Raw genomic sequence first — 72,089 nt, forward strand, 5'->3', positions numbered from 1 at the left:
TTAGTCGCCATTTCAGTCCATGTGTAATGTCCACAAATAGTTAATAAAGTATTAAAGATAAACGAGAGAAGATGATCTCATCCATATCGGTTATATATTTCTTTTTTCAACAATAACAGTTGTGATATCAGTTAAGATTTAAGGTTGAAGGGATGTTGTATTTTCCTTCTGAGACTATCCAATGCACGTTTTTATCTCATTTTTCTTATTCTCTTCGATTCGAACTTGACTTCTTTAAAGCACTTGCTGATCTTTTTTATTCAATACTTTTTTCTAAAATAAAAAAGTAGTTACTAATAAAAGGTTTATTTAGTTTTATACATGAGTTGTAGACATTGTTTTACAAATGTGGTTATAGAGGAATCATTAGTAATCATTTATTTCAATTTTAAAGAATTCCATGCATTAACCCTAATTGCAGTCGCTAGTGAGGGGACTATGGTAAAATTAAAATTATTGGTTAAATGTTTTGTCACCTCGTTCCATCTCTGCTTCGACACCCGCTGGTGGTAGCGTCTAAAACCACGCGCTGTCACCTGACCTGTTCCGGCTTACCGCAAAAGCTTTTCAGAGCGAGGGGATGGTGTTACACGCTTTTTATTGACAAAACCCAAAAAGTCTAGCTTTGCTTCTGTAATCTTTCACAATAAATTGTTCAATATTTCTACAAAATTTATTAAATCTGTATATTTATATTCAGTAATACAAAGTCACCTTTAACAAGGTATTTTTCTTGTACAGTTGGCCTTGGAAGAAAGAGTTGTTCTGAGGAGCGGGCTCTCTCCCTCAACCAACGGTCGGCGGATCCTGACGGGGGGATCTATATACCGCAGTGTTCTCCTGACGGCAAATATAACATCGTGCAATGTCACAAATATTGCTGGTGCGCTGATCGAGAAACAGGGATGCCGCTTAAAGGCATAAAAGCTAAACTGGCCTCTAAAGGCCCTCCGCAGTGCAATATTACAACAGAGCGTGAAATGCCTGGTAAGCATCAAAGTGTACTTATAGTGTTAATACTTTTCTTCAGGTAAAAACATTAGTCATTTTCACGTGTAATTTTGTGTCATTATTCTGTGAGATTTGATTTTTTGGCTGGATTACCGAAATTTCAGAAGCAGCATTTTTGTACGTCATCTGAAAATTAACTTACTTTTTACCATACAAAAAGTAGTTTAACTTAATCTTTTTTCCGATATAATTTTATATATTGCATAATTATTTTAAAAAATCAAGGTGAGTGTACACATTTTCTATATTTACAAGGCTCTTTTCTTTGATTTTTCAAGGTTGTCCATTTGTCAAGAAAGCTAGGTTTTTAACTGGTTTACTGAATATGTTTGTGTCAGAGATGAAGAACGATTCCACGGGAAGGTAAAATTTCATTTCAATTTTTATCATCCTATTAAAACCTACGCACATGATTATGCAAAGGAGTCCATCTTTGATTTGATTATGTAATATTAGGACAGCGACATTTTAGGATGTAGGGATTAGCATAATGAAATAAATTTCCGATATCTCATCAGCAGATAAATATATATATAATCCCCTGACGTATGTCTGTAATATTTTAGTTTTCAGTTCAATATGAGAAGAGGAAAGGTGCAAGAAAAGACGTTGCACATAAAATTCTGTTTTCCCTTTAGATGTGTCATACTACGGCTATAAATTCATGACAGTATTCAATGTTCTTATTTTATGTTTCAAATGTAGCATTAAATTTCCAAACATTTGTGTAATTGTTTCACCTGCCTTTGAATTATCAATAAAACTTGGAGAGCCTACAGGTGTAGTAAGAAAACTTGGCGCAGGTGTGTTGCTCATAAACTCCACGTGTTCCAAAATAATGGGACGGGTATCAGCTATTTAAGGCTGGCATCACGGGGGCTGAGCACAGTTTATGTCGACACGTTAATTAAGACAGTCTTACCGTCAGAATAAAATAAGAGATAAGAGGAGAGAGGACATTACTTGATTTAAGCCAATCATTAAGTCCTGACCTAATAATAACCGTATTGATCCCGGGGGACCCACGGTAGGTAATGGACGACTTCCAGGGCCGTCAATCTTCCAGCGGTGACACCGTCTGTTTGTCAAAACGATACGACTGATATGTGTGACCTGCTTATCTACCGTTCTTCAGTTTGACCCTATTTGACCCCAGCATGTCCCTATTTGGGTAGCCACAGCTGGGCACAGTTTATAGAATGTCAAACATTTTCTCTTTACCAGAAATAAGCAGATCGTTTGATCAACTTTGCCTGAATTGTGCATGTGATAGGTCTTGCTACTAGGTCTGGCATTCATCATGTATTACTATTAATATTACGAGGGTTGTCCCGTAAAATCGTGGACAAGTTGTCTAGTTTGAAAAATAATCATCACTGCGTTCTGAAATTTTCACCACTTTTTAGTAGATAAATTATGAATATACATAGCAAATTTCAAATAGATATATGCATAGGTAAACAAATTGTGATATTTTATGTTATGTACTGTATCGCCCTACGGAGCACGGATGATAACGTCAAAGTGTCTAAAACAGCGTCACGTTTCATCTTGCTAAACTTAAAGTTGGATAAGCTCCACTTAAATTTAGAAATTTTATTGATTTACATATGTGAGTATCTATAACCAGTTAAGAAACCAATGTGGCACACTCATGCGATCTTCTTAATATTTATTAGCAAGTTACAGACAGTATTCTCACCATCATTCAACTAAAAGAGAATCTCACATCGACGGTCGACAGTGACAGCGTCCTTTCCTATTACAAATGGCAGTCTGTCCATATGTTTTGTACTATCTGGGGACTGGACCACGAAGACTTCACTAAGAAAACATTCATTTCATTTATATACTAAAGATCTGGTGATATTTTTCATATTTTCTTTCTTCCGTATTCATTTAAAGTCTCTTAAGGCGTCATTACAACATCCTAATCTATCTGAACTGCTCTCCGGTGCGCCGTAACGTCATAAAAAGTCGCCATTTTTCGTGTATTGTGTTTATTACTTTCCCATTTCAATTGCTCGGGAAAATGCCAAAAATTAACCAAATGCCTTCAAATTTTTAAAAATATGACAGAATTGATTAAGGAATGGAACTAGGATAATTTTCATCCTAATCTTAGGTATTGAAAACTTTTATTACGAATTAATTCTTATGTCTTTTCTAATATAACTATGCTATTTTTACCGTGCGCCGTAGGACCATACCTTGTGCACATTCAAGCAGAATAAAATCTTTATTTTTGAATAAATATTATCAAAAACATTATGATTCACTTAAATATGATGAATAAACATTTACTGAAAATTTCAGCTTAGTGCGCCCATTACTTTTCGAGAAAAACGCTTTGTCCACGATTTTATGGGACAACCCTCGTATATTGAAAATGAATTTATTAAAAGCTCACCTTTTACGCTGCTTTCACTCTATTTTCATTTTCTTCAGTTCGAGTGACACGAACACTAATGAATCTGACTACCAGAAGGCTGCCAGATGGAAGTTCAAAAGTCTGGATATGAATAAAAACATGGTAACAATCTAAAAAAGGATTCAAAAAATAATCAAATAAGATGGCTTTCCACTGAAGTACGTGGCCATTGTTGAAACGTAACTGATATATTTTGAAAGGGTAAACAACGATTTAAAAAAAATATTTGAAAAAATAAAATACATCAAAGAAAAAAGAGAATTATGATAAAAAAAAAAAAATAAATGTTTGGAAAATGAATCTTGAAATGCATATGGCCCTAACTTTCCATGAAAAGAAATGATCTGTAATTATTACTGGTGTCTTCCCTCCTCTTTTTCAGAACTTGGACAGGAGAGAAGTGAAAAAATTCCGCAAACTTATACCAAAACAGAAAGAAACTAGAAAGTGTAGCAGGAATTTTCTCAGATATTGTGACGAAAATACAAATAAGAAAATAACTTTAGAAGAATGGTTAAGCTGTACAAACTTAAGCGGTAAGATTCTTTTCTCTTTTTGAATTTGCAAAAAAATGAGGCAAAATAAATGGTTGAAACAATCCATCCAACATTAACCTTGAAAGCATGAAAAAACCAAGTAAAATAAAGCAAAGATTAATCATCATTTGAACATTTGCAACACAGCATTTTATAAAACGATATAAAATTGTGTGGTTTTATACAAAGGGAAAAATGATAAGCTCTCGGAAAGGTGTAGAAAAATGAGGCCAACATAAATCCCTGGTATCAATCAAACACTCACATAACTTTTTAATAGAAAAGAAAACAAGATGAAATGGTTGTTTCCTAGACTGTTAGGCATAATTCACTTTCATAAAAAAAAATGAGTAATAAATTTTACCATCTTAAAAAATTGTACCTGTATAATGCAGAGTCATTTGCTTTGTTGAATAACGGTTTTCATACTGATGCTAGGCCGTTATAGAATTTATGACAGTTTTTACCGTTATATTCCGATTATGACAAGGAGCACACTGCGGGTGTGACTGGTTGGCAGGGGATGCTCACTCCTCCATGGCACCTGATCCCGCATCTGTTGTTTTGTAGGTCCGTGTTTGCTCTGCTCCTATTTTGATTTGTTTAATGGACTTTTGAGCTTGAATACTGCCTTATTACGAGGGTTGATCCAAAAGTAATGTCACAGCTTACATATCTTTTATATTTGGCGTCATATTATCAAACACAACATATCAAAAGATGCACAAATACAAATCTAATTAACTTTGAAAATTTTATTTAATAATGTTTATTTGATTTTATTTTAAAGATGTTTAAAACATAGAGCATAGGGGGTGTCGCCGCGTCCCAATTGAACGTCACGTTTAAAGTGTATTTTTTTCTGAGAATGAAAAAGACAAACACATTAAAAGATTCTAAAAAAGCACCTATTCTCTCATTTTTTTTCAAAAGACACAATTCAAGTCAATTTCTTGTCCTTAATTGAAAATTAAATGACGGTATTGGTATTTGTGATCATAAACATTGTTGTTTTACTCTGTTGAATTGAACAAAGGGATTGTCGAAATGGGCAAAACGGCTTGACGAGTTGTAATGAATTTTTGCTTCAAAATATGGGAATCATCACTAGCGATGGTTACGGTAATTAATCATACTCCCAGAATAAAGAATGTAAATAAGAGACTTCTTTATAGATGGTTTCAGCAATTTTGTGTAGGTGATGGGTCATTGAATGATAAGCAGAGGACAGAAAGACCGAAAGATAGGGGATCGGACAAAAACGTTCAATGTTGTCTGACGTTGTCAAAAAGAAAGACGGATAGAGTGACATGTGAATTTCTAAGTTTGCTACTGTTCAAAACATTTGGACAGAGGGCTTAATTATGACAAGAGTGAGTGTATAATGGTACCAAGAATTCTTAGAGAAAGTAGAATTGGTGAAAGTGTTAGCGAATCACAAAAATGTTTTAATGAAGCAAAGGGGAAATGCTTAAAAGTATGACGGTGCGTATCCGTCGTACGACGTTATATTTAGGTGCGGCGACTACCATAAACGCACATTGTTTAAAATCCGATATTTTGGAAAGTATACATCATATTGTTTCGAGTTTTTCAGGTCTGATTTGAAATAAATAAAGCTTTCATCATGTATAATTTTGTTGTTTTACGTCTATTAATAGGAATTTTATCAGAGTTGTGGCATTACTTTTGGATCAACCCTCGTATCTGCATATATTTCATTTGTTAAAGATATCTATCAAAAATGTTTCAATGTCTAATGGTACCTGATTCAAACCTTTGATTCCTTTCGTATGTTTTGCAGACTATGGCTTAATCGTTTCAGAGAGTCCACGAAGAAAAGGTAAAAATCCTCTCAGAGAATACTTAAAGCCAAGTTAACATTGAATTTCGCCCAATAAAATAACAAAAACATTCTGAAGAGTGAAGTACTTCAGTGACGTCGCTGCTTCAGCGGAAGCGTGAATGCCCGGATGCAGCCAACATATTCCTCGCAAAGCTGCGTTATTGTTGACCTATATAAATCATGTGATCTCAGAAAGCCAACAATATTTGTGACAACCTGTGACGTCACCCTAAAAGTTGATGTTTGCAGCAATGTCCAACTTAGTCCCAAGCAGAAGTATTAGATAGTTAAATATCAACTCCAATCACTGTTTATGATTTGTTGGTAATTTAATATTTGTGTTCTTTGTTATTTCCATGTCAGCCTAAATGGTTTATAATGTGTATTTATTACGTTCTAATAGTGGCATTGTTTTAATTGTGGGTCTGTTATAGATTTGGAACACTTAGTATAATGGACTTTGTCTGAGAGAAACAGAGCTGTCAGTTAAATGCCTTCTGTTCGTACTGTACACAAATTTAGCGATGAACATTTACTTTAATATATATTAAAGTTTCAAAATAAACTATCCCAATAATTCACAAGCATGTTTTAATTGTATATTAACGTTGAAAGGCAATGCAATTGAGATATGGTATATAATATTTAGTTCACGGAAATGGTTGTCTGAAAGTTTCCGTAAAATTAAAACTTTATGATTTTGCCAATCACACAAGGATCTATTTATGAAGATTTTCAGTAGACTTCAATTCATCATTCTTTTTACATCCGCTGATCACAAGACGATTTTTTATGTTTAAAAGAAAAATGTTTACTGTTTACTTATTATGTATTTTGACAGGCAAGATTCCATTATCATTTATCAATAAAAACCGTGCATTTTTTCTATAGTTTTTAGTTACACGAATATTGAATTTGGTCAGAAAACTAAAAATGTAGAGTATAGGAAGCATTTTGTTAATTGTATGTCCATGAACATCTATTGTTACATTATTTGTAAATTTTATTCATTTTGTCGTATGTACATGCATGTTTCTGAACGGGATTCAGAGTTGTTGTGTCATAAAATGTTCTTTAATTTAATTAAAAACGATTGACCAAGGTTTTTTTGTTGTTATTTTTGGAGAAGGAAGAAATAGCATTTATTCTGGAGATCGTCAAACAAAAACGTGACGACATATTCTAAAAGCGCCTACAGCCTTCAAATAGAACATGTTTTATATCTATAGAAAAATGTTTCCAAAATAACGATATATTTACTTTTTATTAAGGGGAATCTATGCGGTTCTTAGTTTATTTTTGTATGCTTTTATAAATGACAAAAGTTTTGCATAATTTCACGAAAAAATGCATTTTCCCCAAAATGAGTACATTGTATAAAGAATTTCTTTCTCTCTTTTTAAATTTAATTTTCGCATAAATCAAGGTATTTTTCAAATTTATTTCCGTAATAAATAAATATGCTAGACTTTGTGGCATATATTGCATACCAAACGACGTTTTCCCCTTTTATACTTCAAATATAATAAATACATAGCAAACATTTACCTTAAATCTAGAAGAAAATGTTTTCATAACAAAAAAATTTTAAATGAACGAATTTGATTTTAAGCCACAGTATATAATTCTTGATTATGAATGATATTGCTTATATTTTTGATTGTATTAATACAATGTCCCTTTTTATAAAAGTAAAAAAAAATATATGAATACCATTTCTTGTATAAAAGGATTTACAAGAAATTATAAAAATCTCCAAGAGAAGAAAAGAAAAAACTCAACGTGTACACAAATGTGTTTAAATGCTGTCTAACAATTTGTATGAAAAAACATCAGTCAACAAACAACTTCACAATATATTTTATTTGCTAACAAAGTCATTTTCACAGAATTTTCGAAATGTGGAAATTAAATAGTACTGTTGAAGTCGTTTCATTAAATAATTGGTCAAAAACTTTATTTGTTTAAAAATGGTTTCTACGTGAAGCATTCTTTTGCATATCGAATCAACGATACAAAATCCTATATGTAGGTGATAAAGGTATATTGCAACATAAATAAGTGAAGCGGACGATTGAAATGTTGAAGTCATCACGTTTATCATAATGCGTTGTTGTATAAATAAAATTACAATTTTTAAACTTAAATATCTTTTATTTGAAGTTTTTGTATTCATATGAAGCAGAATTTATTATTTTATTTATAAACTTACAAGAGAAGAAGAAAAACTTGCTGTGATCTTCAACTCTATTTTTACATGTATCCTCGATATTTTATCAATTAGCAAAAGTTCTGTTCATGTGTCGACTCGATATATTCAAACGAACTTAAAATAAAGAATACCAGAAAGTCTGACAGTCTGTTTTAGATGTTCCTTGGATTTTTCAAAACTTACCTCTGATTTAACCCGCGCTTTTCGAATATATTGTATTACAGTACTTCTTAATTTTCTCCTTCCCTAGTGTTGATATATATAAGTGAGGAGTAAAGTGATGAGGCCAGACATTACCGGTTCTGGAATATTGGTATAGGGTAGAGAAGATGAAAGAGAGACAATATCGGCTAACTAAAACTGTATTACAAACAAGATGACTTTAGATTTTCCAACGACAGCTCCCCATTTTAATGCAGTATTATTCTAACAACAGCTGCATGCTTATACTGCTAATTTTTACACAAGGGGTAATTTGTTCTGAGTGCAATCAATTTTTAGACCGAGACAAGCTACACTGACAAATAAGCACAAGGGATTTCGAGAACCCCGTTGACAGTCAGCTTTTCAGAAATCCTTCGTTGATTAGCAACACCTTATTTGTCAATACAACTCAATGCTGAGTCGTATTTTGTGTATCACGTCCAGACAATTCGTTACGTCATTGTCTTTGTACGGCGGTTCACGGAAGAGACCACCACATACCTGACTCTCAGCAGATGTGACTTAACAACATGGAATGCTTACTCCTCTTAGGCACGTGATCCCATCTCTGGAATTTCAGGGGTCAATGCTTTTCCTCTTTACCATGTCTTTTTATTTCACTGGACCAGTTGTGTTGAAATCTGCATCTTTGATGTTACTGAACTTCAACAACCCCGTTTAAAGTCAACATTTTGATATTTTCATCGTCGTCAATGTATGATATTTTTACATTATGAGTATAATTGAAAAACATATTATAAGACATGATATTGTTTTATATTATAATTATTTTCTGAGTTCAGTTTAGTTGTTGTTATGGACATTGTGCTAGAAACAATTCAAACTTAAAAAGAAATATTGATCGTATCTCCGGAACCTTAAAGGAAAGCCAATCAGTGGTTAAGCACTTTTCAAGTCTTGTTTTCTTACGTCAATAGTTATTAATTATTTATGATTTTCATATAGATCCAGGGAATGTCGATTTCACCGTCTCAATTGATCTAGATTTTGCAAACGTTTCTAAAGTACACAGTTAACCTGAATTAAGCATACAAGTTCCACATACATGTATATATGTAAAAACCTTTGTAAAAACATACAAGCCCATACAAATTTGTTTTTGTTTGTCGGGTATCTGCTAATTCATAAAATATATTCGGAGACAGGTAAAAGTATTCAAGCTTAAAAGTCCATAAAATAAGATATAAAATAGGAGTAGAGAAAACAGACCTCCAAAACATCAGAAATGGGATCAGGAACCATTGAGGAGTGAGCATCACCTGTCGACTGTTCACACACACCATCCGTCGTAGAAAACAGTGTGTAAATAATGGCCTAACAATTAGTCTGAAAACGTCAGTCTGCATTTTACAAGTGGTAATCCAACTTACAGTTCCCTTTCTAAGGAAGAAATTCTTCAAATTCATATGTCAGTTTTGAAAATTTTTAATATCCCGAAGAACCAAAATGAACAACGATATATATATGGAACTAAATTTACTTACCTTGTCATTGGTCATTTGCAAAATTATTTTGATTAAAAAAAAACACTCTGATTGTACACACAACAACTCTGAAGTTTTTATCAAAAAGATGCATGCTTGAGTTTCTGATTGACAATATCTATGTGGATTTTGGAGACCAGGTCTACAGTCTAACAAGACCAACAATTGGAATTTCCATGGGTACCAATCGCGCCCAATTATTGGCAGACTTTATTTTGTTTTCATATGAAGCAGAATTTGTCCAAAATCTTATGAGTGAAAAGAAAAAAAAACACTTGCAGTGGCCTTCAATTCGACATTTAGATATCGACGACGTATTGTCAATGAACAATGGCAATTCCATTATTATGTCGATACAATATATCCCGGTGAGCTTGAGACAAAAAATTACCACAGAGTCTTACACATCTGTTTCATATTTTGATATTTTATTTGAAAAAGACGCTAATGGTGATGTTACAACCAAAATTTATGATAAACTTGATGACTTTAACTTTACAATCGTTAACTTCCTTTACTCATGCAGCAATATACCTGTATACGGAGTTTATATATCTCAGTTGATTCGATATGCAAAAGCAAGCTCTTTGTGTGAATAACTTCTAAAACGAGGTAAATTATTGAAAAACAAGCTGAAGAAACAAGAATATCACCAGTCTCGTGTAAAGTCATCATTTCGTAAGCCCTATGGTCGATACAATGACCTTGTCAGTAAATACAATTCATCATTGAGTCAAATGCTGATTAACGTTTTTCATACCAATTGGTAGTCCATTATTTATACACTGAATTGACGACGGACTTTTCCGCTATTTTCCGATCATGACAAGGAGCACACGGCGGGTGTGAGCAGTCTACAGGGGACGCTCACTCCTCAATGGCACCTGATCCCACTGCTGATGCTTTGGAGGTCCGTGTTTGCTCTGATCTTATTTTGTATTGTTTTATGGACTTTTGATCTTGAATACTGTTCATTATCTCTATATGTTTTATTATAAAGCAGAGTCTATTAACTTCTATAAGGAAGGAAGTCTCTCGCTCTTGTCTTTAAATCAACATTTAGATATATCGACGATGTTTTACAAAGTATAGATGTTCAGATTCGTTGTCACGCTAATTATACACACCCCTTTGAACTCAAAATTAATGAATCCACAGAGATTGACACATCTGTTACATATTTGGATATTTTACCAGAAAAAGGCGTTAATCTAAACACAAAACTTTATAACAAACGGAATAACGTCAACTTTTCCATCGTCAACTTCCATTTTAAAGAATCAGTATTAGTATACCCTTATCACCTACATACGAAGTCTTCTTGGCAGCAAATGCAATCCATCATCATATCAAATGTTGACTGGCGTTTTATCATACAAACTATTCGATCATTATTTACATACTGAATTGTGCACGGTTTCCTCCTTTTTCTGATCATTACAAGGAGCTTACTTCTCTATGGCACCTGTCCTCATCTCTGATGTTTCAAGAGGTCCAAGTTTTCTTTTTTTTTTATCTGTATTGTTTAAATAGATATGACTTTTATAACTTTGTCTCTATCTTACAAGATATAACGTGTCCTACTTGATTTTATTTTTTCATGAAGTTTAGTATCCATGTGTATTGAACGAAGAAAAGATGATTTTAAAATCCAAGCCTTAAGGAAATTAGACAATTTTCTAGTCGTAGTAATGTGAAGATTTGACAAGTATAAGCAGCATTTAGACGAATTCGATGTAAATGACTTCGTAGCTTGTTAATGAAAGTCAAAATGATGAAAAGTGTGATGGATCTGTTTAAAAGCATTTAGAATGGCAGCACTTCAAAGGTACACACGCCAAGTACACATGTACGTTAATGCGTTTATTGTTTACTTAAAAAGTTCTTCTGGTAGTAACTTTTAAATCAACCTTTTTTCATCAAGAAAAGTGAAAAGCTTATATACGAGGGTTGATCCAAAAGAAATGTCACAGTTTCCATATCTTTTATATTTGGCGTCATATTGTCAAATACTCTATACCAAAAGATGCACAAATGCAAATCTAATTAACATTGAAACTTTCATTTGATTATGTTTATTTGAATTTATTTTGTAGATGTTTAAAACATAGAGTATAGGGGTTATCACCGCGTCACAACTGAACGTCACCTTTTAAAGTGTATTTTTTCTTAGAATGAAAAAACAAACACATTAAAAAGATTCTAAAAAAAGCACCTAATTTTTAAAAATTTTAAAAGACGCAATTCACGTCATTTTTATTCTTTAATTGAAAATTAAATGACAACATTGGCATATGTGATCCTTAACATTGTTTTTTTACTATATTTAATTGAACAAAGGGATTGTCGAAATGGGAAAAAACGGCTCGACGAGTTGTAACTTTGCATTTTTGCTTCAAAATATGGGAATCATCACTAGTGACAGTTACGTTCATTAATCAGACTCACAGAATAAAGATTGTAAATAAGAGACTTCTTTATAGATAGTTTCAGCAGTTTTGGGCGGATAATTGGTCATTGAATGATCAGCAGAGGACAAGAAGACCGAAAGATAGGAGATCGGACGGAAACGTTCAATGGTGTCTGACGTTGTCAAAAAAGACAGACTCATAGAGTGACATGTGAATTTTCAAGTTTGTCTTATGCTACTGTTCAAAACATTTGACAGAGGGCTAAATTATGAAAAGAGTGAGTGTATAATAGTATCAAGAATTCTTAAAGAAAGTGAAATTGGTGAAAGTGTTTGCGAATCACAAATATTTTTTAATGAAACGAAGGGGAAACGCTTAAAAACATGACGGCGCATATCCGTCATATGACGTTATATTTAGGTGCGGCGGCTACCATAAACGCACATTGTTTAAAATCCGATATTTTGGAAAAAATATTCCTATGAATTTTTCAGGTCTGATTTGAAATAAATAAAGCTTCCATCATGTTTAATTTTGTTGTTTTACATCGATTTATAGAAATTTTATCAAAGTTGTGACTTTACTTTCGGATCAACCCTTGTACAATTCAGTGTTGAAATCTTTTCATAACGATTTACTAAAAGGTAATTACATTATTATTGGTTTGTCCGGTTGCTGTGTGTGTAACGCTCATTTCTGGGCGAAATTTGAAAAAAAGTAAAAACTTTTTATCGAGTTTTTGCAGTTTAAAAGGTCAAGGGTCAAGGTAAGAAATTCATAAATTCTGTCTGTGTGTAAACACTTTCGTTTCCGGGCTATATCTCAAAAGGCCTTTGAGCTTTTGTAGTGAAATCTTATTTATCAACTTTCTATGGCTTAGAAAAGACTCCTCTTCAAGTCAAAAGTCTTGGTCAGACATTCCATCTGCATACGTATTTACATTTCTTTGTTTTCCTTCAAGAGGGGTTGGCATTGGGGGGTTACAAATTCTCTGAATTAGCTTGCCTAAAAGTGTTTTATCCATACTTGATTTATACCATATTTTGAATGTGTTCTATCAGAGTATGTTTCTCTTTAACAGCAGTTTGTGAGTAGTGAAGGAGGGACCTTTTAGAATATCTACAGGAATCGGCTAGGCATCTGTTTATAAGCATCAAAGTCTATCGTTGACTGTATTTATAGTAGTGTTTAATTGTCCTTGCTTATAGTGGACTAGATCTGTATCTTAGACAGCTTAACCAGACTGAGACAAGATTTTGGACTTCGTTGTTCATCAAAAACTATCTTGTTTCATCGGCAATCTTTCTGCAATGATTTTTTTCTTTTTATTTTGCACTGTGGTACATATAACCTTGTAAAACCGACAAGGACATTATTAATTGTTTGTTTTCATTTCCTAAAATATCTCATGAGTATAAATCGTAAAAAATAAAATTTTACGCTGGTAAGTTCGCCATTAAAAGTAAAAACCAAGAATGATCCGGCGTAGCCATGGCGCCATGCACATCCAACCACAACACCATGATTTATCAAAGTCATCTGTTATAATTTGTTTTTGTTGATGAAACTTTTCATTCTTTGAATAACTCTTCTTCAACTTGGCCAGTGTACTTTTACTTTTTTTAGCATAAAAAATGATAGAGCTGACTTGGTGTGTTCTATAGTAACTATAAATAAGCAGTGTGGTATGCATGTTTCCTTTTGTGTATAAAAAAAAAAGAAAAAAAAATTATAAAGCACATTCTTAACGTCAAAATGTGAAATATAAATATAATTTATTGCTTGAAGGAAGTTCAGCATTGGTTGTGTGAGGGGGTGGGTTGAGTCCCGTTCAGATATTAATAAAAATTTCACAGACAGACGTTGGACAAAGGAGATTAGAAAAGTTCATCCGGTCTTTTAAAGGGACATGGACACAGTTTCAACTTTTCAATTTTACAATTACTAACTAAGGCAATTCTAATGATCAGCAAACATTTGCACATCCTTTGTTGATTTACAAAGGAGATGCAGAACTTAAAATTATACATAATACATGTGTATAAACAGGGTCTGTGCCTTGTTTTTGTTTACATATTGAAATATCATACATGTAGTTGTAACAAAAGACTATTCAGCAAATTACTATAAAACTGTTTAATCGTATTTATAATTAATTTCTTTGGGGGAAAAATGCTTTGATCAAACGTAAAACCTTTGTAAACAAAAACATACGATATCACGGGCCCTGTTCATATAACAAATGTTTGGAGCTTTAAATCTGTCTTTACATCTCGACAACTGAAATTCATTTTTTAAAATAATAATTAGAAAAATGCCATAGTTAAATATTTGTAATGTTATGGGTCAGAATAACCCTAAATGCCAGCAAAGATCAATAACACAATTTGAACTTAACAATAATTTATTTACAGTAATACATAATAAGTATATGAAACATAAAGTACAAACTTAGCAAGAGTCTAAAAATACATACATCAGAGTGTCCGTTTCTGCACACAATGTCCCAGTGAAAATATATATCCCAGTTATATCTCAATAGTGCTTATACGACAAAGTATCCACAATTATTGTATATGCATTGAATTGACAGGGTATTTATACAGTATTATAAATCTAGAATATTCTAGAAATTGTTAAAACATGATCATATTACTGGAACAATCTGGACATATACAAAATTTAAGAATGTTCTAGATAAAATGACCAAACATGTTGACCACTCTGGAATGTTCTAGAATCTTAATGTTACTAATTATATACATAATAAAACAATACACATCTCACAACACCTCCCCCCTTAAAAAGTTTGAATGTTAATGAAAAACTTAAATTGTAAAACATGTACAATAATACAAAATCTAGTATGTTTACGATACTCTTGACAAGGCGTCTGCAATAACATTGTCTTTGCCTTTGATATGCTTAATTGTTATGTTGTATTCTTGTAACAACAAACTCCATCTAGTCAGTCTTTGATTCTTGTTTGACAATTTATGCAAAAATGTCAGGGGGTTGTGATCCGTATATACAAGAATTGGATGCAAAGTAGCATTCAAATAAACATCAAAATGCTGTAAAGCTAACAACAAAGCAAGGCATTCCTTTTCAATGGTGGAATACTTTTGTTGACATTTTGTAAGTTTCTTTGAAAAATAAGAAACAACTCTATCTACCTTATCACTATGTTCTTGAAACAAAGCTGCCCCGATTCCAACATCACTAGCATCAACAGTAAGCTTAAATTGCTTAGAAAAATCTGGAGTTAACAGAACTGGGTTGCTCATAAGGACAGATTTGATTTTATGAAAGGATTTTTCACAGTCCTTTGTCCATTCAAAGTTAACCCTTTTTTGTAAAAGATTTGTAAGTGGACTAACTACTGAGGAAAAATTTGTACAAAATTTTCTGTAAAATCCAGCCATGCCCAAAAACCTCATTAATTCTTTCTTGTTTGTAGGAATCGGGAACTTTGCAATAGCTTCCACTTTAGCCATAATGGGTGTAACATAACCTTGACCTACTTTATGACCTAAATACTCTACATAAGCATGACAAAATTCGCTCTTCTCAAGATTCACAGTTAAGTTTGCTTTAGCTAAAATGTCAAATAAAGCACGCATGATTCGGAGGTGTTCGTCCCATGTGTCGCTGTATATGATCACATCATCAATGTAGGCCTCGCATCCCTCAAGGTCTTGGAGAAGGGAGTGAATCATCCTTTGGAATGTAGCCGGTGCGTTTTTCATGCCAAAAGGCATTACTTTATACTGGTAAAGTCCATCTGGTGTAGCAAAAGCAGATATTTCTTTTGCTCTTTCTGTTAACGGCACTTGCCAGTAGCCTTTCAACAGGTCAAATTTACTGACAAATTTCGCATTTCCAATGTTGTCAATACAGTCATCGATTCTAGGTATTGGATATGAATCAGTTTTGGTAACAGAATTCACCTTTCTAAAGTCTGTACATAATCGGTAAGAACCGTCCTGTTTTGGTACAAGAATACACGGTGAGCTCCAATCACTTTTACTAGGTTCAACAATGTCATTGTCCAACATGTACTGCACTTCCCTTCTTAGGTACTGCAATTTTATTGGATTCAGACGGTACGGATGTTGTTTGATAGGCAGAACGTCACTCACTATGACATCATGAAAAGCTGCATTAGCTTTCTTTGGAACATCCGAAAAGATTTGATGATAATCATTCATCAAGTTTTTAACTTGTTCTTTTTGGTGAATGTTCAAATGTCCAAGTTTGGCATCAAAATCAGCCAAAATTTCTGAGTTTTTCAAACGGACACTCTGATTACAATCTTTCTCATTCATTTCTACACTCGTATCACTTTCAATACAATTTTGAACAGTCTTAGCATTGGCTAAAGTGGAAACTGGTTTTACAGAATTTCGGTCACACCTTTCAAAATACTCTTTTAACATGTTAATGTGACAAACCCGTTTCTCTTTACGTCGACCTGGTGTCTTAACTACATAGTTTACATCACTGATCTTGCTTTCAATTTCATAAGGGCCATAAAATCTGGCCTGTAAAGGATGACCAGGAATAGGTAAAAATACAAGAACTTTATCACCTGGCCTTAAACACCCTATTTCTGGCATCTTTGTCATACCACATTTTCATTTTCATCTGAGAATTCTTCAAATTCTCTTGTGCTAATTTACAAGCATTGTAAAGTTTTTCTTTGAAATCAGACACATAATCTAAAAGATTAAGATCACTTGTCTCAGTCAGCCACTTTTCCTTCAACAATTTCAAAGGACCTCTAACTGTATGACCGAACACCAATTCAAAAGGACTAAACCCAAGAGACTCCTGGACTGCCTCTCGTGCAGCAAATAGTACAAGATGAACCCCTTCATCCCAATCTTTCTCATACTGGTAACAATAGGTCTTCAGCATTGTTTTTAGGGTTTGATGAAAACGTTCTAGCGCCCCCTGGGACTCAGGATGATAAGCAGTTGATCTATACTGCCTAATACCCAACTCATGCATGACTTGCTGGAACAACCTCGACATAAAATTTGAGCCTTGATCCGACTGAATTGCCTTGGGTGCTCCTACAAAACTGAGAAACTTGGTTAGGGCCTTAACTATGCTCTTTGCCTTTATATTCCTAAGAGGTATGGCTTCAGGAAATCGAGTGGATGTACACATTATGGTAAGTAAATACTGGTTTCCTGATCTGGTCCTAGGCAAAGGTCCTACACAATCCACCAACACTCGACTAAACGGTTCTTCAAAAGCTGGAATGGGTTGAGAGGAGCAGATGGTATCTTCTGATTTGGTTTACCTACCATCTGACAGACATGGCATGACTTGCAAAACTTCGAAACATCCTTTCTTAGCTTAGGCCAATAAAAATGACTCAAAATCCTATTATAAGTCTTATTGATACCTAAGTGACCAGCCATAGGTGTATCGTGAGCTAAACTCATGACATCTCGACGATAAGCAGCTGGGACCACTATCTAGTGAACAACACGCCACACTTCATCTGGAGAAGCGTCAGGTGGTCGCCATTTTCGCATAAGGATGCCATCTTTCATATAGAAGCATTCTCCAACTTTAGTAGCCTCTTCTGGTGGAAGTGCCCTCTTACTAAGTTGAATGATATCTGGGTCTTTATGTTGTTCAGAGAGTAAACGTTCTCGGCTGAGGATGTCCTTGCCTTGGCTAACTAGTGGATGCAACTCATCATCCTCACCACCAAATTTTGGTAAAAGTTCTTTCTTCTCTTGCTTCTTGATATTGTGGGTTCCATGCTTGTTTGAGTGCCATCAAGGTCAGATAAGAAAGTGTCATTCAAATCAATATCAACAGAGGAATTCGTCTCGTCAAAGGCTTGAGTATGGTCTGCCTCCATTTCTCGTCTTCTGGCCATCGCTCTGGTAACAGCACAGGCTGGATAAATGTCATCATCTTCATCATCGCACATGACACTGGAAGTGATTTTCTCACAAACTATAGGATCAGGTACAACCTTCCCACCAGCTAAATCGTTGCCTAACAACAAAGAAATGCCTGGAACGGGAAGAGTAGGTCGAACACCTACGATAACAGGTCCAGTAACTAAATCTGACTTCAAACTAATTCTATGCAGGGGAACATCAATGAAACCTAGCTCCACACCCTGTAATAAAACTGACCCACCAGTAGAAGTCTGCTCAGACAAAGGAAGCACGCCCTCTAACAATAACGTCTGTGCAGCACCAGTATCTCTCAAAATCTTGACAGGTTTAATTTCGCTAGAGTCACCGAGTGAAACAAATCCCTGAGACATAAAGGGCTTATAATCCTCCATAGAATCAATAGAACTGGACTGTGAACCCTGGACATCAGGAGTGTCCGAACAAATCGAAACTAAGGCTTCTCTATCACCTCTAACTGCCGCACAAGCGTGTGGTTGAGTTTTATCAAAATCATTTTTTCTCTTAAGTTTAAAGCATTCACTGATCAGATGACCTTTTTTCTTACAATAACTACAAGTAGGAAGCGACCCTATTCCAGAAGATCCTTCAAAACGTCCTGGACCGGACTTAGAACCACCTTGGGATGGAGACTGGGAACTTGCGAAAGACTGAGACCCTGAACCACTCTTTTTATATGTGTCTGAATTGGTAGAATTACTGCTAGTCTGAGATCTTGAAACAAAATTCTTTTTATGAGACAGAGCATAAGTATCAGATATGACTGCTGCCTCTTCAAGAGTTTTCACATTCTTATCTTCTAAATGTGTTTTCAAATCTTGAGGAACACATTCCTTAAACTCTTCTACCAGGATGACTTGGCGCAAATTAGCAAAAGTTTTATCAAGTTTCTTAGATCTAAACCAGTGATCGAATAAATCTTCTTTCTCTCGTGAAAATTCAACAAATGTTTGATTATCAAACTTTCTATACTTTCTGAACTTTTGTCTATACGCTTCAGGTACTAATTCATAGGCTTTTAATATTGCTGCTTTGACCTTCTCATAGTCTGAACTCTCAGCTACCCCTAGTGCAGAGTATACCTCAGCCGCTTTTCCAACAAGTACACTTTGTAACATCGTTGACCAAACATTTCGTGGCCATTTATGATTCTCTGCGACTTTTTCGAATTGGGGAAAATATTTGTCTACAGATTTTTCTTGAAATTTTGGAACTAATCTGATATTTTTTTGCTGCGTCAAATTCAGTTTTGACAACTGACGGTTCTGGTTGGTTCTGTAATTTTAATTTCTCTAATTCAAAGTTCATTTCACGCTCTCTTTCTTGCTCTTGTCTTTCTCTTTCTCGCTCTTCTCTTTCTCTTTCTAATTTGTCTAATTCAAATTTTCGCTCACGCTCTCGTTCTTCTCTTTCTAATTTTTCTCTTTCAAATCGCATTTTCTCTAACTCTACTTGAAATTGATATTCTGCCATTTTATAAGAGCCTAACTCTGATTTAACTGTATATTCTGGAAGATCGTATTTTTCAAAAATGTTTTCTTCTACTAGTTTGTTTGCAACCTTAATTCTAATGTCTTGCTTTCTCTGAGAGGATTTAACATCTAACCCAAGATGCAAACCTAATGCGATCAAGTCATCCTTTTTTAACGTATCAAAAACCTGAACACTTGGTGAACTAAGAAAGTCTGTGACCGAAAACACCATGTTGATTTTTGCTGGTTTATAATTAAATTTAATGGTTCAATAAACAAAATTCTGACAATAAACTGCAAAAGTGCAAGAAATTCTTTATCCCGGACGAGCCCCCAATTCTGTTATGGGTCAGAATAACCCTAAATGCCAGCAAAGATCAATAACACAATTTGAACTTAACAATAATTTATTTACAGTAATACATAATAAGTATATGAAACATAAAGTACAAACTTAGCAAGAGTCTAAAAATACATACATCAGAGTGTCCGTTTCTGCACACAATGTCCCAGTGAAAATATATATCCCAGTTATATCTCAATAGTGCTTATACGACAAAGTATCCACAATTATTGTATATGCATTGAATTGACAGGGTATTTATACAGTATTATAAATCTAGAATATTCTAGAAATTGTTAAAACATGATATTACTGGAACAATCTGGACATATACAAAATTTAAGAATGTTCTAGATAAAATGACCAAACATGTTGACCACTCTGGAATGTTCAAGAAACTTAATGTTACTAATTATATACATAATGAAACAATACACATCTCACAACAGTAAACATTAAAAAATAGGAAAATAAATTAAAAAATTTTAGTTAAAATTGTGTCCATGTTCCTTTAACTGTGGTTAGTTTAAATTTCAAAAAAAAAAAATCGCTTTTCCACACGACATTTTTGCTTTTAATAAAAATGCATTGAAGAGAATTACAAGATCCGATTTCTTAATTTTTTTTCTTGAATAAATTCAAAAAATATCAGGGAAAAGTTATATCGTCTGTCTACATCAGTTTTTAGCTCTATTGGTCAGATATGCGATAGTAATGCGTCCGGCGTCCGTCCGTCTGTCTGTCTGTAAACAATTTTTCAAAATGCTACTCCTCCTACAGTTTTGGTCTGATTTCAATATAACTTGGCACACAAGTAGACTACACTAAGATACATAATTCTATTTATCGGTTTTTGATTTCGGTGAACGGTGTTGCCGTGGTTACTAAAAATAGAAATTTCTGTGAAATTGTTTCAAAATGCTACTCCTCCTACAGTTTTAGTCTGATCTCAATATAACTTGGCACACAAGTAGACTACACTAAGATACATAATTCTGTATATCGGTTTTTGATTTTCTTAAACGATGTTGCTGTGGTTACTAAAAATAGAAATTTATGTGAAATTCTTTCAAAATGCTATGTCTCTTACAGTTTTGGTCTGATTTCAATATAACTTGGCACACAAGTAGACTACACTAAGATACATAATTCTGTATATCGGTTTTTGATTTCGGTGAACGGTGTTGCCATGGTTACTAAAAATAGAAATTTCTGTGAAATTGTTTCAAAATGCTACTCCTCCTACAGTTTTGGTCTGATTTCAATATAACTTGGCACACAAGTAGACTACACTAAGAAACATAATTCTGTGTATCCGTTTTTGATTTCGGTGAACGGTGTTGCCATGGTTACTAAAAATAGAAATTTCTGTGAAATCCTTTCAAAATGCTACTCCTCCTACAGTTTTAGTCTGATTTCAATATACCTTGGCACACAAGTAGACTACACTAAGATACATAATTCTGTATATCGGTTTTTGATTTTCTTAAACGATGTTGCTGTGGTTACTAAAAATAGAAATTTATGTGAAATTCTTTCAAAATGCTACGTCTCTTACAGTTTTGGTCTGATTTCAATATAACTTGGCACACAAGTAGACTACACTAAAATACATAATTCTGTGTATCGGTTTTTGATTACGATGAAGAGTGTTGCCATGGCTACTAAAAATAGAAATTTCTGTTAAATACTCCAAAAATGCTATCCGAAATACAGTTTTAGTCTGATTATAATATAATGTGGCATGCAAGTAGACTACACTAAGAACATAAAGAGAATTAATCAAGGATCATTATTCTGTTTATTGCTGTTGTAAAGTTTCAATTCCCAACTGCTTAAGTACTTTTCTCTTCCTTTGCTATAAGTATAAACCGGTAGAGCTTCAGTCTCGACAGAGACTTCTGGTTTTTAAATGTAATAATTATCATGTTTACATGTATGATAATTAAAACATCATGTTTACATGTATGATAATTAAAACAAACAGTATTTACTTAGCAAAGCTTAACTAAATGTGTTGATAACCCTTATATGTATTAAATATCTCATTTCAAAGGTACATATGTTCTTTAAAATCATTATCTCAAGTTTTCAAGGTCAGCTTTTTAATGGAACTTTACTGATAAATGGTATGGTGTTGCATCTCTATGATTTTACCATAGGTATTTACAAATCGAAATAAACAAGCTGTTTTTGATGCTATTTATTGAAATTTTCAAATTTGCTTCTTAAAGATGATTTCTTTTCTACATATTTTGCTCATTTATACTGTACTCGTCTTTCGGTTATATGTGGAGCCGAAAAAGGCATTGCTGCCTGAAGAAATCATGCCAAAACATGGGATAATAAAGTATTGTTTATCTTTTTAAAAAGTAAATTATACCATACTACTGAAAAGGAATATTCTTTTACTATGCTATGGGACATTTTTTTCAAGATGCTAGATTTCAGAAAGTGTCTCTGTATAAATCCAAAATATAACATTGAAAACAGTCGAACTAATGAAAAATACTGTTATCTTGCACTTTAGGGCCATGGTAATATACAGAAAATACAAAAGCTAAGTGAGCTGTACTGTTTCTGTATTTAGGCAAATCAAATGACTGCTTTCAAAAGAACGGATACAAAAAAGGCTGTAATTGACAAAAAGCCGTGAAAAATCATTACAAAACTGTTATTATCTATCAGTCAAGAGCATATCCTACCAATTATGATGCATGAATTATCGGTATGTTTTAAAAAGCTTCACAATCACTTTTGAAATATATTATGTTGTCTTGTTACACAATTTCTTATTGTAACGACGTGACGTTAAAGCAATATGAGCTGCATTTTTGAGAATTTTATTTTGCTGGTAAAATGTGTTATTATGATTAATATGTACGTAATCTAAACCCTTATGACCAATAAGACCAAAATAAAGCTTAAAAATGTTTCAGAAGAAATATTTCTGTATAACCGAATAAACAGTATTTTATAAGAAATCATTATTGTACTGGACGACAATAATTCAATTTTGCTTCAATCAAAGTTATAAAAAGTTCTTCCATAGCAAATATGAACAACAGAAATTAATAAATGTTCTATTTTTCTGTCATTGAAATAGTTAATTACATTTTTCCGATGTCAAACATGCAGCTCATATTGCTTTAATTTGTGCGATAAACCATGTGAGTTTTACAAGTGCGCGGAGCTATACAGTTGAGGATGAAAAAACAAAGCAAAACAAAACCAAAAAAAAAAACAAAACAAAACAACAACAAGAATACAAAGCAGAACTTAAAAAAAAGATATTTGTTTAAAATGTACCTCAGAGTGTCACTAATTCAACACTCGCCAAAATGTGTAAATCAGTAGTTTTCAGTGATTAATACTTGCCTAGATGTGTAAATCAATAGTTTCAACAGATCAACTCTTGCCTGAAAATGTAAATCAATAGTTTCAACTGATGAACACTTGTCTGAATTTGTAAATCAATAGTTTCAATTGATCAACACTTGCCTGAAATGTAAATCAATAGTTTCAGCTGATCAACACTTGCTTAAAAGTGTAAATCAATAGTTTCAACTGATCAACTCTTGCCTAAAAGTGTAAGTCAATAGTTTCAATTAATCAACACTTGCCTGAAAGTGTAAATCAATAGTTTCCTTAAAGTGTAAGTCAATAGTTTCAACTGATCAACACTTTTCTAAATAATTAAATCAATAGTTTCAGCAGATCAACTCTTGCCTGAATATGTAAATCAACAGTTTCAACTAATCAAAATTTGCCAATGTTGTGAGATTGTCTAGTTTATATGCTGATTTAAGATGATTTAATATACAGGTTTTGCTAATCAAATGATTAAAATTACTTTTATTATTATTATTATTATTATTAAAGATGCTTTTGAAACTCAAAGCTTTTTGTCTTTGTTAAGTCACACACAATCAACTTAATTCAACAAAAAAGCAATAAAATAAAAACAGTTTTATTAAAATTGTCATCACCAAATACTAGTACACATAACATTCAGTCAACTTCACTTTACTAAAATTGTCATTAATATCATAATAAAATATCACAAGATTGTCAGTGTAGAACATTTGTTAAAACGTCTAGTTATGAGGGGTTCGTGTTTGTAATAGGAGCGTCTTTGTATATAAAGGACTGCAGATCGACGTCATCATCTTTTTTTAGTTCCGAATCCACGGCATTTCTAAACTTCTCTCTTTCCTTCTTCATCCTGAAAAAAAAAAACAAAACAAAACAAGATCAGTCTCTAAACCATTGTTTTAATGAGTTTTAAATGTCGATATAAATCTGTCTCATTCTGATTCCAGCTTTAATTATTAGTTAATAAACTTTGGTCCTAAATCAAATTGTATACAAGTACACATTACGCTTCAACACCTTGTCATTAACTTTTGACTGGGGGAAACTCTTTGACAAAGGTATGAATATTCATCCTTTGAAGTTGGAATTCATGGATTTTCCTAGAATTACTCCGTCATATGTGACAAATGTGGAGAACTCCAACGCAGGTCAAGGTTATATACAGAATACTAATGTCGTGTAAGTAAGCCTTGGGAGGCTAAATAGAGCACTCAATTATCTGTCTCCATGAAATATGTGCCCTTTTTGTCTTAATTATAGTTCAGGCATCAATAACAGTATATCTTCAAAAAGGTCTTTTAGTTTATCGGTATTGCCCTCAAAGAATAAGAATCTCATAAATCTAAGTCGCGACCTACTTATTGCACAATAACCAATAAATAAGCTTAAAATTTCCAACCTTCATTTTAATTCGTGTGCATTTAAAGAATACAATCATTTTTATATCAGTTTTTTTTTAAACAAAAGGTGAATTAAAAAGTCAAAGCTGCAAGTGCTTATATTTCCAGGAAATTCTGGTACGGCAATAGGAAATGAAACAGATTGAAAAAGTCAAACAGCTATTGCATGATAAAGGTTACTGGTATTCTTATACTACCTTAGGAATAAACTATGAAAATATCATTGAGAAAAATTAAATCAATATGGTATAAACTTGGTTGCCAAAGTTTACAGTATATAAACAGTGAAGCTAGATATTCTAAGTTTGTTATAACGATGTAAATATCGTTACATTTACCGATTTTTATAAGCGGGATGCTCCTGATTCACAGGACGGACTTCCAAGAATACCACTATAACGAAGACAAATCACTTTATACGATTTAAAGTTTTTTTTATCCAATCAAATGGCGTATTACAACCAGAAGTAAATTATTTTCATAAAACAATGAACGTCAGATATTGGCCTTTTCAAATAAGATGTGCTGTGACAAATGGAAATTAAATCATTTTTTTATACAACAGGAATCTAAATGTTTTGAGATGAACGAATTAAAATCCTGATTTTAAATAAGTGAAAATAAATGTTATTGAATGTTACCAATATTGAATAAAGAAAAAAATAAATCTGTCATCTTTATTATGGCTTTTCAGTATCAACGATTTTTAAAACTGTACAAAGCTATTTAAGGAATCCCTGTATAGTTAGTAGAGTATGCCAGGGCATCAACGATAGTTGGAAACATGGGATAATATGCATAATGGGCTCGTTGTGCATAAATTATCCCCCGTTTCCAACTAGCATTGATGTCCCTGGCATACTCTACTAACTAGACAGTAATTTCTTATATTTCCATTTCACTGTGAAATAAAATTGGAAAGAGCTATCACAGAGAAAACAAATACAAACGGAAATATTTTGTCATCACAGAGTACACTGTACCTTTGCTAAAAATCATTTGACAAATAAAATTGGGGAAAAATGCCATGGATCACATGTTCCAACACCTAAAGACAGATTTTCAAAACAAAATTTTCCCCAAACAATTTTTCTGCCTTTCAGGATTATAAAACAACACCCTCAGTAACCCTGGAGCTAGACTAATAAGATAGGACGGGATAAAACCTTCACTCAGTCCTGATGATAATTGTTTCTATAACAAGACTGTCCCATAATTCTGACACATCATTATCATTTAACAAGCCTCATTTACATGTAAATGAAATCATTTAGTGCATTCTCTCCAAGGGAATTTTACAAATGAACAGAAACTGGCTGGGTTTCTACAGCAAATCAGGATTTCAATTCATAGAATTAAACTTTAACATCAGTTAAAAACATTCTCAGAAAGTCCCACTGAAAAGTAAATTTAAGTTTTGTTGCTGAATGTATAAATGGGCCAATATACTATTACAATAAAGTTGTAAAATTTTTATGAAACACACCTGACTTTAATTAAGTGGAATTATTTCCTCCCACTTCAAAATGAAAATTAATGTTCGCACTTCAACAACCTTTAAAGTCAAAGAGCTCTTCATACAGTACGTAATGCAACGATCATGGCAAGTATTGAGTGGCAATTGATAATTATGGAAATAAAATATTATTGGAATCAATAAACAAAACTTATATTTAAGTTAAAAAACAAATTAGGCCTTTAATTATTTAAGTTAGTAAAAAAAATTAATACTTTTTCAATAAAAAATATTTCTTCACATGAAAAATTAATTAAAATCAGTAATTATTGACAATACCTTATTGAGGGTTACATAGTTAATCTACTACAAATCAGACAATTATTTCTGTTACAATTTGTGTTGAAGTTGACCAATAAAATACTCCTACATGTCAAGTATTGAAATAACAATCAAGTCATGACATACAAATTTTAAATCATTTCAGGAAGTTTCAACACAGACCATAAATTACACAGCAACATTTTATATTCTTCTTTAATTTCAATCCTGTGTTGGAGAGGACATTAGAAATGTCAAACGCTCTTGTTTACACCTAACATAAGAACTGTCTGTCTATATTTACAGGTCCATGTGACATCTTAGTTCCCCGACTGCCAATGGCTGCCGAATTACAAGGTGATTGATTACATCTACAGGTAGCCCTGGTGAACCAAATAAACTGGAACCAATATACATGTCATTATAGAATTCCGATTGGTCGATTCACTTAACGATTTTCCAAATTTGTCCCTTTAACAGAGACAATAATGACCAAGGCTAAGCATTTAAAATGACAATAATATTCCTCAGTACTTAATAACTTATAGCTTCATCAAATCAGATCAGTATAGAACAGTAACAGACTCCAATTCAATTAAGACAAAAATTTATCTTATTTTCAATCTACAGTTCTTTCTTGAATAATTATGCAAAATAGTAAACAAACACAAATATATCAGCAAATGGGAAATTTGTGTACATTTCTAAAATAAATCTTGAATCACTTATTTCAAATTAATGGAGAATTAGTAACAAATGTTTTCGGTCAAATTTGTGCAAATTTAGCCATTACAATATTCAAATATAGTTCAGATTTAAGACTTGTGGAGTCACACAATGTTATTAATGCAAACTCTGGCTAATAAGCAGGGTCTGGGGGGATATTTGTGTATACTACATGTAATGAGATCAACCATCACAGGCTTCAAGGTTAAAACAAGAATTCTGAAATATGCAAAATGGATTAATAAAACTTATTTCATGTAAGATGATTTGCTACAATGATTAAAAACAATACATGATATAAATGTCACTCAGGCAATTCTAGCAGTTTATTAAATTTATGGCTGATATATCATGTTTGTTTAGACATACAGACTTCAGGGGGTTAAAAGTGGATTAATTTTATAAGCATGTTAATAAGATTTAGTCTCAAAAGATTTTTTTTTTCAATTCATCTTCTTTCATAAACAACACACATATACAACACCCTAAATAAATCATATAAACTCTTCACTAGGAGAGCTTCACTTTGTATTTAATTGTTCAAAGTCATCTGAAATATTACTCCTTTCTTTAAAAACAGGTAATCAGTGGTTGCAGAGGTCACTTTAACAAATGAAGCCCCAAACTTAACTAATGATACAGTAGTGTGCATTCCTAGATGCAACATTTATGTAATTATGCTCTAATAATCAGAGATTTATTGAGGACATATTTACTACCTATATTCAGTATTTTTCCCAAAGAGAAAATTTCCCCTGAATATCCCATTTTCCCCTTTTGATGAGTAAAAAATCCCTCTTACAATAATAATAAAAAGCTACATCAACTTTTTTTCCCTCAAAAAATCTGGAAAATTACAGTAAAAATCTTCATCTGCTTGAGGTTTGCAATGGGCCCAAGACCCCCGACTGATTTTCCCAATTTTTCCAGAAGTGTTACCTCCAAACCTAGATTAATCCCTGAATAAGGCTCATGGTTACTTGGAAATGAATCTGTTCTAAAAACTTTATTCAAATCTGAAGCAAGTTTTCAAGTATTCATCCCTTGATGAATCATCCATGCAAGTTTGGTCTACATAAGACTGAAGTTACACTGGAATAAGTCTGCTCCAACTACTTTACCTGTCAGTCACCTAGATCATCTAGAAAATGTAGGTCAGATCCAGTATCTAAAACCTCTGGAAATGTGCATAATTTGACGCTCATGCAGAGGGTATTATATAAGCTCCCCCTACTTTGGTTTAGTGAGCCAAAAATCAAATGTCTGCATTTACCTCCTCAATTTTTTTTTGTTTAATTTCATTAAAAAGACAATGTGATAATAATGGGGTTTTTTTTTTGCATGCTTTCAAATACAAGCTACCCTATTCACTGAATTTACATTTCCAGTCTTAATAATGGAACTGTTTGAGGAAAAACCATTCCAACACTTACAATTTGCAAATGGATGCAGAAAATACAAGTTTTAACTTAGACCCATCAAATTACAAGTACAAAATGCTTTGTAGCAAGATGACCAGCTCAGATAAACAAGTATTATATATAATATAGTCATGAGAACCAACCACTGTAGTCACGAGAACCTACCACTGTAGTCATCAGTACCTACCACTGTAGTCACGAGCACCTACCACTGTAGTCATGAGAACCAACCACTGTAGTCATGAGAACATACCACTGTAGCCATGAGAACCGACCACTGTTACCTAACACTGTAGTCATCAGTACCTACCACACTAGTAATGAGTACCTACCACTGTAGCCATGAGCACCTAGCACTTTAGTCATCAGTACCTACCACTCTAGTCAAGAGCACATACCACTGTAGTCATGAGAACCGACCAATGTAGTCATGAGAACCGACCACTGTAGCCATGAGAAACGACCACTGTTACCTAACACTGTAGTCATCAGTACCTACCACTCTAGTCATGAGCACCTACCACTGTAGTCATGAGAACCTACCACTGTAGTCATGATGATCCCTACCTACCACTCTAGTCATGAGCACCTACCACTGTAGTCATGAAAACCTAACACTGTATTCAAGAGCACCTACCACTCTATCTTACTAACCATTCTAGAACACTTACCACTCTAGTCATGAGCATTTCTCACTCCAGTTGTAAGCATTTACACTCTAGCCATGAGAATTTCCACTCCAGCTGTAAGCTCTTACACTCTAGCAGTGAGCATCTGTCACTCTAGTCATGAGCATTTCTCACTCCAGCTGTAAGCTCTTAGACTCTAGCAGTGAGCATCTGTCACTCTAGTCATGAGCATTTCTCACTCCAGCTGTAAGCATTTACACTCTAGTCATGAGCATTTCCCACTCCAGCTGTAAGCTATTACACTCTAGCAGTGAGCATCTGTCACTCTAGTCATGAGCATTTCTCACTCCAGCTGTAAGCATTTACACTCTAGCCATGAGAATTTCCACTCCAGCTGTAAGCTCTTACACTCTAGCAGTGAGCATCTGTCACTCTAGTCATGAGCATGTCTCACTCCAGCTGTAAGCTCTTAGACTCTAGCAGTGAGCATCTGTCACTCTAGTCATGAGCATGTCTCACTCCAGCTGTAAGCTCTTACACTGAGCATTTCCTGTTTTAGCTTTAATCACTTACCACTCTTGCCTTAGTTGTTTTTCCTCATCCATTTTCTTCAGTCTATTCATGTTTTCTGCATCTGATAATTCCATTCGATTTCTCAGCCATCTGAAAATAATTAACAGATTTCAAATGAACTACATCAACATTACACATACCCATAGCACCTTTAATTCTTCCTGTGAATTAAAACCTTCAAAAATAGTCCTATATTTTTTCCTTTCATTCAAACATTTTCTTCCAATTAGAGACTGATGTACAATAAACTGAGTTAATCCTAAAAATAGATTCTGTTGCTGTACCTGTATCTGGCGTACTGTAGACAGATCCCTAGCGTTATCGCCAATATAACGGCCTGTTTACCGGACATGAAGAAGAAGGGGTCAAGGACATTAGGGGAGTGAGGGCTGCCCATCCCAAACTCCTTATAATACCACTTCCTGAACTGTTGATCCTCCTCCTTAGTTCTCTGCCTATAGAAGCCATTACACCAAATTAACAAAGAAAGACAACTCTTGTTTGCTCTCCTCTACTGGAAATTATTAGCGTTCGTCTGGACTTGGGAATATTTGCTAAATTCGACTACAATAAAATGCTGTTCGACAACAATAAAAAGCTGAGCTTAAGGTATGTTCATTTTATTGTTAAATAAAAGGTGGATAAATCCTTTAAATGACTCTGTTTCCAAAAACCTACAAATAATAACAAATAAGAGTGAATAAAGAGAGCCAGAACCCACCAGTAATGTTTGTCTCTCCATGACGCGTTCTCGTGTTGTTGTTGTTCACGATGATGTTGTTCCACCCGTTTTTTCTTTTCCAGGTGCTCGGGGCCATACTTGAGTCTTAAGTCATAGTCTCTCCTACTCAGCGGTTTACTGAGTGTTCCGTACGCCTCGGTGACAGCTATAAACTTCTCCTGGGCGTTCGGTTCTGATGACGTGTCAGGGTGATACTAAAAAAAAGTCAAAAAAAAAGCTGAGGTGCAGGAATTAATGACAGGCACATTACATGTCACATTACACATCTTGAAGAAAAAATTTGGAATTCCTATTACATTCCAATTGATATGATACGGTGCACTATAAATTATTATTTTTGTATTTCGATAAACCATTTATTCAAGTGCAAATCTGCTTATTAGACATCCCAACTTGTTATCAATCTCACTAAATTTCAATATCATTTGTGTTTTGATTTCACAGTAACTGTAAGCCCTACTTTGTTAAGCCATATCAAATATAAGAATTTGTACATAGAAGGACTTAAATATTTAATTTTTCTTTTTACATTGTCTTTTGCCATTCAGACTTCATACATTTTTTCCTGAAATGCTGAGATTCTGCTTTAGCTAAATGACATCATGACACCAAATAAGGAAGAAAAAACTTCTAGATTAGGATGTAAGTCCTTATGGTATGGTTACTTCAATCTGAAAAACCATTGGCAATGCAAATTTTAAAAAATACCTTTTTAGAGAGTTTTATAAAGGCTGCTTTGATTTCTTCATCTGTTGCATCTTGCTTAACCCCAAGAATTTCATAATGTGTCTTGCCCTTGGTCCTCGAAAAAAAGCTGTAAATAAAAACAGTTCATGCACTTAATATGATTTAAAATCTCTTTATGCTAGTGTTCAAAGATCACTTAATCAAAATCATTTTAAAACAAAAGGATAGAAGCTGACCTTTTAGAGGAGATATATGTCCCAGCAGATAATCTACATTGCCAAAGCTGACAGATCCTGCGGGACACAAGAGTGACTACCATTCTCTATGGTCAGTTATTGGTCCATTGTGTATCTCTACTGGTCTCACATCAATAAGTCACATGGTCAAATTCCTACAAATATAGCAAATATAATCTATGTCAGTCATTATTATGCTTCCTGTCAGTTTGTCTCTATATAACCCATACCCTACTATTCTCGCATAGTAGACTAAGGATTTATATAGCGTAAGCATACTATGCCGAAATAGAGCACGGCCTTATTTTCTGAATAAAATTCTTCAATGCACTCACCGGGAATCGAACTCACGACCATGAGATTGCCAGTCCGATGCCTTATCGATTACGCCACAGAGACGATCACTGATTATGGGAATTTTATTAAATATATGAACTTAATTTATACAATTGACACAAGAAGGAGAAAATAGACAAATATTATTTGAAAACAGTTATATTTTTCTAAGGAATCTTAGATAAATGTGTACAACAAAGTTTCAGACTAATTACTTACAGATCGTTAGATGAATTGATACCATGGGGTCATTAAAACGCTTTTTTATATAGCGCTTGATTAAAGGATGTAAAAGAAAATTATCAATGAGAATCCACGTCTGTAAACAAATCAGTCTTACTAACAAAACAGAAAATAAAGATGAGTATCTTTGGGACAGAAAATTCTTACTTATTTAGAGAAAATACTAGTAACCAAAATAACTAAGCATGCAACTAATTTTAGCATGAAGATTTTGAATGAGTTTTTGCAAGTGCGCTGTGTTATCACCATTATTTTCAGGAAAAAATCAAATGGATTGCTGCATAAATAATAACAACAGTCAGCATAATAATAACAATAGTGTTGCATTATGCATGTACTATGCCTAAATAGTAGGCAGGGTTTGACACATAGTGCACTCGCCTCCGGCTCGTGCACCATGTGTCAAACCCTGCCTACTATTTAGGCATAGTACATGCATAATGCAACACTATTATATAAATATCACTCAGGTATATATAGATAAATTGTGATCACTAAAATATAAATACAGGCATCCTGTAAATGTTGGTGGCAGTCAAAAATATGGGTCACATAAAATTAAAATTATATAGTAGACCATGTCAAAACTCTTTGTGCAGACCACGCAAAATTTGTCATTTCTGTAAAAATATTTTAACTATTTCTTCATAACTTTAAACAGAAGACCTTTTTATACACTGTAATAAAATTAATATCACGGTGTCCCCTTGCAGGTAAATGAAAAATTATTTATAAATCAGTCTCTTGCTGAATATTTACAGATATGTACAAGTATCATTATATCCATTTTATTATTATTAATGAGCTTAACAACAAATGCTTTTAAATGCTCCATAATGGTTCTAGTTCAGGAGTGAGAATAGATTTATAGAATATGTAAGAATATTTATCTGCATTAGTGAGAAATGCATTGAAATAACCAAAAAAAAGAAAAACCAAACATTTTATCTAAAATGCTTGAAGATAACTTTGAAAATAATTGATACAGATTTTAAAGACATTTCTGACTTTGTTTTTATCCTTATCAGAAAATAAAGTTAAATATAGTTTTTGATGAAAAATATATATGTTTCAAATTGATCATTTTTTGTCCAATTTTTGTCGTATTCATCATCAGTGCACAGGGTCTTGCTCCTGGCGTGTTAAAAATATCTATTAAAAAAAAAAACAAACGATATACTATAAACTACACATTTAGGGAGGACGCCATTTTGGCCCCCTTCCTCGCTTCAACCTCTATTTTCGTTATATTTTACCGTATTTTACTTACTCACCGCCGGGGATTTGTTAAATAATGATTCTTCTAAAACCTTATGCTTAAATTTCCCCCTTGGAGCCTCTGCAATACACATTTCAGACTAAAAATAATCCAAACGCGCTCGTTAGGACAGTTGGTATGGACAGAAAGCGAAAGTAACCTCGGCGTTTTACATTCAAATACGAATTGGATCATTCGGCAATCCTCGGCGGGCTTCAAATGTGCTTTCGCTTTCTGTCCATACCAACTGTCCTAACGAGCGCGTTTGGATTATTTTTAGTCTGAAATGTGTATTGCAGAGGCTCCAAGGGGGAAATTTAAGCATAAGGTTTTAGAAGAATCATTATTTAACAGATCCACGGCAGTGAGTAAGTAAAATACAGTAAAATATAACGAAAACAGAGGTTGAAGCGAGGAATGGGTCCTCCCTTGTGTAGTTTATAGTATATCGTTTGTACTTTTTTTTTAATAGATATAGAGCAAGTCCCTGTGATCAGTGTGACTGTATCACGAAGTATTCACCATATGGCGCTGTTCCAGCGTTTGTCCACAAAATGTAAATATTACACGTTACACTTACAAAACGTAGGTTAAAATAGCTACCCGAAGTAAATTTAAATACCTACATATAGAGGTAGTTATAAGTTGCTGACCATAATTAACATATGTAGGAATATATAATTAACATAGGTAGAAATGGTCTTTGAAGTGGACCTATTAACTACTGTACATATATGTAACGCTATACTTGGATTATAGCTATTTTGAGGTCATTACACTACAATAAGGTCAATCGTCTCAATGGTTATCATTACGGGATATTTTACATTTAGGTAAGTCTATAGGATTACGAAATATTTCACATCTTTAAGTTAAGAATATCAAAATACATTACCAGACTGAAATTTACGAAGGAGAACCGACTCAAACTAAACTCAAGTTACATAAATGAAACAGGAAACAGGTGGACGGTGTCTAATTGTAGACTTCTACGTAGATATTTTAAAAACGTCCATTTAAAAATGGTAAAATAATTATTGTCTATATTAACCAATTTTTAGATAGGGAAAACAGTCCTCTATTACCTTTTGTAGTTAATGTATAAATAACATTTATTTTATGGTTTTAAGAGTACATTCCGGAAAGAGATCGTATTCGATTTAAACCTTATTTTCGCATTGTTTACAAATGGCTGAATGGTTACAGTTCGAGTAAAACATGATATACTCAATACTGTAATGATGACATGTGAAAAACTTGATAGAATTGGAGGACATTTAAATGGAGGACAAACTTTGGCCTTTGGCTAAGCACAAAAAAGAAGTTGACGATCGAAAGCAACTGGTAAATAAAATCACCAACCACTCACGCAGTTTTATAGGCCGATCCACAGGCACAGGCACTTGTTTCGTATACGGGGTACCGCCTGTGGACCGATCCCTACTTTTAAAAAGTTATGTCCCTTGGCCGCCATCTTAGGGGATAATCCCATACAATCCACACAGTAGCCTTTGTAGTGTTTGTAACTTCGTCATTTGACTTAAAAAAAATCTCTGCCTTTTGTGTACTGATTGCCCCATGATGGGGCTACCCACACATTGAAAGAAAAAAAAAATAAACACAATTGATTTTTCACAGCACGCCCAAATATTTGGTAGCATAAAGAGGAGAAATGACGTTTCTTTCCCTTTTGACCTTTTGGTTGACCCCGCAAAGGGAAACAACTTTTGCAAAGTGTGGATTGGACTATTGTTAACAACATAATGCACATCTTGTTCATTACTAATTGTATAATTGTTTTGCTATTCATTGGCTTATCTTTTCCTTATTATAGTAACAATCTCATACTTGTCTGTTATGGGCTCTAAATTAGAAATAAAATGTTCTGTTCTGTTCAAACTTCATGCACAGGGACACTCTGTTATCCACTCTGTTCTCTACTTAACAAATGTATTTTTATATGTGAGGTAGAGAACAGAGTGGATAAGATGCCCCAGTTCTTCATGTAATCTGGGCAAACAGTAAATCTAGTCCTCTTGACTGTCCCGGATTTTAGTTTTTTCTAGATTACGTTCTGTATTAAGAGCATGTTACTATATAGAAAATTAAGAAAAGAAATATGAAATAAGAGATTTCTCCAAGGGGGGGGGGTCTTTAAAATAGAATACTGTTAATAAAAAGTATTTTGGATAGATGTATACAAAATGAATATTGTTTATGTACTCATTTGGAAACAGAGACATCCCGATTTTATCACTAGTAACTATGTAGCAAATATATAATCCATGGATAAAAAATATTTCTTTCTAGATTTTTTTTTATCACAGGCATCACTGAAACTCGCTTGCATTTTAATCCCCAAGTAAATATATAATACGGGGTTAAAAACACAGGCGTCTGAAGTATGGATCGTTACCACCTTTTTTTTAATTAAAAAAATATTGTAAGAGCATAAAATTAAAATATCTAAAAAAAAAAATATATACGTATGTCGTTCTATGCAAGCAGATTGTACGTTTTTTTTCACGTTTAGAAAATGGCCATATACGTTATAATCACAGGTACATGTGGACAGGACACTATCACAGTCATCCAGGTAAACAAGACAGATATTCCAGTGAAGGCCTTTCCATTAGGCGCTCAAATTTTGCAGGAGCACAACATAGCCAAATGGCATGACCTTAATTAACTGGAATAGTCCACGACATGTGGCAGATGCTCTCTTTTGTTTGTCGTCTAGCTCCATCTCTACCTGCCAATATCCTGAGCAGAGATCTAGAGTAGAGAATCAGAGCTACCACTCAACTGATCCAGTGACTCGTCTATTCTGGGAAGGGGGTATGCGTCCTTGATTATACAGCTATTTAACTTGTGGTAATCAATACAAAAGCGGAATGTACCTTCCTTCCTTTTGGCTAGCACAATAGGCACTGACCATGGACTGTTTGGTGGGTCGATCACTCCTCTTTCAAGCATATCATTCAGCTGTTGGTCATGCAACCTCCTCCATAAGATGAGCTGGTACTTTCCTTACAAAAGCTGAAGCTGAATCGGTCAGTCAGGAAAACCTATGAGGCTATGACAAACAAGCAAGAGACAAACCATTGCGTTGTTATGAATGTAACAAGGAAGGCTATAGCACGCCGATTGGTTCAAAAGTATTTTCTGCATGACCTTATACAAAAATTACACGAGTGAATCAAAACTTACAAAAAGTGCGGAAAATACACACAGAGTTATTGAAATTTACACAAACTATACAAAAACTACACAATCAACAAAATATTTACACGATATAACAAGAAAATTACACAAACGTAAAAACGAAAACCGCACAAGTGAGAATACAACATCGACATAATATATACGATGCATCCTCGTTGCGCACATTTCATTAATATTCGTTAGAAAACAAGACCAGTGTGGCTTGGATGCTTGAAACGTTATAAAACAAGAGGATGAGTAATGTGTTAACATAATATTAATCTTTTAAAAAAGATTCAGTCTTTCAGAATTACGCTAGACTCTCAAGAATATGCCTAACGTGTTATATGCATGTAAAAATTGACAGGCACACAATATGCATATAAATTAACATCCCCGATTAAAATATAGATAACGTTAAAAGGGGGTGCATATAAACTGTATATGATCAGTTGTGTGTTTAATTGTTAGATTTTTTGTTTCATTCCTCTATATAGCAATATCTTTTGAAATCTCTGTGCAAGGTTTTCAAGCTAAACACAATGAATATTCTATGTGCGTAATAATGATATGCGCAGCTGTATGCGCAGTAAAATTGTTTGTGTAAATATTAGTTTCCTCTGCTCGTGCAATTTTTGATTTTTGTTTGTGCATATTATACACCTAAATCGTGCAAAAAATGTCGGATTCGTGTATTTTTCATTTTGTTTGTGTTAAAATCTTTCAAACTATACTGAAAGGATAAAGAAACGCATATTAAACTTTTGAGTTAAATTAAAACAATTATTTCAAATATGTTTTCCAGCATTGTTATCATACTTTTTAATTCATCTTTAATCAACAAGTTACCAAAATTTTGTGTCATTTTGACTGATAATTCCTGAGATATTGATATCAATATGTCGACACCCCCCAAAAATAAAACTAAAAATTCTCATAATCTCCCTTTCGTATCAGTAACAAACTTGATTTTCCTGTGCATTGAGTTCACCAGAGCATTTATCTTTTTCATAGCATTATTATTCAACCCTTCCGACGGTAGTCTTAATAGCTGAGATTAGCTGTATTATTCCAAAGCCAACAATCCCCCCGCCCAATCGAATCCCAAGAATTTTCGATTTAGGATAGAATGAACAGAACCCAGCAGGTTTGGTACATGTGAATGTTTGTAAAAAAGTCTTGACAAACACTAGCTACATTTTTCCAGTGTAAGCATGCTAAAAAAAATCACGCAAACGACGCGTACGAGCGCGTTTGATAGTAAAATCGACGTAAAGTAGCCAAGCTCGCGGCCCAAATTAGAGCAGAGAGTTTCTGTCAGTTTAGGGTGAAAAAAGATCAGTATGATTGTCTGCTGTATAAATATCTGTTTCAATGATAATGCCTTGACAATAACCGAGGTGGCATGATGAAAAGCCCTATCTTGTTGTGACGTTGTTACGCGCCAACGTCACCGTCATGGTTGGTTGGAAACATTTTAAGTTAACTCTCTGACAACCAGAAAAACTTTTATTTGGTTGAAAAGTTGAAAACAATCTGTACAGCAGCATGTTTTTGCCTTTTTATTCACTTATGCAATATTGAATTCAATTTCTAAACCCACAGTAGCTTCCGTCAGCCATACCACGATTGCAAGAAATTTATACTGACTGCAAATATGCAAAAACGATGTCTAATGCATCGTATGGCACTACAAAATTTTATCACAAAATAATCCTCATCAACATGCACGTGTTTTTGACTTTTTATCATTTCCCCTACGTGACGCCATACATTTCATGGTTGAGTAGTTTTGATTAGCGATTTTAGTGAAAAAGTAGCCAAAATAAACATCTGACCAATTTTCATAATTTTCGGCCACATATTTAAAAAAAAAATTCCCATATTATGTTCTTATGCGTTTCTTTTTCCTTTCAGTATATGTGCAATTTTTATTTTACTCGTGTAATTTTTTCATCTAGCTCGTGTATAAAATCTTGATCGTTGTGCAGAATATACTTTTGAACCAATCGGCGTGCCATAGCCTTCCTTGTTACATTCATAACAATGCAATGGTTTGTCTCTTGCTTGTTTGTCATAGGTTTTCCTGACTGACCGATTCAGCTTCAGCTTTTGTATCTCGTTGGTTAACGTATTTATGTTAGCCTCCATGGACTTCGTCCATGTCTCAAGACTGGTCTGGCTAACCTCTGAAGATGAGTGTTCTGCTGCCGATACTCGTAAACGGCCTTTTGTTTCTAGGTTTCTGCTCTCTGCTCGATTATAAGCTTCGAGTTCAACGGCTAGCCAGATGGCTTCATTCAGGTTTTGAGGACGAGATTGTTTGAGGCGGATTCTCATCTCTGAATCAATAAACGCATCTATGGCCAGAGTTTCTCGCACATTACCAGGTGCTGATGGTTAGGCCAAATTTGTTAGTCATCTAATGGCCTGACCTAACTCTGGTATTGACTAAGCTGCAGATCTGTAGCTCTCTGGTTGAAAAAAATTCGGATTGTCGACTATCCGAATTTTTTTCAACCATGCAGAGAGCTACAGATCTGCAGCTATGACACAGCTAGGTAAAGACCCTTCTTATCTTCTGTCCAGCCCTTTACACCAGCACAAGCCTCAAAATGCGATTTGTAGTCAAGCCAGGAAGTGGTTCCGTCATACATGGTTGGCTTGATTATATGGCCTGTCTTGGTATTATCTGTCCCTATTGATTGCCTCTGTGGTTTTGGCCCCAAGACCATAAACTGAGAATAGACTTAAGTCAAACTTTCAAACCAACTTATGAAATAATTTTGTTAATCAAACAAACTGTTCATTATATGTTTAAATTAAAATGTTATACAACATTGCGAATTTTTAAACAAATGCATTAAATAAAACCCAAGATATTATAAATCTAAATTTTGTCTTAAGTTTGACTTTGTTCCCAGTTTATGGTCTTGGAGCTTGGTGTGTCAAATAGATGGCCCGTCACAATGTCGTCAATCCCAGCACTTGGTTTGTATATAGCTTGCTTTGCTGTTGTTCATTCTAGCATTGCTTTATTATCATTTGTAAAACTAAGGTACGTTTTGATTTGAATGATTAAATAGAAATAATTTAATAAGTATTTTTGTATATTGTATAAAATAGTGATTTATTAGAAGAAAGTTTAAAATATTTTCAAAAAGGCTGGCTGAAAAAATGCGAAGATTTAAATTCTGTGTTGTTTTCAGTTGGAGGGACTGGAGGTTGAAGGGGAATATGAAGAACTGTTATTCAAAAAAGGAGAAAAATTAACCAATTTCAATTCAAGGTTTGTACACGTGTCATCACGGAGTAATGATCAAGAATAGATATCAACGAATTTCTTAGAATAACTTCGTACATGTAATCTGAGATGCTAATGTTAAGTTTATACATATAGTTTTCAATAGTTTTGAATAATGAAGTTAGAGTACCTTAATTTTTTTTATATTAGAGAGGATGATTTGTTGGAGGCAGAAAACAAAGATGGGAAAAAAGGAACTTTTCTTAAAAACTTACGTCGCAAGGTATTAAAGACTTTGGCAGAAATTTCACAGGCTCAAATATTTTGATGAAGGAAAGAAAAAGAGATCCAAGGAACCCACCACTGTTGTTCAAAAGATTTTAAAGGGACATGGGCACAATTTTCAACCGATTTTTTTTAAAACCAGTTTTAATGTTTACAATTTCTATTGAAGGCAATTGTAATGATCAGCAAAAATTTGAACATCACTTATTGATTTACAAAGGAGATATAGAACTTAAAATTCATATTAATTTAAACAAGGCTTGTTTTTTTTTTTGTTGACATATAGAAAGTACAATATTATTCATATTCATTGAACTAAATCGAGGTAAGATATTGAGTCACAAACAAGTCGATGAAGCAAGAATATCAAGAGTTGAAAGTCATAATTTCGTTATCATAAAGGAGGCTTTGATTTAAAATGCATCCCAAATATCTCGGAATGCTTTCTATGAATATGAGTAACCAGAGCCCTTCTGTTCATCATAAGAAAAGATTTGTTCCTACATATATCCCTGTAAAAATCTAGTGCCCCATTCATAGCTTAACGCCATAATTTGATGACACTTTAATTTACACTATCCGGGATGCATGCATATTGATAAGACTAATCATTGCCATGTTGCTTTTCATCACATTTTTGTAAAATCTTCCCCATTATTTTCCTATGTAAGTAAAACTTTGATGTATTATTGTGGTCCCGTCATACTAGTAACGAAATCAACAGAACTTGCTGATCAATATCAAATAGAGTTAAAAGATTATTTTGCTCAGTCTTATACATGTAACACTGAAAAGATTATTTTGCTCAGTCTTATACATGTAACACTGAAAAGATTATTTTGCTCAGTCTTATACATGTAACACTGTCCAAAAAGATTATTTTGCTCAGACATATAACACTGGATAATTAATATGATCGTATTAAACGCTAGAGGCGCGGATCAAGAATTTTTTTCAAAGGGGGAGGGGGTTGAAGAGGGGAAGAATTATTATAACGTACTTTTTACACATGCATGTAGTTAAATAACTCAATGGGATACAGGGTTCAGATCAATCTGGGAAAAAATACTTGCATGAATTACCTAAAAGTTTTTGAAAAAGAAAGGAAAATGAACCCAAAAATCCTGTTTTTTAAAGGGGTGGGGTTTCATTTTATTTTCACAACCAAATTTCTTAATAATTATATTGCAAAATTAGCCTTTCACTGAACATTTACTATAGTAAAAATACAACAAAAAATGAGACTTTCTTCTTTTTCTCTCTTTTTTGGAAATCCAAAGTGGGGGGTTGTAACCCCCGTTACCCCCCCCCCCTCCCCTGGATCTGCCACTGCACTGAAAACAGTTCTAATTTTTTAATACTGATATACTAGTATTTGTATTACGAGTAAATAATACAGGGAATTCATCTGATTTTTTTCATTCCATTATTTCAGATTAGAAAACAAATCAAATACAACACAAAAATGGGCTATTCTAAATTGAAAAATGATGAAGAAAAAGCAAAAGAACAATTTAAAGGGTAAGTACCTTCGGAAAATTAAGTACTTTAATTACTCAATGATTTAAACAAAAGGGGCTGAACGATCCTATTTTATCTTTTTAACGGTGCCACAATAGGGAGTTTTTACATTTAAATATTTAACAAATTCCTTTGAAAATCTTCTCAAGAACCAACGGACAAAAAGGGTTGAAAAAATTAATGTGGAAGCGCTTGACCTTTCTTTTCATAAATAAAAAAATATCTCATTTACTATTTTAATGTAGGGGATATTTTTATTTATGAAAAGAAATGTTAAAAACATCAAGCCCATACTTTTTGTCATTAGAGAAACAGGCGGATTCAATAAAAATGAAAGTCGTAAATTTGTATGATTTGTCTTTCGTTATTTGCAAAATTATTTTGCTAAAATAGATAAGATTTTACCCAATAGTATCACAACGTTGATGCTTGAGTCTGTGTAGTTTTCGGAGATCGGGTCTTTTAATAATCTGTTGGAAAAACCATTGAAACTTATTGTGCTCCGTTATAACATGTTTGTACCCATAAGAAGAAGAGTTTTTTTTTGTAAAAAGAACTTTTACATGAAAGATGTCTCTTGCAGTAGCCTTTAATTAAACATTTTAGATACCGGTATACGAGTATAATCGACGATGCTTTTATCAATTAACAGTGCTTGCTCATTTTACACAGCTGTATTTCCAATTGATCTCGAATTAAAAAATAAACATTATAGAGTGTGACACATCAATTTCAGGTTTGGACATTAACTAATGATAAACATTTATGACAAACAAGCAACTAAACCTTATGATAAACATGATGACTTCAACTTTTCTTTCATCAATTTCCATTAATTATGTAGCATTTTCACTGGCATATAGATTTTATATTTCCAAGTTGATTTGATACCCGAAGAGCATGTTCTACGTACGATCAAACTTTTTTTTTTTAAAACTAGGCAAGTTATTGACAAAAAAGTTAATGAAACAAGAATATCAGGGGTGTCGTTTAGAGGCGTCTTTTTGTGAGTCCTATGGTCTATACAATGCTCCTGTAAGCAATAGCAATATATCTGCAATGACTTGAATGTTGACCAACGTTTTTCTTACATATTGCCAGACCATTTATACACTGAGTTGAAACGGAGCAAACAGCGGGAGTGACTAGTCCATAAAGGATGCTTAGTTCTTTATGGTAGCTGATCTAATCTTTAAAAAATAAAGCAAAATACATGTAAATGCATTATTATTCCTAATTGATTTTTTTATCAAATTCAAGGAATCATGAAGAGTGATAAGTTAATATATAAATTTTAGCACCGTGTATGAAAATATATATCTAAAAGAAGTGGAGGTTGAGCTTGGCTTTTTAATGGTGTTGCAGTAAATCTTGCAGTAAATCTACAATGCAGGCAGCTAAATACAAAGTAGAGGAGGAGGAAGAGAAGAGTGAAGAGGAAGATGATAGTGATGATAATAGTGAAGATGATAGTGAAGATGATAGTGAAGACGAGGAGCAAATAACTCATAAGGTGAGTATTAAACCTTTTTTTTATTTCATGTTTCTGCATGTGGTTTGTTTTTGCAACTATCCTTTATTTTCCATTTTTATGTTTATAAATGCATATCTACGTAAGGCACAGTGTATTTCTAATGATCATCAAAAATTTGAATTTTATTTATCGAAATAAAGGACAGATTTAGAACCCCATACCTTTGTTATGTAAACAAGGTCTGTGCCATGTTTTTGCTTACATTGGTTAAATATGCTAATAGATGTTAAATAGATGCTAAAATCAAAGCAGATTTTCAATTTGAAAATTAGTTAATTCTAATTACGACAAGACATTTTCTAATGATTTGCTTCATCTCGTTTTGTTAAAATATGATAATTTTCTATATGTTAACAAAAAAGGCATGACCCTTGTTTAAAATATGAAGAATTTGAGGTTCGGTTTCTTCTTTGTAAAACAACAAATGATGTTCAAATTTTTGCTGATCATTAGAATTGCCTTAATTAGGAATTTCAAACATTAACATTGGTAATAAAAAATCAGTTGAAACTGTGCTTATGCCCCTTTAGGACAATGCACATATAAAATTACGTTATTAATTCTTACATGCATTATGATTAACAAACGATCACGTTTAGATTATCAAATAAAGCAAAGCCAAACGAAAAATTTTGTCTTCACCTTAAAATTTGCAAATGAATAAATCGACAATAAGAGTAAAAATGAAATTTTTTTAAAAAGTACAATATTATGATCATGTCTAAGAGTGAAAGACAAATAATAAATATTATGTTTTAAATAATTTTAAATTTGTATGCGACCAAAAATATCATTTGGTTAGTTTTTTGTATTTGGAATGACTAAAATTAAAGAAAAAGAAGAAATTTGGTTTCGTAATTTAGAACACTTTTGTTAGAGTGGTCCAAATAAAATTATTAATTCTAAAATATACTTTAACTTTCGAATTTATGAGACTAAAAAATCAAAATGTTTTATATGATTAACTAGAAATGAGATGAAGATGAATTTGAATTACGTGTTTCAGAATGTACAAGTGGAGTGTCTAGATGATTATGAAGGTGAATGCGAGGAGGATTTGTCCTTCAAAAAAGGAGAAATTTTATCTATTATTAATACAAGGTTTGTCTTCATTTGAGGTATTAGGCAAGATATCTATCAGGAAGATTATAGTATCCTCCTTGTGTGTGGATGGATGAGTGACTGCGTGCACATGTTATGGAAATATCCTTAATACTATATATCTAAGGACTGATGTACTCTGCATTGCTTTGTCCTTGTTAAGAATCACATATTAAAGGATTGAGGAGCTATATGAAAACCATCTATCCCTCTGTTTTCAATAATCCAGGTGAAAAAAAGTTTGATAAATTTGCATGATCAGTACGTACTGGTCCCAGCTGACAAAGCAGGTAATAACATTGTCTTTGTTTGTAAGGCTCATTAAATGAATTGTATTTTAGAAGAACTTTAATTCCAATTAATACTCATTGGTCCCTTTCTAAGGAATAAATTCTCCACATGTTAGTTTTGAATATCTTAATATCCCAAAGAACCAAAATGAATTTGAACTATAGTAACCAAATATAAAAGTGAATTTCTTAGTGCTTTCTATATCTATATATATATATATATATATATATATATATATATATATATATATATATATATATATATATATATATTGGATTCCGAAACTTCATAAGAATACCAACAAATAAACATACATTGCGGGTTCCAGTGAATGTGCAACCAGGACTGTTTCTTTACTCCTCATGATTTTGTTAAAACAGATTCTGATTGCACACACAACAAAGTACTCTGAAGTTGACATCAAAGAGATGCTTGAGTTTCTGATAGACACTATCTATGTGGTTTTTGGAGACCAGGTATTCCAACAATCTATTGCAATTCCATTGGGTACAAATTGCGCTCCGTTATTAGCAAGCCTATTTTTACATTCATATGAAGCAGAATTTGTGCAAAATCTTATCCATGAAAAGAAAACACTTGCTGTGGCCTTCAATTCGACATTTAGATATATTGACGACGTATTTTAAATTAGCAATGGTAATTTTCTCCATTTGTTGATGGGATATATCCTGTTGAGCTTGAGATATAAAATACCAGCGAGTCTGATACATGCGTTTTATATTTGGGTATTTTATTTGAAAAGACCTTAATGGTAGTCTAACAACAAGATCTATGATAAATGTGATGACTTTAACTTTTCTAATGTCAAAGTCCCTTACTCATGCAGCAATATACCTTTATCACCTGCATACGGAGTTTATATATCTCGGTTAATTCGATACACAAGAACATGCTCTACGTATGATGAAACAAGAATTTTAACAGTATCATTTTATAAGTTCTATGGTCAATACAATATAACTTGTCAGCAAATACAATTTCAGTCAAATGCTGACTGACGATTTCATACTAATTGTAAGTCAACTGATTTGACGACGGATTTTTCCGTTATTTTCCGATCATTACAAGGAGCGCACTTCGGGTGTGACCGGTCGGCAGGGGATGCTCACTCCATGGCACCTGATCCCACTTCTGATGTTTTGAAGGTCCGTGTTTGCTCTACTCTATATTGTATTGTTTATGGACTTTTTATCTAGGATTCCTTGTGTGAGGATGACAAGTAAATAAAGTCTTCAATATGAAAATGAAGTTAAAATATCTTTAAATTGATTTATTTTTAGAGATGATGGTTGGTGGGAGGCAGAAAATAAAGATGGAAAAAGAGGATTGGTACCTAAAACTTTCCTTAAGGTAACAATGTGGACAAATGTGGACAAATTTCACAGCAAAATTGGTGACCTCGAACTTAGCACAAATAAAAAACGCGTGGAAAAAATACTTCTTAAGTACCTTGTCAATGGCTATCTCACATTTTTCACAAATAGTCTGAACTTGGTATAAAAAGATGCTTTTAAATTTCTTATTTACATAATTTATGAAGTTATTTAATAAAGCCATTCTGTGGCTTTCAATAAATCGATAAATAGGCGATTTTTTTCCACCTAACATTATTCATTTTCATTCCTTCGTTGATTGATTTATCCTTGAAATAAAATGCCACGGAGATTGACACCCTTGTTTCATACTGTTCTAGAGTAATACATTGATGGCAAGAAAGCAACTAAACTGAATGAGAAACATGATGATTATGTCTTCTATATATACTGCCAACATCCCTCATTAATGTGGTAACATACCATAACAAATATCACCTGCAAGCATACGTAGTTAACATTTCCCAATTAATTTGAAACGCAAAAAGCATTATCCACGTACGAAAAATACAATGACATTGTTATACCCGCACTTTCTAAAGAAAGTTCGGGTATATTGTTGTTACTCATGTCCGTCCGTCCGTCCGTCCGTCCGTCCGTCTGTCTGTCACACTTTTCTTCCCTGAACTCCTCCTACATTTTACACAGTAGCTTAATCATCTTTTAAGAGATGGTTGGTGGTGTCATGTAGATGTGCAGTAAGGTTTCGGAATTTTGATTTTGCCCCGGGGGGTCAAATGGGGGTCGAAAAATGACGTTTTTTGTGCAAAAAAGTCCCGTCTTCCCTGAACTCCTTCTACATTTAACTCAGCAGCCAAATCACCTTTTGGGGGATGATTGGTGGTGTCATGTAGATGTGCAGTAAGGTTTCGGAATTTTGATTTTGCCCCGGGGGATCAAATGGGGGTCGAAAAATGACGTTTTTTATGCAAAAAGCCCCATCTTCCCTGAACTTCTCTTACATTTTACTTAGCAGCCTAATCATCTTTTGTGGGATGATTAGTGGTGTCATGTAGATGTGCAGTAAGGTTTCGGAATTTTGATTTTGCCCCGGGGGGTCAAATGGGGGTCGAAAAATGACGTTTTTTGTGCAAAAAGTCCCGTCTTCCCTGAACTCCTTCTACATTTTACTCAGCAGCCTAATCACATTTTGGGGGATGATTGGTGGTGTCATGTTGATGTGCAGTAAGGTTTCAGAATTTTGATTTTTCCCCGGGGGGTCAAATGGGGGTAAAAAAATGACGTTTTTTATGCAAAAAGCCCTATCTTCCCTGAACTCCTCTTACATTTTACTTAGCAGCCTAATCATCTTTTGTTGGATGATTAGTGGTGTCATGTAGATGTGCAGTAAGGTTTCAGAATTTTGATTTTGCCCCGGGGGGTCAAATGGGGGTCGAAAAATGACGTTTTTTGTGCAAAAAGTCCCGTCTTCCCTGAACTCCTTCTACATTTTACTCAGCAGCCAAATCACCTTTTGGGGGATGATTGGTGGTGTCATGTAGATGTGCAGTAAGGTTTCGGAATTTTAATTTTGCCCCGGGGGGTCAAATGGGGGTCGAAAAATGACGTTTTTTATGTAAAAAGCCTCATCTACCCTGAACTCCTCTTACATTTTATTTAGCAGCCTAATCATCTTTTGTGGGATGATTAGTGGTGACATGTAGATGTGCAGTAAAGTTTCTGAATTTTGATTTTGCCCCGGGGGGTCAAATGGGGGTCGAAAAATGACTTTTTTTGTGCAAAAATTCTCGTCTTCCCTGAACTCCTTCTACATTTTACTCAGCAGCCAAATCACCTTTTGGGGGATGGTTGGTGGTGTCATGTAGATGTGCAGTAAGGTTTCGGAATTTTAATTTTGCCCCAGGGGGTCAAATGGGGGTCGAAAAATGACGTTTTTTATGTAAAAAGCCCCATATACCCTGAACTCCTCTTACATTTTACTTAGCAGCCTAATCATCTTTTGTGGGATGATTAGTGGTGACATGTAGATGTGCAGTAAGGTTTCGGAATTTTGATTTTGCCCCGGGGGGTCAAATGGGGGTCGAAAAATGACGTTTTTGTGCAAAAAGTCCCGTCTTCCCTGAACTCCTTCTACATTTTACTCAGCAGCCAAATCACCTTTTGGGGGATGGTTGGTGGTGTCATGTAGATGTGCAGTAAGGTTTCGGAATTAAGATTTTGCCCCAGGGGATCAAATGGGGGTCGAAAAATAACGTTTTTCATACAAAGAGCCCTGTTTTCCCTGAACTCCTCTTACATTTTACTCAGCAGCCTAATCATCTTTTGGGAGATGGTTGGTGGGGTCATGTAGATGTGCAGTAAGGTTTTGGAATTTAGATTTTGCCCCGGGGGGTCAAATGTGGGTTGAAAAATGACGTTTTTTGTGCAAAAAGCCCTGTCTTCCTTGAAGTCTTCCTTAATGTTACTCAGAAGCCTAATCATCTTTTAGGAGAGTTAAATATTTTGAAAATTATGTAAAACATCAACGTCAAGGGGTAACAAGATGTGTTTGTGAAACACTATGCGCCCGGCGTCAACAAAGTTCGAAAAAGCTATTTTTAGCATATAGTTCACAGTCAAGGTCACAAGGTCATTGACCTTGGTGTTATTTGTAAGAACTTAATTAGTGGGGTATGCATACTAAATATGAAGTCCCTATCTCCTATGGTTCAAAAGTTATGGCAAAAAGTAGAAAAAGCTATTTTTAGTATAAAGGTCACAGTTAATTTCACATGGTCATTGACCTTGGTGTTGTTTGAAAGATCTTTATTAGTGGAGTATGCATACTAAATATGAAGTCCTTATCTCTTATGGTTCAAAAGTTATGGCAAAAAGTGGAAAAAGCTATTTTTAGCATATAGGTCACAGTCAAGGTCACAAGGTCATTGACCTTGATGTCATTTGAAGGAACTTAATTAGTGCAGTATGCATACCAAATATGAAGTCCCTATCTTCTATGGTTCAAAGGTTATGGCAAAAAGTGGAAAAAGCTATTTTAAGTATAAAGGTCACAGTCAAGGTCACATGGTCATTGACCTTGGTGTTGTTTGAAAGAACCTTTTTAGTGGAGTATGCATACCAAATATGAAGTCCCTATCTCCTATGGTTCAAAAGTTATAACAAACAGTTGAAAAACCTATTTTTAGCATATAGGTCACAGTCAAGGTTATGAGGTCATTGACCCTGATGTCATTTGAAAGAACTTTATTAGAGGAGTATGCATACTAATTATGAAGTCTCTATTTCTTATGGTTCAAAAGTTATGACAAACAGTTGAAAAACCTATTTTTAGCATATAGGTCACAGTCAACGTCACAAGGTCATTGACCTTGATGTCATTTGAAAGAACTTTATTAGAGGAGTATGCATACCAAATATGAAGTCTCTATCTCTTACGGTTCAAAAGTTTTGGCCAAGGTTAAAGTTGACAACAGACAAACAGACAAACAGATAAACAGACAAACAGACAAACAGACAGGACAAAAACAATATGCGCCCCGAAAAATTTCGGGCGCATAAAAAAACATCGCATGCTGGGAAACACCTTGAATTCTTATGAGTAATTTATGTACATGTCAAATGTGAGAGTCATATCTCATCTCAATCAAAAGTTATAAGCAAATGCAACATTTTTGAAAAGTAGGTTAGGCTTGATCGCTTCAAGGTCAAGGTCACAGTGTAAAAGTCATGATTTATTTGGAAAGGTCTTATCACAGGTAATAATATACATGCATTATGATATGAATGCCCTAACTTTTCTCTTTCAAAATGATGAATTTATAACAATTTAATATTTTTGCAAGTTGGTCAAACTTCTAGGTCACATGTAAAAAAAAAAACCATGCCATTCTCACAGGTAAATATATATACTAATACATAAGTTTAATATGAATGTCTCTTCTCATTCAGTAGATATAACCGTGATAACCAAGGTTAAATTTATTGAGACACATGGACTGAGTCTGACATACAAATGTACATATTTCTATATGAATTGGGTAAAATTGGCCCAGTGGTTCTAGAGAAGTTAAAAATGTAAAAAGTTTTCAGACAAACAGATGGACAACACGTTACGACAGACATTATATGCTAAGGAAACCAAAAAAGCTCAAATGTCACAAGGAATGCACATGTGAAATAAAGAAATCCCTAGTAATTCCTGTTCAAAAGTTAATTGCCAAGGTTAATTTTTTTGTTTAAGTGGTTCAAACTCTAGGGTCAAGTTCAAACATATTTATACCTGTTGACAGTTCACAATGAATACAATATGTCATGATAAGTATGAAAGCCCTAGCACCTACTGATCAAAATTTAGGCAGAGTTTAAAGTTTGGTATTTTTCTGGTAAAATGTGTATCCCATGTCAAGCGATCAGAGGTAAAAATTAATGGTACCCAAATAAAAGGTCTTATTAAATTGTCACAAGAAATAAACCTATAAAATGTGGAAGCTATTTGTATAGCCCATCCCACTTAAAACTTATGGGCAAGCTAACTAGGATTTAATTTCTGCAGACTTATAGACAGACATACTAAACACAAGAAACAAAATATGTATAATAATTAATCAAATGGAAAAAAATATACTATTTAACTGGAATAACAAAATACATTGTTATTTCAGGGACAGGAAGTGGGTAGGAAGATTGGAATCCCCCCATCCCCCCCCCCATCGGGCATTTGCTTTGTTATTTAAACAAGACTATATACTGTAGCAAGTAAAAAATGACTCTTGACATCCTCTCCCTATAAACTTAGAAAACATTGACCTCACTATCATTGTTTTTTTATTTGTTTATTTGTTTTCATTTTTTTCTCCTGCTTGTCACGAAATTCTGGGCTGGAATTTTTTGACTGAGATGTGAACCCCCCTCCCTACTCCCGAAAAAAATTCTGGATCCGCACCAGTATTGGCAGTAACTGAATGTCACATCGACAACGGGAGATAACTTCACAATATGAAATTCGTCTAGTGTGGCATGCGATGATCTTTCACCCTTTTTAAACTTTAACCTAATAGTTTGGGTGTATTTTACCCCCCACTATACTAAAACTTCTACTTACCGACTCCCTGTGTCTCAACTTCATGAAATATAAATCCAATTATAACTCAAAATGAATAAATCCAATGCACACCAGACTGCAGCCATGTGCCATTTTGGCGAACCTTCGTCGATTCCATCACCTTATCAGATGAAGTGGGAATCGGCCGAGGTGTGCCAAATGGTGTTTAATCTATAAATATGATAATGGGTGACGCAACGTGATGTGATGTATAAATTTACATGTTCACATGTATAGTACAAGAACAAATTTTAAATTAATTCATAACAAACGATATTAAATTTTAACAAACCTTTTCCATCTAGCCTATTCCAAAAAGTATGTGCTGTGTGATTGTGGTGTCGAGGGGGGGGGGGGGGTTAGTAAATTTAAAAAGGTCCTATTATGAGCAAAACATATATCAAAATCTAATTTCAGACGCGGAACCAGAAATTTTTTCCGGGGGGGGGGGGGGTCCACCGCAGTCAAAAAAAAATCCTAACCCAGAAATTGACAATCAAAAAAAAAAACCTAAAGTAAATCTTACCCAAACGTCAAAAACCTCAAAAACCTATATCGTGGGGGGGGGGGGGGGGGGGGGGGGGGGGGGGGGGGGGGTAGTGGTGACTTCTATTGCCGCAAATTAAATGTTTAACTTTTCGTGTTTACCAGGGGGGGGGGATCTGCATTTTCCAAGGGGGTCCATTGTAACTTTTTCCTTGTTTTAGTATATACATTTTTTAACCTTGTAAATTCCAGGGGGGGGGGGTCCTGACCCCCCCCCCCCCCCCCCCCCCCCCCGACAGATCCGTGCATGAATTTACATCATTAATAAAATTCAGACTGGTATATAATGAATTAAACATGTATAAAATAAATATAAGAGGTTCTGAGTTATTGGTCACAGGGTCTGAGAATTTCATACTCAATTTGATGAATACATGTAAATTATAGAATTATTTTGACTATTTCTTTGGAAAGCCGCCCAATATGTAGGAGCGTGTATTTAGAGGCAAACACCTTAGTGCGGGTATTACTGTCTCATGACAGCATCTAGTTTACAAATGCATTCTATGGTTAAGTCAAATGGTGACTGATCGTAGTGTTTTCGTCTAAATTGCTAAGCCATCATTCTCACACTGGATCATATGTAGTACACTATGATTGTGACTGGTTGACGGGGGTGCTTATTCCTCCTTTTTATAATTAGAGGTTCAGGTTTGGCTCATTTGTACATTTGAGCTTGAATTCTGTTCGTTATATTCATATTTTATTATAATAATAACTTGAACCATTTTTTCTTCCTTTTTTCCAGGTTAAAAAAGAAATAAAGAATAGCCTTTCATTTTGGGGGGATAGAAAATCAAAAAATAATGAAGAAAAACATGAAAAAGTCAAAGAAGAACTTGAAAGGTACAGTCCCACCGTAGATAGTAAAACGATATTTATGAGCTAAAGTCACTGTACATATATTCACAAAAATATATTTCTCGTATATTATAATAGTATTCCTTGGCATAATATAGAGCAATAACCACAATTCGTGAAAATTTTGTCTCGTTTATCAAGAAACTATGACTTATGATCTGGAGAAAATTAGGTGTTGCAAAAATGAAGTGAATTACAGTAGTTTATGTAGGAAGAAGCATATTTGTGCCGTGTGTCCTTGTCATGATCGGGAAATAATGTCAAAATTTCACTGTGTGACGCATCTAGTTAAAGAGCATTGTTTTGTGAAATCTGAGACATTGACTTGTAGTATACTTTTACTTTAATTGTTTGAAAAGAATACGAACATCAATTTCTAAAATATATTTTCAAAATGATGTTTAACATTTTTTGTTGTTCGAAATTCACCCCTTTTATTGTATGTAGTTCATTTATATACTGAAAGGAAAAAGAAACGTATGATAGCATAATAACGAAAAATATTTAACTATGTGGCCGAAAATTATGAAAATTGGTCAGATGTGTATTTTGGTTACTGTGCACTACAATTGCTGGTCAAAATTAATCAACCATGAAATGTAAGGCGTCACGTAGGGGATGTGATAAAAAGCCAAATACACGTGCATGTTGATGATGACAATTTCCTGATCACATTTTGTAGTGCCAAGAGATGCATTAGAGTTATAGACATCGTTTTCCGGAATTTGCAGTCCTTGTGTGAGGATAACAAGTAAATAAAGTCTTTAAATATGAAAATGAAGTTAAAATATCTTAAAATTGATTTATTTTTAGAGATGATGGTTGGTGGGAGGCAGAAAATAAAGATGGAAAAAGAGGATTGGTACCTAAAACTTTCCTTAAGGTAACAATGTGGACAAATTTCACAGCAAAATTGGTGACCTCGAACATAGCACAAATAAAAAACGCGTGGAAAAAATACTTAAGTACCTTGTCAATGGCTATCTCACATTTTGTCTTAAATAGTCTGAACTTGATAAAAAAAAGATACTTTTAAATTTCTTATTTACATTATTTATGAAGTTTTTTTTTTAATGAAGCCGTTCTGTGGCTTTCATTAAATCGATAAATTGGCGATTTTTTTCCACGTAACATTATTCATTTTCATTCATTCTTTGATTGATTTATCCTTGAAATAAAATGCCACGGAGATTGACAATCTTGTTTCATACTGTTCTAGAGTCAATACTGTATACAGGGTTATTTTTGCCCCGTGTTATTTTCGCTCTTTTGCACTTGCGAGCAATTTTGACCCGTTTTAAATTCGCCCATTAAAAGATCTGTCTAAGAAATTATGCTGTGTAATTTGAATTCGCCCCGTTTTAAATTCGCACAATTAAGAAGAGGGCGAAAGGGGCGAAAATATATACCCGGTATAAAACGGGGGCGAAAATTTTCCTTATACATGCAGTACATTGATGGCAAAAAAGCAACTAAACTGAATGAGAAACATGATGATTATGTCTTCTATATATACTGCCCACATCCCTCATTAATGTGGTAACATACCATAACAAATATCACCTGCAAGCATATGGAGTTAACATTTCCCAATTAATTTGAAACGCAAAAAGCATTATCCACGAACGAAAACTCTTTGGTCAATAAAATGACATTGTTTGCAAATGCATTCTATGGTTAAGTCAAATGGTGACTGATCGTAGTGTTTTCGTCTAAATTGCTAAGCCATCATTCTCACACTGGATCATATGTAGTACACTATGATTGTGACTGGTTGACGGGGGTGCTTACTCCTCCTTTTCATAATTAGAGGTTCAGATTGGCTCATTTGTACATTTGAGCTTGAATTCTGTTCGTTATATTCATATTTTATCATAGTAATAACTTGAACCATTTTTCCTTCCTTTTTTCCAGGTTAAAAAAGAAATAAAGAATAGCCTTTCATTTTTGGGGGATAGAAAATCAAAAAATAATGAAGAAAAACATGAAAAAGTAAAAGAAGAACTTGAAAGGTACAGTCCCACCATAGATAGTAAAACGATATTTATGAGCTAAAGTCACTGTACATGTATACAATGTATACTGTAAAATCACTTTTTATTCACAAAAATATATTTCTCGTATATTATAATAGTATTCCTTGGAATAATATAGAGCAATAACCACAATTCGTGAAAATTTTGTCTCGTTTATCAAGAAACTATGACTTATGATCTGGAGAAAATTAGGTGTTGCAAAAATGAAGTGAATTACAGTAGTTTATGTAGGAAGAAGCATATTTGTGCCGTGTGTCCTTGTCATGATCGGGAAATAATGTCAAAATTTCACTGTGTGACGCATCTAGTTAAAGAGCATTGTTTTGTGAAATCTGAGACATTGACTTGTAGTATACTTTTACTTTAATTGTTTGAAAAGAATACGAACATCAATTTCTAAAATATATTTTCAAAATGATGTTTAACATTTTTTGTTGTTCGAAATTCACCCCTTTTATTGTATGTAGTTCATTTATATACTGAAAGGAAAAAGAAACGTATGATAGCATAATAACGAAAAATATTTAACTATGTGGCCGAAAATTATGAAAATTGGTCAGATGTGTATTTTGGTTACTGTGCACTACAATTGCTGGTCAAAATTAATCAACCATGGAATGTAAGGCGTCACGTAGGGGATGTGATAAAAAGCCAAATACACGTGCATGTTGATGATGACAATTTCCTGATCACATTTTGTAGTGCCAAGAGATGCATTAGAGTTATAGACATCGTTTTCCGGAATTTGCAGTCAGTACAAATTTCTTACAATCGTGGTATAGCTGACGGAAGTTACATTGGGTCTAGTAATTGAGTTGCATAAGTGAATATAAGGGCAACAACATGTTGCTGTGCAGTTTTGTTTTTAAGTTTTTAACCAAAAAAGTTTTTTTTCGGTTGTCAGAGAGTAACTTAAAAGGTTTCCAACCAACCATGACGGTGACGTTGGCGCGTAACAACGTCACATCAGGAAAGGGCTTTTTATCATGCCACCTCGGTTATTGTTAGTCATTATCACTGAAACCGATATTTTTACAGCAGACAATCATACTCATATTTTCATCCTAATACCGTCAGAAACTCTCTGCTCTAATTTGGCACGCAAGCTTGGCAACTTTACGTCGAGTTTACTCTCTCACGCGCACGTACGCGCCATATGCGTAATGTTTTTAGCATATTCATGCTGAGAAAATGTAGCCAGTGTTTGTCGAGATTTCCTTACAAACATTCACGTGTACCAAATCAGCTAGATTCTGTAAATTCTATCCTAAATTGATAATTCATGGGATTCATTGGGCGGGGGATTTGTTGGCTTTGGAATAATACAGCTACTCTCAACCATTAAGACTACTTTCGGAAGGCTTGAATGATAATCCTTGAGTCAGATAAATGCTCCGGTGAACTCAATGCACAGGAAAATCAAGGCTCTTACTGATATGCAAGTGAGATGATGAGAATTTTTATTTTAATTTTTGGGGGTATCGACATATCAATTTCAATAACTCAGGAATTATCAGTCAAAGTCTCACAAGATTTCGGTTACTTGTTTAAAGTTGAATTAAAATGTTTGATAACAATACTGGAAAACATATTGGAAATAAAAGTTTTAATATTAGTCAAAAGTTTATTATGCGTTTCTTTTTCCTTTCAGTATAAAACTAATAAAATCTATTTCACGGACATGACGTTATTGAAAAATCTTGAAAAAAAAATAAATTCATGTGATAAAAAATCATTTTTAAAGTCAATTTGATATTTAGAGCCTAACCATACTCATTAGAAAACTAACAACAAAACATAACCATAAGATTCATTTAACACATAAATCCATAGCTTTAATGTTTATGTCAATTATTTAGTGGGAAATATTTGTAACAAATGATATTAAATAGAACTCAGCTGTGTAAATACCAGTACATGGACTAGCAATTTGTATCAATGAGGTATCATATGATAATGTTGAAATCAGCCATTTCGAATTGTATTGCAGTAAACTAAAGGCAGATATAGAAGATCAGAAGAAAAATGAAGAAAGTGAAGATGAAAATGAAAGTGGAGAGGAAAGTGAAGATGAAAATGAAAGTGGAGAAGAAGAGGAAATAGAAGAGGAAGAGGAAAGTGGAGAGGAGGAGGAAAAAACATCAACTGAGGTAAGTATTAAAGAGATTGCCAAGTTCCTTGTTTTTGTAGGTTTCTTATCTTTCTATTTTACAAATCGATGATTAATTTAACGAAAATTAAGATTTAAAAATGGAAATTCTGTGCTTCAGGGCTCTTATATGGAGGGACTTGTTGATTTTAAAGGTGAACAGGAGGGGGATCTGTCGTTTAAACAAGGAGAAAATTTAACCATCATTAGCAGAAGGTGTGTGATATCACTGGAGGTGTTGAACAAGATTTATTTACCATTTAAGGTCATTGGCAACGCAAGGTTTCCGGAGAAAAAAGGTTTATACATAGGTTTTCTCATTTATGAAAAAAAGTAATTGAGAGTGATCTCCCGTATGGAATTCTCAAGGCGCTGAAAACAAATAAAGCATATGTTACAGACTGAGAGGTAAACAAAAGCACGTGTGTTTTTTTATAGGATATATTCAACTCTACAGTAAATGAGTAATAAAAGAAAAGCAGCGATGGGTTTGTTTATATTGTGCTGAGGGGACAGACAGTCAACATGTTGTCATTCGGAATAGGCAAATGGCTGCTGGGAAGTGCAAAGATGTGAAATTATAATGCTGAAATTGGTGATATATAGCTAGGTAGACCAGATGAGAATGATTCTATAGGATATGTGAATGAGGAACCATTAAAAGTTACTATTAATCCTTGCAAAAATGTTTTATGACAGTTCGCTTCCAATAAAGTAAGTTGTAGAATAGAAACAAACAACCAGTCTCTTGATCATTATGAATATTGATTAGATGTTAAGGGAAGTAATTCAAATTTAAAGAACAGTGCTGGTATTTCTGTGTTTTGTTTCAATATTTGCATTTTCAGCCAAAGTATATGCATGTCATCGGAAATAAGGTTTCAACAATGTACATGTATATTATGTATAAACCTTATGAAATAAATGGGTTTTGGAGAAAACGTATGGTTAAAAATAATATAGGCCCATTTTATCAACATTTTACATAGGAAATGCATTGAAAATTGTAAAAACATTGATTTGACAAAATTTATAAAGGAAGACTGGCTTGATGGGTAAAAAGGACCTGAATTGAACCTGTTTGGTACGATTAAACCTGTTCAAAAGATCTTGAAAAATTCTATACGAAAGCCAGAAACATTGCCAATGTCCTTAAGAGATATCTTTATGACTTGATCAGTCGATCCGAGATATGAGATACGATTATATAGGGTTAATATATAAAGTCTAAACAATGATGTTAAGGTCTACCTTGATTTTTACAGAGTGGATGGTTGGTGGGAGGCAGAAAATAAAGATGGAAAAAGAGGACTTGTACCCATGACCTTCCTTAAAGTATCAAAGAATGAACTGCGAATAAGGCATGCCCAAAATCTTTTTTATAATAGAAATGAATAAATCTTAACATTAGCAGAGCAAAATTCGTTATACACCCTGCTTGAACAGTTGGAGGGTAAATATTAATCTGGATGTCCGTCTGCTACACTTTGGGGAACCCATCTCTTATCTGCAACTTCTCTTATACCACCAAATAAAATTTGATGAGACTTTCAGAGAATCTTTAATACATAATGCCATTGTGCACCTCGTAATTTACCTTTTTTATCCGTCACATATTTTGGTTTCCCATAGCAAAACATGGATACTGCCATAATATTCATATGGGAGGCGGGGAGTATCATTTAGTGAGCTCATTGCTCACAGCTAGTTTTTACAAGGTACCATTTCCAAATAATCTGTAAGCCATTTTTTCTTCTTCTTTTGCTGTGAAAATGTTCGTAACAAGTACGTAATCTTCAAAAGAATTCACTCCTTGTGTAAATACATGTACATGGACTAGCAATTTGTATCAAAATTCAGATACTAAGTATTTTTTTTGTATGTCAGAGGTTTAAATTGAAATCAGCTATTTCAAATGGTATTGCAGTAAACTAAAGGTAGCTAGAGAAAAAAGTGAGGAGAAGAAAAATGAGGAAAGTGAAGAGGAAAGTGAAAGTGTAGAGGAAGAGGAAATAGAAGAGGAAGAGGAAAGTGAAGAGGAAAATGAAAGTAAAGAGGAAAATGAAAGTAAAGAGGAAAATGAAAGTGAAGAGGAAGAGGAAATAGAAGAGGAAGAGGAAATAGAAGAGGAAGAGGAAAGTGGAGAGGAGGAGGAAAGTGAGGATGAGGAGAAAACATCTACTGAGGTTAGTACTAATGAGTTTGACACGTTCTTGTCTTTGTATTTTCCTTTATCTTTGTATTTTACAAATTGATGATTAATTTATCGAAAATTAAGATTTAAAAATGGAAATTCTGTGCTTCAGGGCTCTTATATGGAGGGACTTGTTGATTTTAAAGGTGAACAGGAGGGGGATCTGTCATTTAAACAAGGAGAAATTTTAACCATCATTAGCAGAAGGTGTGTGATATATTTGCAGACACGTAGCATCGTTTTTGAAAGTGGGGGGGGGGGGCAACCTGAGAAATTTTTTTTTTACTTACCTAAAAAAAAGTTGACAAGCAAAAAGAAAAAAAATGTACTAACACGAAAATCCTATTTCGTAGAGGGAGGGGGGGGGGGGGGGTGTAGTGGCCAACTTTTTTCCAAGACCAACTTCCTTTCACTTCCAATTTTTTCCTATATTTCCTTGCTATGAATATACTGTGGTAGAAAAGTGGGAGGGGGGCAACCATCTTTTCAATGGACATTTTCTATAGTAAAGGTAATGTTGGGGAAAAAAGGGGGGGGGGGCAGGCCCCCCGGGCCCCCCTGTTGCTACGTGCCTGCACTGGAAGTGTTGAGCACGATTTACACAGGGTTAATATAGATATTAAGTCTGAACAATGATGTTTAGGTATACCTTAATTTTTACAGAGTAGATGGTTGGTGGGAGGCTGAAAATAAAGAAGGAAAAAGAGGAACTGTACCCAAGACCTTCCTTAAAGTATCAAAGAGTGAACCGTGAATAAGGCATGTCCATTTTTTTTTAGTAAGAGTAAAAGAAATGAATAAATTTTAACATTGGCAGAACAAAATGTACATACTGTCTAATCCATTTAACAAGTTTGTAAATGCATTTTTTTAAAGGTACCAGATCCAAATGATCTGTCTCAGACTTGTAGAGTTGATTTTGTATTGGAAACCCTTGACTAGTGAAGATGATAAAAACTGTGTAACAAATGCAAATACTTGAAGCCATATAAAATGTATATAGTAATGGCTATAAAATGCATATCTTTAAGAAATTAGAGTAATGGTTATTGTAATTCAAGACACAAATTCTTGATGTAAAAGTTATGTAATGCATTACTTTACGATGTAATTTGCCCCAAGTCATATATGTATATATTTTTCTCAGTTGCACACCCGTGCAAAAATGTATATAATTATGCAAAAATCAATAATAAAAAAAAAGAAACATGAATATTTGTTCCCTTAAAAAATATTTTCTTAATACTTAGTAGTTAAGAAAAAAAATTGTTTTCCTGTATCTGCAAAATTCAAAAAAAAAATGAAGAAGGTGTCTTTAAATAGCCAATGTTTGAATTTGTAGTTACTTGTGAATAAGAAGGTGAAACGTTGGTATTTTCTGATAAGCTTGCTTTACAATGTAAAGTGAGAAAAGTACCAGCAAAACCTCGAATAAATTCTGATACCTTAAATCGTTGGCTTAGAGGAGCTATTATAAAATACCAGCTATAAATTTAAACCATTAAAGATGTTTCCGTGTGATATCAAAATATTCACTGAAAATCATATCGGTAAGGATCCTGTACACAGCCACGCCAGAAAAGAAGATCTGCCATTTTGTCTCTGTCACTTGCAATTAACATGTCAAACGGTTCACGGTAAGAAACCTTAATTGCCTTCGACGATAGGTACATAAATATATTGTATATACATGACATACAAAATAAAACAGCTAGCCATTGGATAATAAAAGAATATCTCCTATACAAATAATGCAGATTGTTCAAAAAATAACCTTCTTCTTCTTAAACTGTAAGCTGAGGGGGGATGTAAAAAGTAAGCGAATGCAGAAAGGGATTGATTGCATATTGTTTAACGTCCCTCTCGAGAATTTTTCACTCATATGGAGACGTCACCGTACGCCGGTGACACGGGGCCTCGGTTTTTAATGTCTCATCCGAAGGACCCACAACTTTCACTTCAAAGTGCCGAGCGCATGGCGATGGAACAGTTGCTACCTATTTTAACGACTAGGTCAGTCGAGGCCGAGATACGAACTCACGACCTCCCGATCACGGAGCGAGCGCTATACCGACTGAGCTACCGTGAAGGGTGCAGAAAGGGAAGAGCGTTCAAATATGAACACAATGTAAATGGTGAACACTTGATGAATTCAAGATGAACAGCTACGTAGGTATTTGACCTACCAAAAGTAGCTATTTTTAACTACTTTTTGCTTTATTTACATTTTGTGACCTTGTGCAGGGGGCAGTGTCTCACGACCTGCAATGGCCTGACGCCCCTTTTCTCCACTTGTCCGGGTAGAGACATCGTATCAAACCACGGTCCGGAGTCCGCATAAAGCTTTCTCCTACCCGTGGCTGCTTGATCATAAAAAGTGTCATAATCTTGAATATTTACGTCTCTCTAATGTGACGTCATATTCAGTCAGTGGGAAGTTTTGTTTCTATCGCAACAATTGACATCAACAGTATACAAGGAATATTTCGTAAACTGCGATTGAATATTAAGGAGGAACAGGACCTTTCGCTGAAAAAATTCCTGTCAATGAATTTTTTTCGTATTTTTTATATTACTAATTTAATATGTACTTAACATTTTAAACGGTCCTGTCATGGGATTTCTTGACTTATTTAAAAGATATCGACCCGCAAATACCGCCCTGTTTAGAGTTTGTATGGCGCTTAGATACTTCATGTTTACGGGCCCATAACAGAGTCCGTAATGCGAATTTTTACGCACAAACGATAAATATGATAGATAACACTATATACTCAAATATTTCAGAATATTCATAGTGTTTAAATTATCTGAAAGCAATTGATTTAATTTTATATAGTATTTGGTTGGGATAATTTCTGCATTTTTCAAGGCAGCTTCAACGACAAAAACCTCATTTGGAAAAAATTCTGTCAATAAATATTTCTAAATTTATGATTGAATGTCAGTCCTTCATAGTAATTATTTACTGCATAAATATCACAGGGTGAAGCTTACCTCAATGTCGCACGAGACATCGTTGAATTAGACGTAAGCATGATAAAAACGCTTCACGTTTGTATTTTCCGAGTGCGGGAAACCAATTGTGACGTCACACAAAAACATAAACATTCAAAATTATCTAAATAGAGAGAATCTCTGGTACTAAACACAGAAAAGTATTCATTTAAAAAAAATCTGCTTCAGAAATTTATCAAGATACATTGACTGTGACCTGTTTATTATGAAATAAAACTGATCATGACGGGTGTGTGTACTTGATCTCGCTGCACTGAGAATTCAAACACTACGTCTATGACGTCACTGACGTCAGACTGCAGGGTAAAGAGAAACAAATGTGTGGATTGGGCAACATCACAATATCTAAATGATGCCAAGATCTTTAAAAATTTTATTAATTATAATTTCTAAAATTAAATGTTTAAAAAACAATTTTATAATTTAGAATAAAATTACACAAGAACTATTGATTTTAACTAAGTTAAATATGTATATCATCACTGATTACGACGTAATATGTCTTTATAGTCATGTGACATGTTCCCTGTCTCCCCTTAAAAGGTCGCGATAAAGTTCATCATCCGACTATGCTTTACTCGCATTGGTCAATATTTTAATGAGCTACAAAGAATTCTCTCCTCGTTCAACCACGACCAGAATGGGAGAGGATCGAACATTTTGGCCGTGGTTTGCGACGATGGGGTAGAGAGAACCTGTATCCCTTTAGGAGAGCACTCTCTACACAATTAAAGCGCTGAAAGGTCTTAATCTGCATTGATTGGGGGATTGCCTACCTATAACGCAAGTAAAGACTGTGCACCGGCGGACTCTGCAGAGGAAACCGTCATGGTTCACAAAAAAGAAGGCGGACATAGCAAGCACCGTGGAATGCTTGGAGCAAGGCACATATAGCACGTCTTGGTCATCCACTGCATATGTCTCCATCTCCAGACGTCTTGACATCTATCTTGCCACTGGATCTAGATGGTTGCGGACGAGAGAGTGATGTTGGCGCAACCCTTCTTCACTTTAATTAAACTCATCGCGCAAGTCTTTCATCCACCCAAAAGACCTATGGCGACAGGCAAGCAACGAGGGTGACAGGTGCAGGTACACTTTAAGTCGCTAGTCGCGGACCTGACCACAGGCGGCGCAGGCCATAGGGTCGCTCTTCACTGACCGGAGCAGCGTTGGAGTTCGGTAGCCACTTGTGCGACTAAGCAGCTCTCTTTAAGAACGCACTGCTCACCTCCATGGCAAGAGGAGCGGATTAGAAAAGGTATCCCAAACATTTTCTGCTCCATACTTCTCTAGCCAGTTTAACGCGGCTGGTCGGGACCCTACACATGCAGTCGAAATAATAAAGAGAACAAGAAGAAAACAAGGATCATCAAACTGTACCTTGGATCGTGGAACGTTCGAACGCTTCTCGACAGAGACACTACAAACAGACCTCAGAGACGCACAACACTGATTGCGAGCAAACTCGCGAGATATAACATACTTTGCGGTTCTCGGTGAAAGCAGGTTGGCTGGAGAAGGTGAAATTTGTGAAAGAGGGGCTGACTACACCTTCTTTTGGAGTAAACGAGAAGCCAAGGAGAAGCGAGAAGCTGGTGCAGGCTTTGCTATAAAGACGATACTTACTGGCAATCTAGTCGGCGTATCCAAAGGAGTGAACGACCGCATGATGACGATGAGATTCTCCCTCACTGGAGGGAAGTTCGCCTCTATGGTCAGCGCATAAGTTCCTACCCTGACTAACCCAGAGGAGAATAAGTTCTATGAGGACCTCCCCAATGTCATCAATGCCGTCCCCAACGCCGACAAGCTCATCATTCTTGGTAAATTTAATGAGAATTTTCACCTAGGAAGGCGTGATTGGGAAGCATGGAGAAGGCAAGTACAACAGTAACGGCCTGCTGCTTCTCAGGACCTGCGCTGAACATGGCATTTTCATCACAAACACCGTTTTCTGCCTTCCCACCTATAACAAGACGTCATGGATGCATCCTCGCTCAAAGCACTGGCATCTCATTGACTACGTCATTGTCTGGAAGAGAGACTGACTGGACGTTCGTGTCACCAAGGCAATGTGCTGTGCGGAGTTATGGACAGATCGTCGTTTCATCGTCTCTAAACTCAACTTCCGAACAAACCCAAGATACTTCCTCAGGGGACCAAAACGTCTCCAAGTTGGCAATCTCAAATTGCCTTCCGACTTTCAGTACTTTGTTGACACCCTGGAAGAACGCCTGAACTCCAGTGTGCTGGATGACCACGACGTGGACGCAGCATGGAGCACACTTTGGAATACAGTGTACAATACAGTATTCGAGTGTCGGGGGCCCTCCACCAGAAAACACAAAGATTGGTTTTAATGAGAACTGTCCAGAGATTACGCAACTTCTGGAGGACAAGCATTGCGCTTACAAAGCTCATATTGATAATCCTACCTCCACAGCCAAGAAAGACGCTCTGAGGAACACTCACTGCACAGTACAGCAAAAGCGTCGGGATATGCAGGTCTCCTGTTTAGTGCCAAAGCTGACGAGATCCAACGCTACGCCGACTCTCTTGACATGAAGAACTTTTACTGTGGACTGAAGGAAGTCTACGGGCCAACTCCATCAGGCTCATCCCCTCTCCTCAGTCCGAACGGGTTAACACTCATCACAAAAGATACTCGACAGGTGGGCGGAGCATTTTAATGGCGTTCTGAACCGCCTTCTACCATCAACGACGTGCCATCAACTGACTGCTCCAGGTTCCCATCAACCAGTCAATGGACGCCGTTCCCACGCTGGAAGAGATCCAGAAAGCCTACTGTCAACTGGCAAAGCACCTGGCGGAGACTCCATCCCAGCTGAAATTTACAAAGAAGGGGGCATGGCTCTAGTCGAAAAACTCCACCATCTTTTTGAGCTCATTTGGAACCAGGAGAAGGTGCCTCAAGACCTCAAGGATGCCCCAATCATCCACCTTTACAAGCAAAATAGACAGGCTTGCGACAGCCACCGTGGAACATTCCTTCTCTCCATCGCAGGCAAAACGCTAGCATGAGTTCAACTTAACTGTCTCGTTAAACACCTTGAGGATAGCCTCCAGCCCTAGAGTAAAGGTGGCTTCCTTGAGAATCGCGGCACGATCGACATGGTGTTCGCTGTGAAGTGTGAAGAGAAGTGTCAGGAACAGAACTCTGACCTGTACTCCACTTACGTCGATCTGACTAAGGCTTTTGACACTGTCAGCAGAGAAGGCCTTTGGCAAATCATGGCGAAGTACGGATGCCCAACAAAATTCACAACTATTGTTCGACAGCTGCACGATGGGATGCAGGCGAGAGTCCAAGATGGCGGTGAATCTTCAGAGCCATTCTGTGTCTCCAGTGGAGTGAAGCAGGACTGTGTCCTCACTCTGACGCTCTTCAGCTTGATGTTCTCCGCCATGCTGACTGATGAATTCAATGACACGGACACTTGAATCGGAATCAAATGGCGCTTTGATGGCTCAGTCTTCAACTTCAGACGTCTACAAGCAAAGTCCAAGGTTCAATAGGACACCATCAACGACCTCCTATTTGCTGATGATTCTGCCCTCAACGCTACCTCCGAGGTTAATATGCAGCACAGCGTTGACAAGTTCTCTGATGCCTACAAAAACTTTGGCCTTATATCAGCATAAAGAAGACCGAAGTCATGCACCAGCCAGCACCAGGCAAACCGTACGTTGAGCCCAACAGCATTATCAGCAACCAACGGCTAAATGTAGTGGTCAAATTCACGTACCTCGGAAGCACTCTCTCCAGGAACGGTGTGATAGATGATGAGGTGAACGCTAGACTAGTCAAGGCAAGTTTTGCTTTCTGCAGACTGTACAAGAACGTGTGGGACAGAAGAGGCATCACAACAGTGCAGTGGTTCTAACCATACTGCTGTGTGGCTGTGAAGCATGGACTGTCTACCAGAGGCCAAAAAGCTGAACCACTTCAATACGACCATCCTCCGAATGCTTCTCTGTATCAAGTGACAAGAAAAGATTCCAGACACAGAAGTCCTCACCCGAGTTGGCTTGTTCAGCATCTACACTATCCTCTTGCAGTCACAACTCCGCTGGGTGGGACACATAGTCTGTATGCCAGACCATTGACTCCCCCAAGAAACTACTCTTTAGTGAACTACTGGAAAGAATGCGTACCCGTGGTGTCCCCAAAAAACGATTCAACAGCCTAAAGGCCTCTTTCAAGGCATTCAGTATCAACCCTGATTCATGAGCAGTTGCAGCACAAGACAGGCGTGGGTGGAGAGCCGCAGTCCACGAAGGCGCCAAGAGTTGTGAAGCCAACAGGATGTCTGTAGCAGAACAATGCAGGCAAGCCAGGAAAGACTGCGCCAAGGACCCGGCAGCTGTCTCCATCCCCTGTCCTCACTGTCCGAGACTTTTCCGTGTGAGGAACGGCCTGACCGGTAACCTCTGCACCCACCGTCCAGGTCAACCCCCTCCCCCACAAAGATAAGGCAGTGGTCATTGATGCCACCGACGGAAGAACAACTTTAAAAAAATTTTGGCCAAATGCAGAAAACATATTGACGCCAGCGTCAAAATAAAGCGGCCGCAAACCAATTAATTCTTCCTTTCATGAAGCAATTAAAAACTATATGCATGCGACATTGCCGATTTTCTTTATGCATAATACATGTAAATTGTTTCTAGTATAAGCAAAAACCTACCCCATAGTACTCTGCGTCTCCGTAATCAGTTTGGTACAAACGAACCCTTACGTGAGTTCGATGTTTAAGTAGTTTTTACATTTATAAAAGTTTAACTCCAAGGTTTAAGGGTCAAAGAGAATGGTTTCTAAAGAAAGGCCTTGTCACAAAGATTGCATATGGAAAGTATGAAAGCCCTAGCCCTAACTGTTCAAAAGTTATTGCCAAGGTTAAAGTTTTTGAAAAGTAGATCAAATTCCAGGGTCAAAGGGTTAAGTATGAAAGTCCTAGCCCTTACCATTCAAACATTATGACCAAGATTAAAGTTTTTTAAAGTAGAAAGTCTCAGCACCAACCGGTCAAAAGTTATGGCCAAATTAAAAGTTTTGAATTTTGATGTAAAAGTTTGTCAAAAGTCAAGGTCAAGAGGTCAAATTTTTGTGGTACCCAAAGAAAGGTCTTGTCACAAGGAATACACCTGAGAAATATGAAAGGCAAGGTCCCATCTAATCAAAAAATGTGGACAAGGTTAAATTTTTTTGAGACAAACAAACAGACAGGCGGACGGACAGGGCAAGAACTACATACCCCGAAACTTTGTTACCATGGGCATTAAAAATTACTGGCCTCGGAATCTACACTAAGCAAAAGGATGCTTCCACATAAGACTCAGTTTCAGTTTCCTTACCCAGTGGTTCTTGAAAAGAAGATCTATACTATAGATTCATGTAGGTCTGTATTCAGCACTCAGAGCCATTGGACAGTGAGAGACATCTGTCTTTAGCTTGTGAGTGCAGATGAGAAGGAAATAATAAAGAGATGTGTTTGTGAAACACTGAAACACCGTATGGTAACATAGCAAAGATTAAACTTTTCTTAAATGCAATTAAAGTATGTTGGTACCCAAAGTATTAAGGTCTTAATTCTCGCAAGATACAAAATATGAAAGCCCTATCTAGCACCACCTCTTCAAAAGTTTTGGCCAAGTATAATTTTCTGAAAGGTAGGTCAAACTTCAGTGTCAAGGTCAGAGGATCAAAGTTGTAAGTTTCTAAAGAAAAGTATTTTCACAAGAATGAAGTATGAAAGTCTTAGCCTTAATTGTTCAAAAGTTATGGCCAAGGTTAAATTTTTAAAAAGTAGGTCAAACATCAAGGTCAAATGGTCAAAGTTGTTTTATCCAATGAAAGGTCTTTTCACAAGTGAAACAGAAATTGGTAGGCCTATTTGTGATTTAGTTTCGTATGAAACGTTAGACCTAAGTTTTTGTTTAATTTCTTAAGCACACACACAAAAATTAATTTTACAATCAGAGTTTCAACAAGTAGGTTGAAACTGCCGATGTACTGGGACTGCACTGGGATAATACAAGCCGTATAATAGTGCTTTTAAGACCTCTTTGGTGATGGAGTTAATAAACCTTGGCTCGTTTCTTCTTCTCCATACGGTTGTAAGATAAGGCAGACAGCTGCGGAGGATAGACAGCTAGGTGTTTCATATTAAACAACACACGTAAGACCTGACTAAGACAGCTACTTGGTTTGGGAGAGAGGTGGAATACCACAGATAAAGGTTGGGAAAGTGCCAGAAGACAACACTTTTGTAGAAACAGGACCAGAATAAATTAGCTGGTGGGAGACACCAGTTGACCACAGTTAGCGGTTGTACAATCCAGAAGAAATCCCATTAATTATTTTGTTGTATTTTTAAATTGTATATATTTGGTCAACAAAAATCTGAGTTAACAGGTTAACGAACCTGAGTGTTAAGCCTCGGTTATATAAGTCATTCAGCATCACCACACACTAAGCTCGGCAGCGTTGAACGTTACACAAGGATTAAATTTGTTAAGTATGAAAGCCCTAGCCCTAACCCTTCAAAAGTCAAAAGTTGTGGTCAAGATTTGTTTATAAAAAGCAAGTAAATTTCCAAGGTCAAACTGTCAAGTTGTTGGTATATATCCAATGAAATGTCTTCCAACTAGGATTATAAGTGAAGTATGAAAGCCCTATAGCCCTTACCATTCAAAAGTTAAAGCCGAGGTTAAAGGTTTTTAAGTACCTTAATTTCCAAGGTCAAGGTCAAAATACATATGTTAAAAGTTTTTTTTAAGTACCTAAATCTCCAACCTCAAGGTAAAGAAGATGGTATCCAATGGAAGGTCTTGTCACAAAGAAAATATAATTATGTGAAGCATGAAAATCCTAGTATCTACCGTTCAAAAGTTAATTATGGCCAAATTAAAACTATGTCAAACTCTTAGGTCAAGGTTACGAGGTCTAATTTGGTGGTACCCAAAGAAAGTTCTTATCACAGGGATGTGCGATAATGTCCAACATTCAGGTGCTATGCACATTAAAGGAAGATCGAAGAAGGAATACATATGTAAAATATCAAAGTTATATAGCATAAATCAGTATTTATTAAATGATCAAGAATTTTGGTGCTCTCTGATTGGTGTAAACGCCTTTTCCTGAGATGTACCTCAGAGTGAGTTCACCTCATATGACGTTCGGGGGGGGGGGGGGGGGGTGTGTTATTCGGGTTTTTCCTCTTGACCAACCATAGATTTGCTTACAGACCAATCAGATTGCGTGTTTCAAAGCATGTGTCGGTGTGAATGTAAACATGTCAGACGCCAGTACCAAGGAGATTACACACTTTTAAAAGTATATGATTGAGTATTGATTGTTTAATAATATTGTTTTCTATTTTTAACTACTAGTTATTAATTAGATAAGTCGTGACAATTTTAATATGTTGACGGTGCGACCGTTAGAGCGAGCGCAAACTCTTCTATTGTTTTAATTTAGATCGGGCTCGTCAAATCGCACGTGACATTTGGTGCGTCTAGACTCTGACGTCACATGACGTCGTATGTAAGTTACAAATACTAAGAAAAAACTGAACAGTGCTGAAAGTTAATGAAAAAAGTTACGTTTACAATTTACCTTCAATATGTATCCATTTAATCAAGGCGAGTAAACTTTTTATTGAACACTTGCCTTTATTCTCGCGAGAACGCAACTTTGCTAAGTGATGCATTGTGGATCAAAATTACTGCGGCAAAAAATTCTAAAGAATGAATGTGCAGTAGTCCGAATTTTCTCTTCGCCCAGGCGTTGTCGTTAGAGCTCGCAGTTACGAGCGTCGCTTCGCTTAATTCTCACCTTATTAAATTTGTAAAACTTACAACTGTGTTTTCATTTGGGCAAGGATCAGCTATTTGTAAATAATAACGGCCGTCACTTTTTAAATTGAAATAAACAAGAATATAATTTTTTTTATGATTCATAAAGTTGTATTTATAATTTTGTAATATGAAAGAGAAACAATAAACAATTAAATCTTTTTATTTTAAGAAATAAAATAATTATTACCGAATTTGTATAAAATTGTCCAACTTTTGCGCATGCTTACAAGAGATTTTCCAACCTATGTGTCAAAAATGCAATTTTTAAAAATACCTTTAATTAACACATTTTTATATAGAACTATTTTAAAAGATGGATGTTTACCTTACAATTCTAGATAAAAATAATTACTATTTGCTTATCATTATCCCGAGAAAATAGCTTTGAAATTGAATAACGGACGTTACGAGTGTCGGTCAACATGATGGGTTAACTTTAAACATTGAAATTAATGTAATTGTATTAAAAATACACGAATATTTTATATTTAGCTTTAACTTTAAAGCATACTCAACGGATTCTTTTCAATAACGTTTGTGTAAAAGGATTAAAATAATAAATTTTCGCACATTTATCAAAGGTGCACAGGTGTCGGTCAAATTCGTAACGTCCGTAATTTGGGTCGTAAAATGGCTTTTACAATGCGGAATATAGAATCAGTTCGGTTTTTTCTATTAGTTTTACCACACATTTGCAAACTCCATACAGTGTCGATTCTCCGGGACTACTTTCCCTACGAATAACGATATGGAGTTGTAGCGTAACGTAATACTGAGCTGTTTGGAGCTTGACACATTTGCAGTAAACGTCATGAAAAGCGACCGTGATACGTAAAATGGAGGCAAAGTGGTTGAGTTTGTAGTGTCGGTCAATAACTTCTTACTAGATAACAGACGTCACGCTAATTACTGAATTAGATTCATATAAAATTTAATGATAAAATGGACAAGCCATGTTCTCCAATGTGTTAAAATCTATAATAGTTATTGTTTGACACAAACGTTTAAGTATTTTTCTAGAACTATTACGATCATAGAGGTCATTTGGTGTTCGGCAGTTAAATTTTCACTGACATAACGATGTCAAACCATAACTGCTGAAGCACAGTGATTCGATTATGTTACGTAGAAATTTTATGGACATATTTTTTTCAGTAAGATAGAAGGAAAATATAATATTAACCATTACTTATCTGTTAAAGTCGCATTTTTTCCCTGTCTTCGTACATTATTAACATAACAATATTTGGCTGTTACATGTTGACAAGAAATTGAAAAACGGATATGACATGTTGACACCTTTTCTGGTCAAATAATAACTTCTTTACGCAGTATGATAATATTATCATGAAATTTGGAGTATTTGTTTATATTTTAAGGTAATTAGCAGAGGTATAACTCATTTATTTTGTTTTCAGATGCTATGCTACCAGCTCCTTAGGATTTTCTTGGCTGATTGCCTCCTGTTATTATTTGACCATTGTCAAAATTTAAGTATGTGCTGATACAAGATTTTTTTCTTATTATTTTGTTAAAGATAAAATTTTATTAGTAAACTTCAGTTGTATATTAATGAAGAACAAATAATAAAATTACTAAATAAAAATTACAAAGCTGTAGAGAGTTAAAATATCCCTTCCACAAAAAAACTGTGAGGGATGTTATAATGTAACATCCGTCACAGCGCTTAAAATTCATGGAAATACTTTCAGTAGTTTTAATTAGTATTAGAAGAATGTTTAAATGGAGTTGTATTTGACAAATTAACTTCATTGCATGTATTAAAAGTCGTGTGTATTCTTAACAAAACTTAAGAAATGCGTTAAAAAGCGTCGTCAATGTAACCTCCGTAACTACCTTACTTTAGTATCGTCAATTTGTCAAATATAACATCCGTTTATTATACAGGATAAAAAATTCTTCAAGAAAGAACTAATATATCCTGTTCTGCTTTTTAATGAAAAACTAGTGCTATTTCCTCATTTAATGAAAAAAAAACTCACGGTAAACATGATTTCTGTGCAGAAAAACGAATGATGAAAATGCTATAGTAGGAAAAATTGATGTTACCTCCGTCACGATTAATTGTGCCTTATTAATTTTACAGATAGGTCATAGAAATTTGTCTACTTCGTCCAAAGTAAAAGTGTGGTCAGGTCCATGCATATGATGGTCTTTTTTTGGTTCTCTGTAACGCGAAATAACTTAAAAATTCACATTATATGTGTCAACATAACGCCCATCACTTTTTGATCACCTATATTTGGATGCGATTTTCTTAAAAAATAAAATGCAACTATCTTTTCTTATTAAATTAATGAAAGAAGGTATAGATATAAATGTATTTCATTAGAAAAAAGGTAAGAATATTGACACAATTTTTTTCACTGTGACGGCCGTTATTATTTACAAATAGCTGATCCTTGCCCATTTAGCGTTGACC

General features: G+C 34.7%; 3 protein-coding genes across 4 annotated transcripts; 2 read left to right on the forward strand and 1 right to left on the reverse strand.

The window, feature by feature from the left end:
• Positions 1-731: 731 nt before the first annotated feature.
• Positions 732-6,926, forward strand: LOC134246775 (SPARC-related modular calcium-binding protein 1-like). 2 transcript variants are annotated; one of them, XM_062729134.1, is made up of 5 exons: positions 732-987; positions 1,290-1,374; positions 3,460-3,544; positions 3,825-3,978; positions 5,783-6,926. In XM_062729134.1, exons 1-5 carry the CDS (start codon positions 906-908, stop codon positions 5,857-5,859), a joined length of 483 nt encoding a protein of 160 aa, XP_062585118.1. In that variant the 5' UTR covers positions 732-905; the 3' UTR covers positions 5,860-6,926. The 2 variants fall into 2 exon arrangements, with proteins under 2 accessions (XP_062585118.1, XP_062585119.1); XM_062729135.1 differs by having other exon boundaries at positions 5,804-6,926.
• A 16,947-nt stretch (positions 6,927-23,873) lies between these two features.
• LOC134246776 (dnaJ homolog subfamily C member 4-like) lies at positions 23,874-34,287 on the reverse strand. The gene is made up of 7 exons (XM_062729136.1): positions 34,218-34,287; positions 31,486-31,640; positions 31,271-31,376; positions 30,542-30,756; positions 30,105-30,275; positions 29,821-29,910; positions 23,874-24,144 (listed from the first exon to the last, which is right to left on the reverse strand). Exons 2-7 carry the CDS (start codon positions 31,566-31,568, stop codon positions 24,021-24,023), a joined length of 789 nt encoding a protein of 262 aa, XP_062585120.1. The 5' UTR covers positions 31,569-31,640; positions 34,218-34,287; the 3' UTR covers positions 23,874-24,020.
• Positions 34,288-41,494: 7,207 nt separating this feature from the next.
• LOC134246778 (glutamic acid-rich protein-like) lies at positions 41,495-59,725 on the forward strand. Its single transcript, XM_062729137.1, has 11 exons — positions 41,495-41,576; positions 42,954-43,089; positions 44,117-44,211; positions 45,804-45,873; positions 52,253-52,350; positions 53,179-53,248; positions 54,280-54,377; positions 58,478-58,736; positions 58,857-58,951; positions 59,408-59,503; positions 59,650-59,725. Exons 1-10 carry the CDS (start codon positions 41,521-41,523, stop codon positions 59,496-59,498), a joined length of 1,068 nt encoding a protein of 355 aa, XP_062585121.1. The 5' UTR covers positions 41,495-41,520; the 3' UTR covers positions 59,499-59,503; positions 59,650-59,725.
• The last annotated feature ends 12,364 nt before the right edge of the window (positions 59,726-72,089 follow it).

Source organism: Saccostrea cucullata, unplaced genomic scaffold (assembly GCF_032062105.1).
Source record: "Saccostrea cucullata isolate Sc308-1 unplaced genomic scaffold, CSIRO_AGI_Scuc_v1 ctg2121, whole genome shotgun sequence".
NCBI classification, from domain to species: Eukaryota; Metazoa; Mollusca; class Bivalvia; order Ostreida; family Ostreidae; genus Saccostrea; species Saccostrea cuccullata.

Coding starts and splice junctions, on each gene's coding strand:
- LOC134246778 (XM_062729137.1), top strand. CDS start 41,521: ATGGGCTATTCTAAATTGAAAAATGATGAAGAAAAAGCAAAAGAACAA. Junction 44,212..45,803: donor TTATCTATTATTAATACAAG/GTTTGTCTTCAT, acceptor ATTTATTTTTAG/AGATGATGGTTGGTGGGAGG. Junction 58,737..58,856: donor AGGAGAAAACATCTACTGAG/GTTAGTACTAAT, acceptor TCTGTGCTTCAG/GGCTCTTATATGGAGGGACT.
- LOC134246775 (XM_062729134.1), top strand. CDS start 906: ATGCCGCTTAAAGGCATAAAAGCTAAACTGGCCTCTAAAGGCCCTCCG. Junction 1,375..3,459: donor AAGAACGATTCCACGGGAAG/GTAAAATTTCAT, acceptor CATTTTCTTCAG/TTCGAGTGACACGAACACTA. Junction 3,979..5,782: donor AAGCTGTACAAACTTAAGCG/GTAAGATTCTTT, acceptor TATGTTTTGCAG/ACTATGGCTTAATCGTTTCA.
- LOC134246776 (XM_062729136.1), bottom strand. CDS start 31,568: ATGGTAGTCACTCTTGTGTCCCGCAGGATCTGTCAGCTTTGGCAATGT. Junction 31,377..31,485: donor ACATATATCTCCTCTAAAAG/GTCAGCTTCTAT, acceptor TTTTATTTACAG/CTTTTTTTCGAGGACCAAGG. Junction 24,145..29,820: donor AAACAACTAAGGCAAGAGTG/GTAAGTGATTAA, acceptor TTTTTTTTTCAG/GATGAAGAAGGAAAGAGAGA.